The sequence below is a fragment of the Staurois parvus genome, unplaced genomic scaffold (assembly GCF_062004578.1).
Source record: "Staurois parvus isolate SC_StPar_1 unplaced genomic scaffold, SC_StPar_1.0 ptg000029l, whole genome shotgun sequence".
In the NCBI taxonomy this organism is placed as follows: domain Eukaryota; kingdom Metazoa; phylum Chordata; class Amphibia; order Anura; family Ranidae; genus Staurois; species Staurois parvus.
Genome location: NW_028317825.1, coordinates 600,240 through 669,856, shown reverse-complemented (window position 1 = coordinate 669,856; position 69,617 = coordinate 600,240). Strand labels below are relative to the sequence as shown.

The 69,617-nt window shown below is 42.2% G+C and overlaps 1 protein-coding gene across 1 annotated transcript; it reads right to left on the bottom strand.

Annotated features, from left to right (window-relative positions):
- Positions 1–37,444: 37,444 nt before the first annotated feature.
- Positions 37,445–60,583, bottom strand: EIF2S3 (eukaryotic translation initiation factor 2 subunit gamma). Its single transcript, XM_089656964.1, has 12 exons — positions 60,434–60,583; positions 50,586–50,649; positions 48,089–48,216; positions 47,253–47,374; positions 47,044–47,138; positions 44,435–44,593; positions 42,722–42,856; positions 41,419–41,513; positions 40,592–40,736; positions 39,690–39,859; positions 38,549–38,721; positions 37,445–38,017 (listed from the first exon to the last, which is right to left on the bottom strand). Exons 1-12 carry the CDS (start codon positions 60,500–60,502, stop codon positions 37,954–37,956), a joined length of 1,419 nt encoding a protein of 472 aa, XP_089513090.1. The 5' UTR covers positions 60,503–60,583; the 3' UTR covers positions 37,445–37,953.
- Between the last annotated feature and the right edge of the window lie 9,034 nt (positions 60,584–69,617).

The window sequence follows — 69,617 nt, the reverse complement described above, 5'->3', positions numbered from 1 at the left end:
ACTCTAAGAACATCATCCCTACAGTTGAACACGGAGGTTGAGGGGCCAATGGATGGGTCCATGTATTATAAAATCTTGGATGAGAACCTCTTTCCCTCAGCCAGAACACTGACGATGGGTTATGGATGGGTCTTCCAGCATGACAATCACCCAAAATATACAGCCAAGGCGACAAAGGAGTGGCTCAAGAAGAAGCACATTAAGATCATGGAGTGGCCTAGCCAGTCTCCAGACCTTCATCCTATAGAAAATTTAGGAAGGGAGCTGAAACTTCGAGTTGCCAAGTGACAGCCAAGAAACCTTAAGGATTTAGAGAAAATCTGTTAAGAAGAGTGGACCAAAATCCCTCCTGAGATATGTGCAAACCTGGTAACCAACTATAAGAAACGTCTTAACCCTGTGCTGACCAACAAGGCTTTCTCCACCATGTACCAAGTCATGTTTTGCTTTGGGATCAAATACTTATTTTACTCACTGAACTGCAACTCAATTTATAAAATTTGTGTCATGTGTTTTGTCTGGATTTTCGGTTGACGTTCTGTCACTATAATTTCAAATACACCTATGATAAACATTATAGACCCTGAATTTCTTTGTAAGTGGGAAAACATACAAAATCTGCAGGGGGTCAAATAATTATTTTCCAAACTGTATTTATTTGAGAACACATGGGTCCCTTCAAATTTGCTATATTTTCAGAGGCATTCAGTAACACTTTAGAATTAACATGATGAATGGATACAAGACAAAATTCTGGTTAACTTCACTTTCTGGCTTTTTCAGTATTCTTTTCTTTTTTTTTTCCTTTCCATTTCTTCCTTCATTTGACCTTATGTAATTTCTCAGGTCATTCACTTATAGTTGATTTCAGAGATGTGTTTATTAGAGTACACCATCTGGCGGGCGGATGATCAGGAAACATGCATGGCATAACTGCTGATATCTTCCCATACTGCTCTGGTATACAGGAGCAGAAATATCAAACCTGATTTTTGTGTAACAGATGCTGTTGTACATGAAAAAAGATGTAGTTTACTTACAGAACAAAATTTTAGAACACTTAAAACTACTGAAATAACAACTTGGTAATGATCTAATCCAGGATTTTACTCGCCAATTAAAAGGTGTAATTAAAACACTACCAACCCACCTACATTCAGAGCTTATCAATGCGATTCCAGATAATCCAGAAATTGGGTTCTTCTAAATGTAGCCCACTTACTGAACAAATCTCAGGCCTAGAAAACGTGTTAAAGCTATTAGTCTCAAATATGGCTAGCTTCATGCAAGATACAACTGATTTCCTGAACAAGATGAACAATATATAACAATTACCACCAAATACACTCTTAAACAATGTGGATTTAAAATCTCTGTACAGTAACAAGTCTCACAAGGATGGGATTGCTGCATGTCAGATTTTTATCATCTATGCCATTTTATTTATGGCTGACCTGGAGGACAAATTCCTTAACAGGATAGAACAAAAGCCATATATACATAAGGCTATATTGATGCTATTTTCATCATAAAGTCAGGTGAGGAAAAAGACTCCTTGATCAATGCTTTTTGCCGTTCAATCAAATAAAAATACTATTCATACATTTCAGCTTCCTAGACAGCACAGTATCCATCAGGGATGGCAAGCTGCACACCAGTACACAAGAAACCCACTTACTGATGCAACCATCTCCACAGTTACAGATTCCACCCAACGCACCAAATGGGTCATTATACACAGCCAGGCCACCAGATACAGATGACAGAAAGAAAACATCTCAGAATATTAGCAGAATCTTTCCATAGGAACGTTTACAAGAACTACACCATCAATACAAATGTAATCACAGCCTTGAAAACCCAAAGAGAAAATGTCTTACAACACAAAGAGAAAAAAACAAATAACTATGTACTTCTAGTAACCACCTAGAATCCAGCACTAGAAGGGATAAGAAAGACAGGGCCGGATCTAGCCTGTCTTATGTGGGGGTGCAGTAAAAAATGTCAGGGAAGCAGAGGATGGGAGGTCAACAGAGAAGTGCACAGGGGGTCAGCAGGGCAGAGAATAGGGTAAGCAGTGAGTAGGGCTGTGTACAGGGGTCCACAGGACAGAGGACAAAGGTCAGCAGAGCTGAGGATAGAGGTCAACAGAGCTAAGAGCAGGTTTCAGCAGGGTGGAGAAAAGGGGTTAACAGGGAGGTGGACAGGAGAGGACAAGGGTGACTGCTGGCAAGGCAAAGGACAGGCGTCACTTCTGGCAGGGCAGAGGACGGGTCACTGCTGGAAGAGCAGAGGTTAGAGCAGTATAGTGAGAGGTTAGGCTAGTATAGTGGTGGGTTAGTGTAGTATAGTGGCAGGCTAGGGCAGTATAGTAACGAGTTAGTACAGTATAGTGGTGGGTTAGGGCAGTATAGTGGTAGGTTAGTGCAGTATAGTGGTGGGGGTTAGGGCAGTTTAGTGGCAGGCTAAGTCAGTATAGGGGCAGGCTAGGGCGGTATAGTGGCAGGTTAGGGCAGTATGGTGTCAGGCTAGGGCAGTACAGTGGCAAGCTAGGGCAGTATAGTGATGGGTTAGGGCAGTATAGTGCTAGGTTAGTGCAGTATAGTGGCAGGCTAGGGCAGTATAGTAACAGGTTAGTGCAGTATAGTGGTGGGTTAGTGCAGTATTATGGTAGGCTAAGGCAGTATAGTGGTGGGTTAGTGCAATAAAGCAGTAGGTTAGTGCAGTATATTGGTGGGTTAGGCAGTATACTGGTAGGTTAGTTAACTACTTGCCAACCGCAGATAGCCGAATGACAGCTACACTGCGGCCGGCCAGTTCTGGGAGGGCGTCATATGACGTCCGGCCAGTTCTGGGAGGGCGTCATATGACATCCTCCCAGAACGCGCTCTCCTGCGCGCCCCAGGGGGCGCGCACCCAGCGATCTCCGTGATCGCTGTGTCCTACGGACACAGTTGATCACATGATGTGGTAAAAGGCCAATCACAGCGGCCTTTTACTATGTGATCAGCTGTGTCCAATGACACGCTGATCACCGGGAAATGCAATTGCTGGTTCTCAGCTGCATTTTCCTCACGCTGTCAGAGCGTGAGGAAAGTACTGCCGAGAACCGACAGTTGTCAGAGCAGGGATCGGCACCGATCATCAGGGCACTGATGATCAGTGCCCAGCAGTGCCACCCACCAGTTCCGCCCACCTGTGCCCAGCAGTGCACCCACCTGTGTCCAGCAGTGCGCCCACTTGTGCCCAGCAGTGCACCCTCCTGTGCCACCCAGCAGTGCCACCTACCTGTGTCCAGAAGTACCACCTACCTGTGCCCAGCAGTGCCACCCACCTGTGCCCACCAGTGCCACCCATCAGTGCAGCCCAGCAGTGCCACAAACCTGTGCCCAGAAGTGCCACCTACCTGTGCCCAGCAGTGCCACCCACCTGTGCCCAGCAGTGCCGCCAGTCAGTGCCCAGCAGTGATGCCAGTCAGTGCCACCTATCAGTGTTGTCTATCAGTGCCTCCTATCCGTGACACCTCATTAGTGCTGCCTATCAGTGCCGCCTATCCGTGCCACCTCATTAGTGCTGCCTATCAGTGCCCATCAGTGCTGCCTATCAATGCCCATCATTGCCACCTATTAGTGCCCATCAGTGCTGCCTCATCAACGCACATCAGTGAAGGAAAAAAATTACCTGTTTGAAAAATTTTATAATAGAAACAAAGAAACTTCTTTTTAAATTTTTTTGCTATTTTTTTTGTTTATAACGCAAAAAGTAAAGTGCCCAGCGGCGATTAAATACCAACAAAAGAAAGCTCTATATGTGAGAAAAAAATGATAAAAATTTCATATGGGTACAATCTTGCATGACCGCGCAATTGTCAATCAAAGTGCGAAAATTGGCCTGGTAAAGAAGGGGGTATAAGTGCCCGTTAGGCAAGTGGTTAAGTATAGTGGTGGGTTAGTGCAGTATATTGGTGGGTAGGCAGTATAGTGGTAGGTTAGTTAAGTATAGTGGTGGGTTAGGCAGTATAGTGGCAGGCTAGGGTTGTGTGTAGTGACAGTGCTCAGTCACTTACCCCATGGCTGGTGATGAAGACTCCTGGGCTGCTTTGTCGGCTCCTCCTCTTTCTCCTTCTTCAGCTGCGTGATCAGCCTGAGTGCAAGAGTCTGTGGGAGGAGGCAGCCACACCCCTGGCCCTGCCCACTAACTTCTGCTGCCTCGGGAGATATTGTAGATCCCTGACGGAGAATCTCACCTGATTAGATGGCAGGGGAGTGTTACAGACAGCTTCCCCCCTCCCTGCTGGGTCCCTGACCCAATCAACAACTTAGCCTGGCAGTATTTTTAGTAGCTAAACCACTTGCCTACTAGGCACTTATACCCCCTTTGTGCCCAGGCCAATTTTCAGCTTCCAATACTGTCGCAATTTGAATGACAATTGTGCGGTCATGCAACACTGTACCCATATGAAATTTGTATCATTTTTTTTCACACAAATAGAGCTTTCTTTTGGTGGTATTTAATCGCCACTGGGGGTTTTATTGTTTGCTCTATAAACAAAAAAGAGCAAAAAAATTGAAAAAAAAATGTTTCTTTGTTTGTACTATAAAATTTTGCAAACAAGTAATTTTTCTCCGTCACTGATGTGCGTTGATGAGGCTGCACTGATAGGCAGCACTGATGAGGTGATATGGATAGGCTGCACTGATGAGGTGGCACCGGTGGGCATTGATGAGGAGGCACTCATAGGTGGCACTGATGGGCGGCTCTGACTGACGGCACTGACTGGCAGCACTGACTGGCAGCACTGACTGAAGGCTCTGCTGGGCACTGATAGGCGGCACTGATGTGGATACTGATGAGTGACACAGCTGGGGCATTGCTGGTCACTGGTGGGCGGCACTGAAGGGCACTGATCATCAGGGCACTGATGATCAGTGCCAATCTCCTCTGTTACAGCTGCCGGTTATTGGCAGTACTTTCGGCACGCTGTGACAGCGTGAGGAAAGTGCTGGCGATAACCGGCAACTGTATTTACATCGTGATCTGCTGTGTGATTGGACACAGCTGATCATGTGGTAAAAAGCCACTGTGATTGGCCTGTAACCTCATCACGTGATCAGCTGTGTCCGTAGGAGGACGTTCTGGACACGTTCTGGGAGGACGTCATGCGGCTATGGCGCGGTTACCAAGTGGTTAACAGCTGCAAGGACAGGGAAAGTGCTCCTGTCTGCATGGTTCAGTGGCCAGGCACAGAGTAAAGGGGGGAAGTGGTTGGCTTTCGGGGGTTACAGCTGAAATCTGCGGGGGCGTAGCCCACCCCAGCACCCCCTGGATCCAGCCATGATGAAAGATAATCAAAAATTTGCAACCCATCATAACAAAGGATGGAACTCTGAAAAAAATATAACAGCGCCAGTGCTGGCTTTCAGGCAGCCACCCAACCTCAGACATAAACTAATCAGTATTAGAGTTCATTCCACTCTACGAATGTCAAAAATACTCAGAAATGGAAAACTTAAACTAAGAATGATAATTCTATTTGGCACAAAGGATAATGAAATATGGACCTCAGTTTTCTAAATCACTATCCAACATTTTTATAACCAGATGTTTGTGTTTGTTTTCTTTCAGAGATTGTCTTACTTAATATTCTGCTAAAACTTTATGTCTTAGGCTGGCCATAGATGAAGCAACCACTCGATTTCCCCATCAACACAGATAGTGTTGAAAGATGAATTCCTCCCGCCAAGCCATATTTTCTCGGCGGGGAAAGCTGTCCACCCGCCAGGAGAACACAGTGAATATTGCTAGCGGCTATAGTAGCCGCTAGCAATAATCTCATGTAAAATCCGGCTGGCTGGTTGTACTCAAGTTGATCAATCGATTAACTTGGGTACATTCAGCATGCCTATACATGGTTCAAATCTAACCATCTACAGCCAGCTTTAGCACTGCTTGGACCTTGAAGAAGTGGGTATACCCTTAAAGTTTGTCCTGAAAACATAGATTTTAGTGTAATTTAAAAAAGTATCAGACAGTACTCATTTGCTTTTGTTGCAAGTGCACTGATATGGCTACAATCACCTAAAGCATAAACTTTGGTTTATGGGTACTCTAATGAGGACCCTGATGTAAGGTTGGTTTTTAATTTAAGGGGGACTCTAATGGGAACGATAATGTAAAGGGGACTTTGATGGGGACTCTGATAGGGAACCTGATGTAAGAGGCAGAGTCTGACTTTAGTGGGAGTCTGACGGGAATTTTTTTTGGCCCGTGAATATTTATAATATATACAGTGTGGCTCTCATACTGAAAAGTTTGGAGAACCCTGACTTACAGTGCATCCAGAAAGTATTCACAGCGTTTAACTTTTGCCACGTTTTGTTATGTTACAGCCTTATTCTAAAATAGGTTAAATTAATTTTTTTTCTCAACATTCTACAAACAATGTCCCATAATGACAAAGAAGTTCATTTTGAAATCTTTGCAATTTATTAAAAATAAAAAATTAAAAAACCCACATGTACATAAGTATTCACAGACTGTGCTCAATACTTTGTTGAAGGACCTTTAGCACCAATTACAGCCTCAAGTCGTTTTGAGTATGATGCTATAAACTTGGCACACCTATGTTTGGGATATTTCTCCCATTCTTCTTTGCAGTACCTCTCAAGCTCCATCAGGTTGGATGGGGAGTGTCGGTGCACAGCCATTTTCAGATCCCTCCAGAGATGTTCAATCGGGTTCAAGTCTGGGCTCTGGCTGGGCCACTCCAGGACCTTCAGAGTTGGCCCATAGCCACTCCTTTGTTATGTGGGCTGTGTGCTTAGGGTCATTGTCCTGTTGAAAGATGAACCATCGCCCCAGTCATAATTGTCATTATGGGGTATTGTTTGTAGAATGTTGAGGAAAAAAATGTTTTTAATCCATATTGGAATAAGGCTGTAACATAACAAAATGTGGCAAAAGTTAAGCGCTGTGAATACTTTCTGGATGCACTGTAGAATAATCATTCACAATAATGTACAGCTCAAACAAACAGAATAATGTGTAATGTGGAGTATAGTCAGTGGCCCTCACATCAGTATTGCCTTAAAACATGGGCATTATCCATAAATCCAAGTTTTCTGAATTGCTCTGCTCTATCTCAATTGGTGTTTCAAGTGTGGTGTTTTTCCTAGTGTACAAAGTCACCAACTGTAGAATAACTTTGTAATACCACATTGCACACTACTCTATTTGAACTGTTCATTAGTTTGAGTGATTATTTGGAAAGGTTGTAGGGTTAAGAAAGGGGAGGTTGTGGTTTCCTATTGGAGTGATTGCTAACATAGACTATCTTTATTGGAGTTTTGATACATTGTACAACTCAGGAGGTCTTCTAGAAGTGTGCTGTGATGTTTTTTCTGTTTTTTATTGATTTTCCGGAGAAGCATGGCATTTCAAAGGAAACCTGGTATCTTAGAATGTGGAAGCTGCCATTGCTGACTTTTTTTATTTAAAGGCAAAAGTTTCAGGGCTGTCATGCTTATTTTTGGGTTTCTTGGAAACCTAGTATGCCTATGTTTGTTTCTGGTCAGCAACTCAATAAGCTAGTCATACATATGGATTTCTCTATAGCAGTGATAACTCATAACAGAAGATCTAGCAAACACTAGTCACATGTTTTCTATCTCCTCTGTCTATCTTCAGTGTTAGTGAATGCTGGAAGGCAGAGGAGAAAGATATTGAATTCTGTGTCCACAGTCCCTTTCTGTAACCTTAAAGCAAAACACCAGGGGTCTTTTTAGAAATCTGATATTTCTCAAGTTTCAAAAAACCTGAAATAACCCCTTCCCACAAACACTTTTAACTTACACATGCACTATACACATTGTGGTAATGCAATTTCATGTGTTGGTGCACTATGTTGCACCAACACACTATGGGCCCATTCAAACCAAGTGAAAAACATGTTTTTTTATGCATTTTCCATCTCCTCAATTCTTTTTTTCCTTTTGGGGTCAGGCTATTTATTTGTTTACTATATTGGAAATACATACGTATGCATGTACAGTATGTATGTTATATTTGTTTGTTTTTATTTCAGATATTTAATTGATATTTGTCATATGTGAGTTTAAAGTGGTTGTAAAGGCTCAAGGTTTTTTACCTTCGTGCATTCTATGCATGAAGGTAAAAAACCTTCTGTGTGCAGCTGTGCCCCCAGCCCTCCCTAATACCTACCTGAGCCCCATCACGATCCATCAATGTGCACAACAGCCTTGGCTGTCCTGGGGCTCTGTCTCCTCATTGGCTGAGACAGTAAGTGGGAGCCATTGGCTCCCGCTGCTATCAATCACAGCCAGTCAGCAAATGAGGAGAGAGAGGAGGCAGGGCCAAGCCGCGGCTCTGTGTGTGAATGGACACACGGAGCAGCGGCTTGAAAACACTCCTGCTTGGGTGCCCCGACAGCAAGCTGCTTGCTATGGGGGAACTCGACAGGAGTCAGGAGCACCAGCAGGGTACCTGAGAAGAGGAGGATCCAGACGGCACTATGCAAAACCACTGCACGGAGCAGGTAAGTATAACATGCTTGTTATTTTACTAAAAAAAAGAACCTTTATTATTGCTTTAATGTTCTGAAGAAGCAGTGTTAACTGCGAAATGCATCAACAAACTTTGACTGTACATTACGGACAGTATATCCTAGATGTGATCTTTTATGGATTATGTTTGTATACCCATGTTTTTAAAATATGTTTAATAAATATTATATGTTGGTTTTTAAACTTAGAGTATCTGGACTTGATATACACTATATGCTCTGGACTCAATATATACTGTATACTATATTGCCAAAAGTATTGGGCCAGCCTTCAAATCATCGGATTCAAGTGTTCCAATCACCTCTATGGCCACAGGTGTATAAAATCAAGCACCTATTCATGCAGACTGCTTCTACAAACATTTGTGAAAGAACGGGTAGCTCTCAGGAGCTCAGTGAATTCAAACGTGGTACTGTGATAGGTTGCCACCTCTGCAAAAAGTCCGTCCATGAAATTTCCTTGCCACTAGATATTCCACGTTTACCTGTTAGTGGTATTATAACTGGGAACAACAGCAACTCATCCACAAAGTGGTAGGCCACGTAAAATGACAGATGCTGAAACGCACAGTGCGCAGAAGTTGCCAACTGTCTGCAGAGTCAACAGCTAAAAACCTCCAAACTTCGTGTGGCCTTCAGATTAGCACAACAATAGTGCATAGAGAGCTTCATGGAATGGGTCTCCATGGCCAAGCAACTGCATCCAAGCCTTACATCACCAAGTGCAATGCAAAGCGTCGGATGCAGTGGTGTAAAGCAGGCCGCTACTGAACTCTAGAACAGTGGAGACGTATTCTCTGGAGTGATGGATCATGCTTCTCTGTCTGGAAATCAGATGGACGTGTCTGGGTTTAGCGGTTGCCAGCAGAACAGTACTTGCATGACTGAATTTTGCCAAATGTAAAGTTTGGTGGAGGGGGGATTATCTTGTGGGGTTGTTTTTCAGGGGTTGGGTTTGGCCCCTTAGTTCCAATGAAGGGAAGGGAACTCTTAATGTGTCAGCATACCAAGACATTTGGGACAATTTCATGCTTCCAACTTTGTGGGAACAGTTTGGCGATGGCCCCTTCCTGTACCAACATGACTGCACATCAGTGCACAGAGCAAGGTCCATAAAAACATGGATGAGTGAGTTTGGGGTGGAGAACTTGACTGGCCTGCACAGAGTCCTGACCTCAACCCAATAGAACATCTTTGGGATGAACTGGAGTGGAGATTGCGTGCCAAGCCTTCTTGTCCGACTACAGTGCCTGACTTCAGAAATGCGCTTCTGGAAGAATAGTCAAACATTCCCATAGACACACTCCTAAACCTTGTAGACAGCCTTCTCAGAAGAGATGAAGCTGTTCTAGCTGCAAAGGATGGGCCAACTCAATATTGAACTCTACGGACTAAGACTGGGATGCCATTAAAGTTCATGTGCGTGTATAGGCAAATGTCCCAATACTTTTGGCAATATAGTGTATATATAAAAGTGTTAGCAAGATCAGGGCTGATCTCTGTTAGCACTAGCAGTTAATTTTATTTCAAGCACACAAGCAGTCCCTGATCACTAGTCAGTAGCTCCTTTTCCCATAGTCACCACTAGGTATATGTAACGCTAGCTCCCAAAATTTCCAACAAAGGCACTAGTAAGGAGGCGTACAGGATTCTGAGCATGACAGATGAAAGAGAGAAGGGGAGGCCTCACTGTCAGAGTCAGAATATGAACCTGTAAAAAGCAGCGACACCAATGGTGAAGAGATATCTGATAAAATCAGGCATACCTGACCCCGTGATGCGGAAGTTCTAGAAACATATAATTATGCTTAGATGTAGTAGGGCACAAGTACATTTTGGTGATCTGGCAAGAACCATCAGCATAGTACATCCTGGTCTTTTAGATACCAGCACTACAGTAGGTGAAGTGGTGAGCACCAGCAGTGTAGTACAACCACAGCAACCAAAAATTCAAGTATATGCCTGTAGATCCCATATTAGCCTTCCAGAGGTGCTTGCAAACCCTAGTTGGCAGCCCCCAGATTCAGGAGTGAGGGTCAGGTGGAAAAAGCCAACCTAACAACACCCCTTGACTTTTTTTAGCTGTTTTTCACTGGAAGCCTCTATAAATTGATTGTGGACCAAAGTAATGCTTACGCCCAAAGGCACATCACTGCCAGCCCAAATTCATACCTTGCCAGGCCATTCGAGTGAAATCCTATCACGGTTTCTGAATTTAAACCTTTTTTGAGCCTAACCCTCAACAAGGGCACTACAAAAAAAATGGCCATGGCAATGGCCAGAAAAAAATGAGACAATAATGCATTTTATGCTTTTCAGTGATGATAACCTCAGCTCCACAAAATTCGACCTCTCATAAATTACCTGTCCCAGAAATTTGCACATGCATACATCCCAACAAAACATCTGCATAGACGAGTACATTTTACTGGCATGCTTGCAAACAAGCAGTATGTACCCAACAAGCATGCTGGATATGGGGTCAAAATGTATAAGCTCAGTGAGAAGGCCACAGACTGTACATACCATTTAAGAATTTATGAGGGAAAAGACAGTCAAGTGGATCCCCCCCAGATGAAGAGACTACATGGGGAGCAGTGGTAAGATAGTGTGGCGGCCTGTTGTCACCCTTGTTCCATATGGGGTATCATGGTTACGTGAACAATTTTTATGCAAGCGTGCCACTTTTTAGACATTTGTTCCTTCATGAAATTGGCTGCTGAGGTATGCTACCTAATCGCAAGGACTTCCCCCAACAACTCATTGACATCACACTTCGAATGGGGGAGAAACCTTGCTTGAGAAATGAAGAACTACTAGCAGTAAAATGGTAGGACAAATGTGATGTATTCATCCTGTCTTCCATTCACCCAGATGTGATGGTCCAAATTCACTAGACCCTTCCTAAAATTTCAGGAAGCGATTCCTCTTAGCCCTTTTGTACCCAGAAGGCACGGTGGCCCAAAGCCTAAATTCAGATGCAATTAACTGGCTGCATGAGAGGCATTTTTCCATACTCCAACTTGCCCCAACACAAAAGTCACCCCAAAAAAGATTTCATGTCTGTGGTAAACAAGGCATGACACCCATTTTTTTTCCCATCCTGTCCTCACCAACCTGGCCTTTGCCCCAAGGACTGCTTCCATCGCTATCACACAGTAGTGGACTATCAGTCTAGGGTACAGCATGGCACAGTATAGGGGTCCACACAATTATGCATAAGAAGGGTCTTTAAAGATGTTATGTAGTCAGGAAACTGTCTAGCACATTTTGAGAGATCCAAAAAAACAAAGGCTATAATGATTATTGTTTTGAAAAGTTAAGTTACAAAAAATGGAAAAAAAGGTGTGTTATAGAGCTAATTGATTTCCTGACTGCCTATCAAATTTTTGAAGGCCCTAAAATGCCAGGATAGTACACCCCCCCCCCAAATTAGACCCTTTTTGGAAAGAAAACACTTCAAGGTATTTGTTAAGAGGCATTGCCAATATTTTACAGAGCTCATCTGTTGCCAAATGTTTTTAGAAATGAAGAAATGGGGTGTCTATTTTCCAAAAATGAGTTATTTAGGGGGTGTTTTTACTGTACTGGCATTTTATGGCCTCCGAAAATGTGATAGGTAGTCAGGAAATCCAATGCGTAATTAACACCCCTTGAATGCCTGAAGGTGGTCTGTGGATTTTGAGCCTCTGTATATGGCTAACCTGCCAAAATGTCTCTTACATGTGGTATCCCTATACTCGGGAGAAGTAGCTGAATGTGTTTTGGGGTGTAATTTCACATATAGTTATGGCATGTGTGAGGAATATTAAAATGACGTTTTCCAAAAATTTGTGACAAAATATCAAATCTTCCATGGGCTCAACATGCCTCTCAGCTAATACATTGGGGTGTCTGCTGTTTCATCACCACGACATCCTCACGGGGCGGTTTGGATGCAGATGTCAGACCAACCCTATGCCAACCCTGATGCAGAGTGCGTGCGGTATATCTAGGGTTGGTCTGACGTCTGCCCCCAGACTGCACCGTGAGGACGCCGTGGTGATGAAACGCGTAGGACGTGGCCAACTGGATGCTGACGTTGTGGCACTCCTTCTGTGTCAATCGGAGGGGATCCGCAGTGAGCAGTGCTAGTGATTTATGCCAATGCCTTTGATGCTGGTGTCAGTCTAGACACCTTGTCTGTAAGTGTGTTACTACATTAAAATATGCTTTGGTTTTAAACATGCTGCACTATTATGCCTTTTCTTTGCCTTTGAACATGGTCCCAATGACTATGGAGAATCGCATATCCATCTAGGAGAGAGTGGTTGTGGAGAGCTTTTCCATTTTTTGTCTGAAATCAATCCATAGTACAGAGTGGCGTTTTTTTTTACATCTTAAGGGATTCAATACTGCAGAATATTGCACCCAATACCTGGAATTGGACTATTCATCGCTCCCAGAGCAATAGCGCTTATGCTGGTCCATGAATTGATCAGCATGTAGCTCTGGTGAGTTACCCAACTTTATTTGGTGGTGGATTGCACACGGTGGTTTTAAATTTATCCTGTGGGATTTTTTCAAAAGTGTCTGGACTTTCACATATTCATTTTTGGACACTTAATGGTTTATTCACAATTAATTTTAGTAAATATAAACTGCTAAATACATTTTCCCATCAGCAGTTAGAGCAGTCATGTGACTTCTATTAGTGTCTGGCCGAGCACTGGTTAATCTTTTAGGAGTTTTCATTCTCCCCTGGCACTGGAAGAAGGGGAGGATCAGAGAAGATAAGATCAAACAGCCTTTTTACACAATGCGGAGCATTAACTCCTCAGGTTCCACAGTACGTATAAGAAGCATGCTTTACTGCATACAGCTGTTCTCAAAAGTCTACATAGCATGGCAGAAATTGTGAAATTTTGGCATTGATATTGAAAATATGACTGATCATGCCAAAAAATGCTCTTTTATTAAAGGATGATGATCATATGAAGCCATTTATTATCAAATAGTTGTTTGGCTCCTTTTTAACAGAAATCACCCAAATGGCCATAATCAAAAGTTTACATACCCTGGAATGTTTGGCCTTGGTACAGACACATGGGTTAAAAGTGACAAGTGACATTCTACCCGCGGGTAGATTATTATGCAGACAAGTCTGTGGATTGATTAGATATGAATTATGAAATTATACACTGAAAGGTTCACAAGATCTATTTTTCTGCTTTCCTATGTGTCCGAGACAAGGCGAGTGACCCATCAAACTGTTCGCCTGCTCATCGCCCATCTGACGATATGCCTGGTTTTTGTGTAAGTCTCTCATATTCCAAGATATTAGACACAGGGGAAAGATGGATTTTAACAAAGGTTATTTGATTCTGTCACCTACGCTGAGTTAGGTTTATTAGGTTGGAATCTCTTTCAACTCTTGGGAAAGCTTGACTTATCTCTTCCGAGGTGTTACAGTTTGCAGGTTCTTTGGACAGGGAGGCCCTGGCTCCCTTGGGGGGCTTTATAGCTCCTATGACCCTCCTGTGACATTCCTAACTCACACACATCTGGCCAAATGTCGCCGGGCCCCTCTAAGGAGGGAGGGGTGAAGAATGAGGGAGAAATATATTTGTCAGGATGGTTAATCCCTTTGCCAAGATGGAGGTTGAAGCCAAAATGGTTGATCCACGTCCCTCTCTGGGTATACGCTGTTACAGTAAATCAAAGACGAATTCTCCTGCGCTCTAGGACTCAGACAGGTGGCGAATAGATGGAACCAGGCCTGGAGAAATCGTCCACCAATGCATAAAGGGCTGTGCGGCTCCAAAACAAGGCTGGGGAAGCCCGATCATTCGCTGTTTGTGAGTATATTTTTTACAATTAATACATGTTGGTTACTGAGGTAATGCGCAAGGTTGGTGCGCTTCTCGTTTTCATTTCATTCTGCAGTATACGCTGTTACAGCACTGACTAGGCTAGATACTGAGCCATGGGGATCAGAAAAGAACTGTCAAACGCTTGCGTAACAAGGTAATGGAACTTTATAAAGATGGAAAAGGACATAGTCAACTGCCATTTTGTTTTCATAAGCTTTTATGGGTTTAAAATCCACTCTCTATAAGTAGTGAGACAGAGATATCACAAGGTCACTAGACTATATCATAGTATGATGGCAACTTTCTCTTTTTATATATTTAACATCACATAGACATACTATCTGAGGTCACTTGACAGTACTTTGTCAATCACATATCGCGGACGATCCACAGCAGTCACATGTGAAGGCAGCATACAACACTTTTGCCTTCAGCCACCTTCTCTCTTTACTTTCCAGGGTCATTAGTTCTCACTCAGAGTGCTCTGGCTTGGCTTAGGCTATCTGTGTCCAATTCATTACTCTCTGCTTGTTGTTCCACAGACAGGCTCACTACCCCTGCACCTCAAGCTCAAGTACACTTCTCTTAGGTTCTCCAGGGGGATACACCCACTTCAGAGAACGCTTGGCTTGGCTGAAAGTCCTTTTGCAACCCACTCTAGCCTCTACCACCATAAGAGACAGGAAGACTACAGCTGGCTCTTCTGAGTGCAGGACTACCTCACTCTGTCCTACAGCCTTGTCTAAGGTCTAAGGCTATACATACTACATCTCCTCAATGTTAGGTCGCTGGGTCCCATGCCCCAACTGCACTAAGGATCCTCCCAACCTGGCTTATATATGGACACTGACTCACCCATGGCATCACTACAGGAGGACTAACTAAACAGGACCTAGAACCTAACTACACTATTCTCTGTCACCACACACTATTCTGGGGCAGTCACCTAGTGGCAGACTAGATAACTGCACCTGCTTATACCACCATTTTTATTCTTTAGTTTTGGATGGCGCTGGAAAAACTATAATTTCTGCCAGCTGTTTATTTCTGTCTGTGACCCTATTTGTGAGATTTACCCTCCTTCTCTGTGTTATTGTCACCAAGACAGGAAGGCAAGAGAATTAAAACATTGGGCAGCATGGTGGCTAAGTGGTTAGCACTTCTGCCAAGCAGTTCTAGGGTTGTCGGTTGAAATCCTGACCACAACGCTACCTGCCTGGAGTTTGCATGTTCTCCCTGTGCCTGTGTAGGTTTCTTCCAAAGACATGTTAGTAGGTTAAATGACTCCTGTCTAAATTGGCCATAGTAGGAATGTAAGTTAGGGATCTTAGATTGTAAGCTTCTTGAGGGCAAGTACTGATATGAATGTACAATATACTGTATATATGTAAAGCGCTCCATAAATTGACAGTGCTATAAAAGTACCTATAATAAATGAAATTGTCAACATTTTAACTCTTTCCTATGCTACTAGTAACCTATTTTGTTTGATTGTACCAGTTGGAGAGATTTACCAGTATTTCCTGTCCTGAGAGTGAGAGTAGATCTTCCTAACTCGGATGGCACAGAAAAACAACTGCAACCAAACCAAAACAAAATGCTTTGGCTGAAGATGGGCTTTAAATATTGCATGTAGGTATCAAGTGCCTCAGTATTTCCCGTTTTATAGTTCCAACTACTATTTAACCCCTTAATGCCGACGTAACACAAATGAGGCCTCACAGCACCGGGTTTTTTCCGTGGGGCCACATATTTGCATACCTGTCTTTGTGCTGGGAGCATGCAGCGTGGCGTGCTCCCAGCACAAAGACTGCGGTGTCACTGAGAGCCCCGGGTCCCGTTCTAACGATCGGGACTCCTGATTCCGGGTCACATGAATGCTGTGATAGCCTCTGATTGGCTATTATTTATTTATTATTGTTTATTACAGGTAATTGTATACAGCGCCATCAATTTACGCAGCGCTTCACATATATATTGTACATTCACATCAGTCCCTATCCCTATCACAGTGATCAGTCATTGTACAGCCCGCCCCCCTTGTTTTGTTCTCTCTCTATGAATGGAGGAGAGAGATACATTGCATCTCTCTAACTCCTGGCATACAGGGGAAAAAAATGTTTGTAAAAAATAAATAAATAATAAAGAAAAAATACCTAGATCAACGTTTGATCTAGTTCATTGCCAGGGTTAGTGTTTGTGTTGGGTCAAAGGTCAGGATTTAAAAAAAAATTGGTATCATTGTCAGTTAGGCCCTGATTCACTATTGGGCGTGGGCGCATATTTATGGGCTTAAGCCCAATTTTCATGGGCGTCTGTCATTTTTTACCCTGCAACCTAATTCACTATTGAGCAGAGCCCATAAGCAGATGCCCAATCTAATTCACAAAAAGACACACGCCCGAAATCAGACTCACAAAACAGACTTGCTAAGAAGCAAGTCTAAAACCATGAAAAATCACTGCAGAGACATGTTCACTTAGAAATTTGCTTTGCCAAATATCAGGACTTCACTTTAAACAATATCTGCTATTTCCGAAAAAATTAAAAATGTGTTAAAAATCGTTTTTTTCAAGGAAATCGACACAGTAAAAATCTAGAAGCCCGTGCAGTGTCTTTGGCAGATACAACTGAGCATGTGCAGAACACATTTTAGACTTCTGCCATGGGCGTTTGCTTTTTAGCCACTGACTAATAGTGAATCTGATTGTGGATTCCTCTGAGAGCCGGCACTCGCTCGCGACTATTGTGTTTAATAAACAGCACTCGGCATATCTTCATGTAATCTAACTAGATTTCCTTAGTTCTAGTGATTCTATTTTTGTTTCTTATCCTTTATAATTATTTCTGTAATGATTTTACTTATTTCAAAGGTCTAGATAATATTTATTTTGACAGCTGAATGTAAAAATAAAGGTCCACAATAAAAAAAAAAAAAAAAAAAACAGCGTGGGTCCCCCCTCTCATCCATACCAAGCCCTTCAGGTCTGGTATGGATATTAAGGGGGAACTCCACGCTGAAATTTAAAAAAAAAAACAGCGTGGGTCCCCCTCAATATCCATACCAGACCCTTATCCGAGCATGCAGCCCGGCAGGTCAGGAAAGGGGGGAGACGAGCTAGCGCCCCCCCCCCTCCTGAACCATACCAGGCCACATGCCCTCAACATGGGGGGGTGCTTTGAGGCAGGGGGGCTCCCCCCCCCAAAGCACCTTGTCCCCATGTTGATGAGGACAAGGGCCTCTTCCCCACAACCCTGGCCGGTGGTTGTGGGGGTCTGCGGGCGGGGGGCTTATCAGAATCTGGAAGCCCCCTTTAACAAGGGGGCCCCCAGATCCCGGCCCCCCCCCCTACGTGAACGAGTCTGCGGTAGATGCTCCCGCAGACTCCTTCACAAAAAAAAAAAGTGTGGTGTAAAAAAAACACAGTACAGGGTCTTTGACAAGTCCTTTATTAAAACAATGTCCCCCGAAGTAGATCCAACGTCAATCACGGCGGCGGCGGCAGGGACCCGAAAAAAGAAAAAAAAAAAAAGGTTCCGCTCCCGTCGGAGGCTCCCAGCCTTGTGAAGAAGAGGCTAGCTGACAGTTCTTATATAGGTATGGGGCGGGGCCAGCCGGGCACATCATCCCCGCCCCTTACCTATTTGAGAAATGTCACCCTGTCTCTCCGCTGAGGCTAACTAGCTGAATGCAGGAGACAGTCTGACATTTCTTATATAGCTATGGGGCGGGGCCAGCCGGGGACATCATCCGAGTGACCCCCCATGTCACATGCTTGCATGGGCATGTGTACCAGGCCACATGCCCATGTTGAGGGCATGTGGCCTGGTATGGTTCAGGAGGGGGGGGGGGCGCTCGCTCGTCCCCCCCCTTTCCTGACCTGCCGGGCTGCATGCTCGGATAGGGGTCTGGTATGGATATTGAGGGGGACCCACGCTGTTTTTTTTTAAATTTCAGCGTGGAGTTCCCCCTTAATACCCATACCAGACCTGAAGGGCTTGGTAAGGATGAGAGGGGGGGACCCACGCTGTTTTTTTTATTATTTATTTAATTCACGGAAATAATTTAAAATTCAGCTGTCAGTGGGAAACCCGATGACAGCTGAAACATTCCTTCTGTCCCTGCAGAGAGCTGCGCTATTATATTTGACATTAAAAAGTATAGAGACTGCAACATTGTATCTATTTGTATCCATTCCGGATATAGATGTTTTTATTCGGATACAAATACATACAATGTTGCAACCTTTATACTTTTTAATGTCAAATATAATAGCGCAGCTCTCTGCAGGGACAGAAGTAATTACTTCGCTATTATATTTGCAGGCCGTAGATGGGGCGAAAATCGAACAATTTTTTTGCCATTGGTGGTAACGTCGGCCCATTGAACAACCGATTTTTTTTTTTTAAAACGGTCAGTTTTCGCCCCATCTAAGGCCTGCATTTTTCTTTTTCTTATTCTTTTTTTTTATTCTTCTTTTTCTTGCAGGTCATGGCTCATATGCAGATTATTTATCTGTTAAAAGATCAGCCAATTTGCCGATCATTGCAGCTAAAATCGGCCGATCTGCAAAATCGGCCAATTTTTATCCAAATTTACCAATTAAAAAAAGTTGCAAAATCCCCAAAAATGGCTGACCAATTAACCCACTAACGGGCTGAAAATCAGCCGATTTTTTTTGCGGACGATTTTAGACCCATGTAAAGCAGGCCATAGATGGGTCTAAAATCGGCCGATTTTTCTGCCGAAAAGAAAATCGAACGATTTTTGGGCCGTTAGTGGGTTAATTGGTCAGCTGTTTTTCGGGATTTTGGCACATTTTTTTTATCAGTAAATTTGGAACAAAAAATTTTCAACTTTACTGGTAAACAAAATATGCTAAAATCCCAAAAAATGGCTGACCAATTATCCCAATAACGGAAGAGGCCCTTGTCCCCATTAACATGGGGACAAGGTGCTTTGGGGGGGAGCCCCCCTTCCCCAAAGCACCCCCCCATGTTGAGGGCAGGTGGCCTGGTATAGTTCAGGAGGGGGGGCGCTCGCTCGTCCCCCCCCCTTTCCTGACCTGCCGGGCTGCATGCTCGGATAAGGGTCTGGTATGGATTTTGGGGGGATCCCCAAGCTGTTTTTTTTTATTTCAGCGTGGAGTTCCCCCTTAATATCCATACCAGATCCGAAGGGCTTGGTATGGATGGGAGGGGGGACCCCACGCTTTTTTTTTTTTTTTTTACATTCAGCTGTCAGTGGGGAACCCCGCTGACAGTTGAAACATTAACACATGGCTGTCGCTCCTACAATCCCGCATGAGTTATGTTATCAACTCATGCAGCATTTTAGTAGCGAAAACCAATGCAGCGCTCATGTTTCAGCTGTCGGCGGAGTTCCCCACTGACAGTTGATGTAAAAGTATTGCAGGGAATTATAAACAATTTGTAAAAAACCCGGCGTGGGGTCCCCCCTCCCATCCATACTAAGCCCTTCGGGTCTCGTATGGATGTTAAGGGGTAACTCCACGCTGAAATTAAATAAAAAACAGCATGGGGTACCCCCCAAAATCCATAACAGATACTTATCTGAGCATGCAGCCCAGCAGGTCAGGAAAGGGGGGGGGGACAAGCGAGCGCCTCCCCCCCTCCTGAACCATACCAGGCCACATGCCCATACCAAATTATTCAAACATTTGTAAACAGACCAATTAACTGAAATGGTTTGGCATTTGTACCCCAAATATGACGTTCCCTGAGGCATTGGTAAACCGAGGTACGCCTGTATTAGTATTGCAATCCTTTGTATTGGGATACATAGAACCATCATACATGTGAATTGGCAACATAGCACAACATTTGTGTCACATTGGAGATATCTGGTAGTTACACTGAACTTGCCCAGGGACCTAAGATTGATTCACAGCACAGAAATACAGGCTGGATTAGCAATGTAGCTCCGTGGATTAGTGGTTAGCACTACTGTCTCATAACTCTAGGGTTGTCGGTTTGAATCCCAACCACGGCAAGGAAGTAGTATGATCTCCGTGTGTGGCTGTCTTCAAATAGATGTTCTGGCAACATCTTTGCTTTCTGTCTAAGTGATCCCTAAAATGTGAATTAGAATGAGGCCTTGTCTGTTGAAACACCTTCAAAGCTGCACCTTATGTGAATGTCATACAATGGGGTAAGATAAGAGCCCGGAGCACTAATAGATTTGATAATGATGGTTTACACTCAACCCACTTTTGTGAAGGATTTGGCAAGCAAAGAGCTGACAGAGAGAGAGAAGAGCGAGCCAGTGAGATGAAGAAGAGTGAGCGAGAAAAACATACTGAAGAGTGATAAAGAGAGACATACAGAAGAGTGAGCGAGAGAGAAGAGCGAGCCAGTGAGACAAAGAAGAGTGAGCGAGAGAGAAAAGACTTGGTTGGTGAATCCACACATCAAACTTGTCACAAATACTGGTATGGATTTTTCCACCAAATGCAAAGCAGACCGCACGCCTTCAAAGATTTATTTCCTTTGTTAATTCTCCTGCTTCGTTCACACTATATGCAAATGAAAATTACTGTTTAAGTTGCCAATTTTACTGTGTTTTCTAGAGAATTACTAACTAGTTGTGTTTTCAATTGTGTGTAGCATTGCGATTTCTATTTGAGTCTAGATGTTAAATTGCTAATAAATGGCCAAAATCTTCAAATACCTTTGAACTCTCACTGCAACAAATGGCGTACGTTAATACACTCACATTCACATTCATTATATCCAATATCAGGTACCATGTCAATTCACAAATCGCACCTGAAATTGCACACCCTGGATGCGACTTGTCATGCGATTGGCATGGCCAGCAACTTGCCCTTTGCATGGCAAATTGCACACAATGTTACTGGGGGCTAACACCACTGTCACATCTAATCCGATGCGGCAATTGCCCAACTTACAGTGAAGTTGCACGAGTTCACAATCCAATTGGATGTGAACAGAGCCTACAGTGGCCAATAGGGTGCGACTTGGTCTACGATTTGCAAGTCGCCTGTAATGCCAATTGCATGGCAATCGCAAACAATGTTACTGGGGGCTACCCGGTCACATTAAAGCAGATTTCTAAGTGGTGTTATTGACACCACAGTCACATCATGTGACTTGCATAGAAGTTGCATGATTTCAAAGTTAGGGTACATGGTGATTTCAAGTGCAATTTGCAAGACAATCGACACCGATCTCTCAGCAAATTGCATGAAAAGTAGTGTATTCATTACTCTATTATTACTTGCGGCTCCAACCAAGTTTGAACCACAACAATATGAACGCTCCAATAGCGTGCACATTGAGTGGGACTTGGCATGTGATTTGCACAACATGCAAGTTGTAAATCGTCTGCAAAGTCGCACCCTATTGTCTGCTATTAGAGTCACAACATGGGTGCGTTTCAAACACTGATTTCTATAGTAGTACATGTACTACTTTAGTGGCAATTTGCATAGAGATCTGTGTCAGATGTCTTGAAAATTGCATTAAAATGGTCAACTTTACTGTAAGTCGCAGGATTTGTAAATCAGCTTTGCCCAGAGTGTAATGTTTGGTGATGTTTGATTTCTGGAGTGTTTTGCCAATTGATGGGAAATTCACCATACTAGTCAAATCGATTTGTCATTTTCAGTATTGCATACAAGATGTGGTCATGTGACTGTCTTAACTCATGCGAGAATCTGGAGGGAATTGTGACCATAGTAGCAATAAAGGTTCCAATTGGGGTTCCCTTTTACATCCCTGCTCAATGTTCTGTTGTATGCTGCACACGTACATTTCACTGTATATTTCTTTCTGATTTGTGGGGCCTGTATACCAAGGGTTAATGCAGGTAGGAAGCGGATTCATCAGGTGAAAACACTTTCACTGACCAAACTAAGGTCAGTGGTGGGTGTGGCTTCATTGGGTGTGGGGCCTTGTTTGGCACGCTCCAAATACAACCTAGCTTATATAAAGATGTGCAGTAGGGAGTGATTTGGCCTGTTACTAGGCCGGGTGGTTTGTGACTAAGTCCTTGCTTGTAGTGGTTTGGGGGAAGAAGAGATTTTGTGCTGAATTGCCCCAGACACCACCCAGGCTGTGTTTGGAAGTGGGCTGGAAATGTTTGCATATTTTTGGCCTTGTAAAGTGTTTGTGTGTTATTGCACAATGATTGTGTTTTTTCTCTTTGCATTGAAAGCCTCACACATGTCAATCGTTTTGTTTAAAATCTGCTCTTGTTTTAATTTTGTTTGCTTATTTAGACTCCAATGCATTTTTCTGACAAACCTGCTGACAAATGTATGTGTAGGGGATTTGTAGAGGTGGGAGGGGATTTGTAGAGGTGGGAGGGTTTTTTTTCACATGCTTTGTTTTCTTGATATTTTGATCTGAAGACTTTTTTTTTTGAATGGATCTTTATACTACGTGATTGTGTAAGTAAATCCTATGTGCATGAAAATGTTACTTGATTCATCTTCCCCTTTGTTTCCTGCTATAACCTGAGCACACACAGTTCACTAGAAGTATCTTTAGATTGTAAGCTCTTATGAGCAGGAGTGTTTTATTTTTGCCACATCAATCCTATTTTTGTGACTCACCAAGATATTGACTGTACCTACTTGTTCCTGCTGACCAAATAAATGACGATATATTTGATCAATAAATATTTGACCGATGTTTTTGTGTTTATTTTATGTTCAATATATGAACAACCTTAATAGTTACTTTGTATACTTATATAATCTGCTCAAATGTAGCTTGTAAGAGCGTGAATATGCAAGTGTGTGCAAACTGGCTTTTTCAAAACCAAAAAAAAAAACCCACTTGCACCACAATATTATGTACTAATGAATGTCACATTCACTGTGCAGCCAGCTACAGGTTTTCTACAATTCGATTTACAGTAATAAAATAGTCCACACTTTGTTGATTTTTGGCCTTTGGCAACAAATATTAGCCAAGGTTAAAAAAAACAAATCAATAAGAAACACACATTTGCGAAAGCTATCATAGCCGCACATAAAAATGCGCGATTGCAAACAAATAAGCACCAAACAGGTGTCTGCATGGCGCATGAACGGCTATCCTGGAAGTCCGTCATCACGTGCGCGCGCACCCGGAAGTGGTTGTGGGGAGTGTAAGTGGATGACAAGTGGTTGGAGGTTTTGTGTTGGTTGAAAATTTTGATAACCTTATTGGCATTTGGACATGGCGAGAGCACAGTTATCAACTGAGGAGATGATCCTTATATGTACAGTAAGTGTGGCCATTGCAAACATGTTTATAACATGTGAGGGACAGGTAATTGCAATTTTGTGGGTGGGGCCTAGCAGAATCTCACTTGGTGCACATGCTACTTATCTGCACATTAGCTCCTGGGTATTGATGGGTCAATGATATTAACCACTTGCCTACTGGGTACTCCTACCCCCTTCCTGTCCTGGCCAATTTTCATCTTTCTGCACTGTTACCCTTTGAATGACAATTGTGCGGTCATGCCACATTGTACCCATCTTAAATTTATATCAGTTTTTTCAGACAAATAGAGCTTTCTTTGGGTGGTATTGACTTGCTGCTGTGTGTTTTACTTTTTGCTCGATAAACCACAAAATAGCTCATAATGAATAAAAGTCTGTTTATATTATAACATTTGGTAAACTGGTAATTTAGCAACACTGATGTGCGTTGATGAGGCAGCACTGGTGGGTGGCACTGCTGGCCACAGGTGGGCGTAACTGTTGGGTGGCACTGGTGGGCACTGATCATCGGGGCCGACCCCTGCTTTGATAACTGCTGGTTCTCGGCAGTACTTTCCACACATTCTGATAGCGTGATGAAAGTGCAGCCAAGACCCGGCAAATGCATTTCCCGGTGATCAGCGTGTCATTGGACATGGCTGATCACATGGTAAAAAGCCGCTGTGATTGGCCTTTACCACATCACATGATCAGCTGTGTCCTTAGGACACAGCAATCACGGAGAGCGCGTTCTGCCAGGATGTCATATGACACCCTCCCAGAGCTGCCTGGATGCAGTGTAGCGTTATTCGGCTATCTGCGGTCGCCCAATAGGTAACCAGCTAGGCCTTCATGGCTAATCTTTGAATATCTGGACATGTATACTGCGTATAATGCATTACATTCTACAATGTGTTGGTGTACATGGTATTACAGTGTGCAATGCGTTGCTGGATTCTGCATGACAGTGGACAGCGTATCACAGTGTGCAATGCGTAGCTCCATCCTGCATGACAGTGTACAGTGCATTACAGTCTACAATGTGTGGGTGTACACGGTATCACAGTGTGCAATGCGTTGCTCCATCCTGCATGATAGTGTACAGTGCATTACAGTCTACAATGTGTGGGTGTACACGGTATTACAGTGTATTACAGTGTGCAATGCGTTGTACACTGCAGTGTGCACTAAAGCATTTTACACTCATGCACTGTACACACTAACGCATTTTACACTCATGCACTGTACACACTAACGTATTTGACATTTTTAGTGTGCAATGCGTTAGTGTGCAATGCCTTGGACAGTACAATACATGTGCATACCCTGAAAAAGGGTCCTGCACATTTTTGGCCCGGATGCGGTGCAATTTGAGGTGTGCAAAATGTTTGTCTCTAATTGCAACGCACACAAATTGCATGTGATTTGCCCAGGAGTGCGGTGTTAGACCACAATGCATGTATGTGAAGCCAGAATAAAAGGATGTGGATTTTGTCTACTTTTACTTGCGCATGTTAACATTATGTAAGTGCATTTTTTTTCTGTTTAACATGCTATAGAAATGCAACATGCATTTGGATGGAGTGTTTTTATATGTGCATTTTGGAAGTATTCTAAACACACATTGACCCTAGGGCCACACCATATCTTATGCAGGCCATAGATGGGTCGAAAATTGGCCGATTTTTCGTCCGAAAATAAAATCGGCCGATTTTCGGATCGTTAGTGGGCTATTTGTTCGGCCGTTTTTCGGTATTTTGGCAGATTTTTTTTTCGGTAAAGTTGGAAAAAAAAACGGCCGAATTTGCCGATCGGCCGATTTTCGCGGCAATGATGGGCAAATTGGCCGATTTTTTACTGATAAAAAATCTGCACATGAGCAGTGACCTGCAAGAGGAAGACAAAAAGAAGAAAAAGAAGAAGAGGATGAAGAAGAGGATGATGATGAAGAAGAAGAAGAGGATGATGATGAAGAAGAAGAAGAGGATGAAGAAGAAGAAGAGGATGATGATGAAGAAGAAGAAGAGGATGATGATGATGATGAAGAAGAGGATGATGATGATGAAGAAGAAGAGGATGATGATGATGAAGAAGAAGAAGAAGAAGAAGAGGATGATGATGATGAAGAAGAAGAAGATGAAGAAGAGGATGATGATGAAGAGGATGATGATGATGATGATGAAGAAGAAGAGGATGGTGATGATGAAGAAGAAGAGGATGATGATGATGAAGAAGAAGAAGAAGAGGATGATGAAGAAGAAGAAGAAGAGGATGATGATGATGATGAAGAGGATGATGATGAAGAAGAAGAGGATGATGATGAAGAAGAAGAAGAAGAAGATGATGATGAAGAGGAGGATGATGATGAAGAAGAATAAGAGGATGATGATGAAGAAGAAGAAGAAGAGGATGATGATGATCAAGATGATGAAGAAGAAGAGGATGAAGAAGAAGAGGATGAAGATGATGAAGAAGAGGATGAAGAAGAAGAGGATGATGATGAAAAAGAAGAAGAGGATGATGATGAAAAAGAAGAAGAGGATGATGATGAAGAAGAAGAAGAAGGATGAAAAATGAGAGGAATTCCAGTATGGCAAAAAGTGTCCCTGCAGAGAGCTCCGCTATTTCTTTGACAGTTCCTTGACATTTACAGCGGTTGCAACATTGTATCTATTTGTTTCCGAATAAAAACATCTGTATCCTAAATGGATACAAATAGATACATTGTTGCAACCGCTGTAAATGTCAAGGAACTGTCAAAGAAATAGCGGAGCTCTCTGCAGAGACACTTTTTGCTGGCTGTAGACGGGATGAAAATCGGCCGATTTTTTTTTTACCATTGCTGGCAACGTCGGCCGCTTGAACAACCAATTTTTCATTTTTTAAAAGAAAAATCGGCCGTTTTTCTCCCCGTCTATGGTCTGCATAAGCATTAGTGTGCCTGGGGGAGGGGGGGGACCTTTGGCCTTTCCAAACACAGTAGATGCTCCAAGAATGTTTCCTTGAACTCTTGAAATGGTTAAAAAGGAAAGACACTCTAGATAGCCTGCACTGAGAATTGACTGTCATGATGACGTGTCAATGATTATTTGCTCTCATTTTTCAGGAGTGGTACTGCTTGCGGTTGAAGCTGGTAGAAATCCACCTTCACGTCCTCCACTCACCTTCACTCGTGGCCAGTGGATATTTTGTGGCCCCAGGCAAGAACTGGCATCGAGGACCTGCATAATGACCCTGGCATGCCAGAGGTGGTTTGGAAGCAGCACAGCAATTTGACCATCCCTTTCCTCTATGTTGGTTTTAGGGGTGCAGAATTGCTTCTCGTTCGTGAACGGACTGTCGCCGGATATCAGAGTCCCCATATTTTCAAGATATGTTTTAGCCATGTTGGCTTATTTTTATGTTATTTTCCAAGTGTGTCGCACCTAACCGCACAGTAGTGTGGTGCCATGCTTATTTGTGGCTGTGAATGGGGCTGTTTTTAATAGACGTGTGTAGGTGCAACAACGTTTTCATCATGGTACCTGCGCACATAGGGCATTGCATTTCTTTGCTGTGCTGGAAAATGTGCGTTCTTGCATGCGTTTCTGCACCACCAATGGTGTGAACAAGTCCTAAGGGCTGGTTCACACTATAGAAACAGTCTAGATGTGTTCCTGATGGGTTTTTTTCATGCCCTTTTGGCATGCATGTTTAGTGTGTTCCAGTACATTTTGAATGCGTTTTGGACATGTTTACATTGCATTTTTATATCCCTTCCACTTATTTTTTTCTATTTTCTTTGTATTCAATGTAGTTAGGGACATGTGCGTTTTAGTACATTCAAGGACGTTTCAATGTGTTCCAGTACAGTTCTGTGCAGAAACAATGCAGCGTGGTCAACTTTGTTTACAGCACCTGCAATGCACTGAAAATGCAAGTGCTGATGTGAACTATGACATTGACAACCATATAACCTTCTTTCTGTGCGTTTGTGATGCCGAAAAAGCAACTGAAACACATGTAGTGTGAACTGGCCCTAAAGTTTATTAGAGGTCAGGGAACGGGACTGACCAGGAATTGTGAATTCAATCAGACTAGTGGTGAGATACAATCAGCAATTGTATAATAATGTGAGATCTGAGCTGTAGCTGATAGAAAATGAGACACATTCACTTGATCAGTAAATAGATAGTTAAAGAGTGGGGCGGTGATCCATAGATTTGCATATGGGACAGGTGATGGCGGGGTGGGGGAGGGGGTCAAGTTGTATAAGGAGACAGATTTAAAAGAGAAAAATGTTACAATGAAATATACACGGCATGAAAATGGCACATTTCCTAATTGGCAGAAGAGTACATTCATCCACTTTCTAGTCATTAGGCAAAATCATAATTGTTTGATCAATATTCCTGGCACTGACACAACCCAGAAAATTGATCTCCATTTTTTAGGATGTAGCCATGACCGGGATTAGAACCCATGAGCCAAGTGCTGTAAGTTCTGAGCTCTAACCACTAAACCACTGTGGGAGACACAGTTTGAGTTATAATGTAGAATAGTTCCATTGTTTGAAAATGATAGAGCGAGCGCTGGTCAAATTATATAGACTACTAAAATGGTATTACACAAGATAAATATAACCACGAACAGTAGTGCATGAACTCGTGAAAGGTCATCCACCCCTGTGACAGTGTACTACACTATTGAGCACCTTTCTGGCTCCTGTGGCTGAGCTAATTCCTCCCCAGGACCATTTGGGCACCCACCCTGATGGATGGATGGATGGATGGAGCTGGATGACTAACCCATAACTGCCAGCATACCGCTGCACCCCCAGATGTGTGGAGTGTATAACCCATACACATTAATACTTTTGTTCTGGTGAGTGTAGACCAGTCCCAAGGGTGGTTTACCTTTCACGAGTTCATGCACTACTGTCCGTCACGGAGAGACCACACGTGCCATTCATAGGCACTCTCTGAGTTGGTACTCTCACACGAAGGACATTCCATTATTCAGGAATGATTCTATGAACATATTTTAGCACCATTTACAATATTACATCATTGTTGCAATTCTTTGCACTTTTTGGTTTTTACATGCGTTCATTATTGATCACATGCATTTATAGAGCTGCACTTGTCTTTACCATAGAATAGTTACGTGATTAAAGAGAATGAAGATATATAATTATATTGGGAAATTAGAAGTATATAAATTATTTGAGATATAAGTGTGTAAATGTTTAACATTTGAGTACAGAATGTATGACATTCATTAGTAAATGCATTAGTTTCCTGATCATTTTGGAGACACAGCAAGAAAATAAATAGAAGAAAATAGAAAATTCTAATACAGGTGTACATGTGTATTTATAACATTCTAAGAATTCTTTTGCCATCATGAAAACGCCAATGTAAATAAAGCCCGCGCTTGTGCGCCATCTAGCGAACATATCCGGTATTGCACCTAAAAATGTGCCAGTGATAGCAAAGTAGTCAATAGACGCTCGTCAATGAGCTTGCTAGACGCTGGTCAGACGACTGATTGATTGACCGGAGTCTGCCTGAATGGTCAGTCTCTGCTATTACACTCACATCTTAGTGAATCAGGGCCTTAGTGTCAATGTCAGTGTGTTTTAGGTTAAAAAAAAAAAGACAAAAATAAAATACGCACTGTTGTTTCTGAGCTGTACTACGGGTACAAACAACAAATAACATACACATATATGGTATCGCTGCAATCATCAAGAGCGGGAGAATTTATTTTGGGTTGTTCTTTGGTGGTAGGTTATGGTAGTAACAAGAAACACACAGCTAAATAAAAAAATGTTTTTTTTTTTACTATTTTGGGCCAGTTTTCCTTTGCTAATAAAAAAAAATCAGGAGATATCCATTACCATTTACCACCAAATGAAAGCCCAATTTGTCCTGAAAAAACAAGGTATAATTCACCTGGATGTACAAAGTAGTTGTGATGATATGTACGGTTTTACTAACACATGTCAACGTTGCAAAATTGTGCTTAGGCATTTAGATTTGTTTTACCCTTAGGTGTGAAGGGGTTAAAGTGTTAGTCTGAACAAATAAAAAAATGTTAGTTATAGCCATGGAAAAGTAAAGGTGGATTCTGGGCAAATGTAAAAGACCCAAATAATGCAGCTCTGTAATCATTAATACACCATTACAGGGTTTTTTTCTTTTAATACAATGTGAGTACCTGATATTCATCTCTTGCAGGCCTGGAGTGTGAAAGGAAGCACCAGCACAAGGAGCTTATATGACTTATTACTTCTTTGGTAAAGTAAGCTAAAAGAAAAGGGCAAATCTCGTCAAACCGAAAGCTTTTAATTATATCATTTTTAAAGTGGTAGTGTTGTGGCAATAACAAGACTCCAGGAGGAACAAAGTAACTGAATATGTGAATTCAACTTGTTACTATTTGCATTTTCCACCTGCAAAGAAACTGATATTTGAAACAATACTATGTTAAAGTGTATTTAAACCCTAACAATGAAAGTATAAGTATGACCTCCCATCAAAACAATACGCAATTGGGAGTACATCTGCAATTACAGTGTTCTCTAGTATCCCTGCAAAGCTCTACAAATAGCTGTTATTTCTGCCAGTGAAGTCCATCTAATTCAGCTTCCTGTGATGGTGTAGCAACCGTACTGCGCTGCTAAATGCAGAGTAGAGCTGTCACTCTCATGTAGGCTGTGCCTGATTGCACTTCAGGGGAATGAGATATTTTGCAGGGGAGTGTGGCTATCAGCATTGTCACTGCTGATTTACAATCCTGCAGCTTGTCAATCAGCATCTGACCATACCCAACCCTGCACACAGCTTTCTGGATTGATAGCACTGTCTCTGTAGCTGAATCCCTCCCAATGAAGGCTGCAATGCTGGGGGTGGGGCATGTGAAACATAATTAAGACTGGCCATACATTATACAATTTTCTTAAGATTTTTGGTTTAGATTTACCAAAAACCAGATAATAGGAGGTCAAACCTAACAACACTTTCAGTTGTATCCAATTAGGCAGGCTCTTGCACTACATAGTTGAAGGTAAATATAAAGGAAATTGGGCAGAAATTTGGAAGAAAATTGTATAGTGTATGGCCAGCCCAAAGGAGGATTGACCTCTTGTAAAATTCATGCTTTTTTTTTTTACTTTTGAGTAAAAAGTATTATAATTGGCCTATGGGTCACCTCCCATCATGTTACTGAGCAGAGGGGAAGGTGTTCTGTTGTACTAACAAACTTACTGTCCTAGTGACAATACTTTTCCTCCACAGAAATAGTAGTTTCTGAATGCTTGCAGCCTTGGATAGGAAGTGTGTCAAGGACAGGATCATCAGGTGAAAACTGCATAGGAAAAAAAAAAACAATGTAGCCAACACCTGTATGGGTTGGAAAGCTGTATATTTCCTATTTGGTCTTGGGTTTAGATACAGTTTAATGTCTTCAATTATCTATATCACTGTATATCCTTTTGTATAGCACACCACTTCAGCTTAAAGCTGATTTTCTGTCACTTCAAATACACTATGGTGTCCTTTTATGACACAGAGAATAGCTGCGATTCAACAGATCTCATCTATTCTCTGGTCATTCACAGTTTATGACACTCAGGAGATCATGTCAGTCCTTCGCTGGAGATCTGTGTTCTCCCTCTAGATTCTCCAGCCCAGAGCTGGAGAATCAGAGGGACCGAAAACTAAGCAGATATAATTTACCTCTGTTTAGTAAACTGATCTTTTACTGTAATCTCGCGAGATTATAGTAAAATCAGCCGTTTTCCAGAGTTTGTAGACCGTTCTCCAGCGTTTGGAGACCATTCTCCCTTCGTTTGGAGAACTGCTTCATAAACTGCATTCACAGGAGAACTGTGTTCTCTGAGAATGCTGGAGAACTAAGCAGCGATCTATTACCGCTGGTCCATAAACGGACACCTAAATTGCCAAAAGTATTGGGACACCCCTCCAAATCATTGGAATCAGGTGTTCAAACCACCTCCATGGCCACAGGTATATAAAATCAAGCACCTAGGCATGCAGACTGCTTCTACAAACATTTGTGAAAGAATGGGTCGCTCTCAGGAGCTCAGTGAATTCAAGCGTGGTACCTGTGCAATAATTCCATCCGTGAAATTTCCTTGCTATTAAATACATATTCCACTGTGAACTGTTAGTGGTATTATAACAAAGTGGAAGCAACTGGAAACAACAGCAACTCAGCCACGAAGTGGTAGGCCACATAAAATGACAGAGCGGGGTCAGCACAAGCTGAAGAGCACAGTGCGCAGAAGTCTGCAGAGTCAGTAGCTAAAGACCTCCAAACTTCAGATTAGCACAACAGAGCATAGAGAACTTCATGGAATGGGTTTTTGGCCGAGCAGCTGCATCCAAGCCTTACATCACCAAGTGCAATGCAAAGCGTCAGATGCAGTGATATAAAGCACGCTGCCACTGGACTCTAGAGCAGTGGATAGGTGTTCTCTGGAGTGGCCAATCACGCTTCGCTGTCTGGCAATCAGACAGACGTGTCTGGGTTTGGTGGCTACCAGGCGACAGTACTTGCCTGACTGCATTGTGCCAAGTGTAAAATTTGGTGGAGAGGGTGATTATAGTGTGGAGTTGTTTTTCAGGGGTTGGGCTTGGCCCCTTATTTCCACTGAAGGGAACTCTTAAGGCATTAGCATACGAAGACATTTTGGACAATTTCATGCTTTCAGCTTTGTGGGAACAGTTTGGGGACTGTCCTTTCCAGTTCCAACATACCAGTGCACAAAGCAAGGTCCATAAAGACATGGATGAGCGAGTTTGGGGTGGAAGAACTTGACTGGCCTGCACAGAGTCCTGACCTCAACCCAACAGAAACAACTTTGGGATTAATTAGAGGAGATTGCGAGCCAGGGCTTCTCATCCAACATCAGTGCCTGACCTCACAAATGCGCTTCTGCAAAAATGGTCAAATATTCCCATAGAGACACACTCCTAAACCTTGTGGATAGAATTCCCAGAAGAAATGAACCTAGTATAGCTGCAAAGGGTGGGCCAACTCAATATTGAACCCTACGGACTAAGCACTGGCTCTAAGCCCTGTATGTACTGCACGTAGCTTCAGCAGCTACATACAGTACACAGAGCTGGGATCCAGCTGTGAGACAGAGTCTTCCCATCTCATACCCAGACTAATGCAAAGTCGATTTGAGCAGCGCTCAGCCATTCATAGGCAGCTTTGTATTCTGTGAATGAGTACAAAGCTTCCGCTGATTGGCTGAGACAGAGGCAGGATGATGACATCACACTATCCACCTGAGGCCACCCAGACCGACTCTGCATTGATCCAGGTGTGGGAACAGTCTCACAGCTAGAATATAGTGCTTAGAGGCAGTGCAGCACTTAGTGAAGGAAATAGTTCATTTGGACCAGGTTGGACCAAACAAACTAAAGTCATAGGAAACCTGGGGACCAAATTTAAGGTAACTAAAATCTCACGGATATTATATATTCATCAAATTTGATACATTTCTTCTTCAGGCTTCATCTGGTATACAGACAATAGAACAGTATGACCTCAGAAAATGGGATGTAGCATGCTGCAGACATATGGTTACGACAAATTGAAAGTATATCACTTTAGTCAAAAGTGCTTTTGTTGTTTTAGATTGGTTACAACCTCAAAAACCTTTTTTTGTTTGGAAATAAGGGTAACGTCCCAGTTAGGCTTTATTCGTACAGCCATACTACTTCATACGGCAATGCAAGGGCCGTGTTTACCCGTATAGGTGTTCTATTTGTCACTCAGGACCCAGCCGCTGCTCCAAATTTGACGGCCGTGCAGGTGCTCCAAATGCACAGTCTGCCATCAGGGCCATGCACCCACACCTGCACAGCAGTCAATTCGGGAGTACTGGCTATATCCATGCAGCAGTTGCATCCCCATTGACATTATTTGGACAACCTGCATGGAAAACCTGTGCATCCCCATGCAGGTAAACACAGCTCTTGCATGGGCGTATATTGTAGTACACCCATGGTGAACGAGACCTTAGACAGTTGTCACTGACACAAATGTTCTTATTGAAAAGTTTTCAAACTCTGTTTCTGTACATTTTTGGATTTCCTTTTACTTTCGGATCTAGTCACAACTGTTGCCAGATCTTGAATTTGAGAAATGGATTCCACCTGCAAGGAGACTGTGCCTTTATATGTGCTCTAAAACAGGCCACATGTTTTAGCTTCCCTATTTTCTACTCCAAAATGAGGAATTGCTGCATATGCTGTAGCTGGCATTAAGATGTAGTCACATGACAGTGTGAGACTTGCATTGAAAACACAGAACAGGAATCACACAAGTGACAAGTTGAGTGGGCCTCCAGTTCATGCTGAACTGTGGTGGTAGAGGAAGTGAAAATCACTGCTCTTTTACCAGGGTGCCTCCATTACAGCCCATAGGAACGAAGACCATGATTGGGCCCAAGAGTATATCATATCAAGAATGCTGGCAATGATGTAAAGAAAAATGAACACCAAAAAGGAGATGAAAAAATTGCCTTGACTTTACTTTAAAGTAAACAAGTGTAATGATGTTGTGTTATTGTCCAATAAACAAGTTGGAGGCATAGATGTGACATAGGAAGCAGACTTGTTAATCCCAATGTGTGTGGTACATGCTAAGCATTTCAGTGGGACACAGATTTACAAACCTTTTGGTGGGTAAAGCAATAAATCTGTTAACGGTGTTTAGCCATGTGTCTGGGGTTCTACCTAAATGACTATTAAACTGGCACCAAGCTGTTTAACCACTTGCCTACTCAGCACTTATACCCCCTTCCTTACCAGGCCAATTTTCAGCTTTCAGCACTGTCGCACTTTGAATGACAATTGCACGGTCATACAACACTGCACCCACAGGAAATTTTTTTCACAGAAATAGATTTCTTTTGGTGGTGTTTTATTTTTTGCACGATAAACAAAAAAATGCAAAACATTTGCAAAAAAGTTTTTCTTTGTTTTGGACACAGCTGATCACGTGGTAAAAGACCGCTATGATCGGCCGTTTACTGTATCCCATGAGCAGCTCAGTAGGACACAGAGATCACCGGGTGCATGCCTCTGGGGGTGTGTTCTGGAATTACATCCATGGACGTCGTCCCAGCACTAGACAACCACACTGTAGCCGTCTTTTGGCTATAGCACAGTAGGGAAGAGGTTTAAAAAAATAAAATAAAGTATAATTTCTTAACTTAAAAAATAACCTTTTATTGCTCCCAGTCTGCTCTAAAGTCTTTCTTTTTTTTCTTCTTGCTGCTTCCTGTTAGAGGGTGGCTACATTCATTCTCCATTATCTGCTGTATGCAGGAATTTTGTAGCTACTGGGGGAGATTTACTAAAACTGGTTTTATTGTCAAAGCTTAATTGAACAAGCTGAAGTTAAAAGCTGATTGGTTACTGAGCACAGCTGTACCTGATTCTGCGTGTATCAGTTTTAAAAATCTCACCCGCTGTCTCTTGCTCACTCCTGAGATGCACAATGTGATGTGTAGTGTGCATAGGGAAATGCAAACTAATATGCACTGGGAAAGCTCACTGAGGACATTACAAGGAGGCAGAAAAACACAGTAAGAAATAATTTAATTAAAAATAGATTCTGAGGCCATTAACAAGATATATTACCTTTTTTTTTAATAACAAACATGTTATACCTACCTGCTCTTTGCAATGGTTTTGCAAAGAGCAGCCCCGATCCTTCTCTTCTGGCGTCCCCGCCAAAACCCCTCCCCGAAAAGCGTGCGTGTGTGTGTGCGTGCGTGCGTGCGTACACATATATACACGTGATTTTGCACACCCCTGCCACCTTGTAGCTGTATATCTGCTATAGGACGGTCAGGATGTGGTTAAATTTCACTGCAGTCTAGCCTATATGGGTTAAAATCACCAGTCTGAAAGTTTAGATTCTGGAGGTAAAGTATTACAATATAAATTATAATCCAGGGAATGCTGTATGTCACATTGTTTTGCATGGGTTAGACCAGCCTCTCAACCAGGATGCCTTTTTCAGGGGCCTTGGCAAAATGTCTAAAAATTGCCCAAAAGTTGTACACAAGCCAGTGGGTGGAACAAGCCTGCCTTTAAGTTACCCAAAGCCACAGGTTTTCATTGTGTTTTTCACAACCTTCTAGCTGCTGGCATCCTGACAACCAATGACATCAGCAGTTCATAAGAATGATGTCAGCTGCATCCTAGTTTGACCCTCCCCATCAGTGCTGAGGTCACATTAGGTCTGTGATGGAGAAAAACTGGAATACTACTCAGTGCCAGTGTACAAAAGTGTATTTGCTTTGGAAGAATAAATCACCTCTAATGTTGGGTGTCCTATATGTGTGGATTTTGCTGTGTTATATAAAACTATTAGAATCATTTTTCACAATTTAGAATGGGGTGCATCAAGACTGTCCATAATTTTAAAGGGTGCCTTGATCGAAAAAAGGTTGAGAAACACTGGGTTAGACACTAACAATTTAAGCTGGAAGGTGTTAGATTAAGGGAGAAGCTCATTTTGGAGATGTCATCAACCTAACCCCATTCCTACAGAGGGGAGCCACTGGAAATTAGGCAGCTGAATATTTCACCATTTGGTTAAAATGCTTTCTGTGTGTGTTAATGCATTCTCCTTCCGAAAGATGGTTTCTGCTCTCCAAACACCTGCTGCACTACCACAGGCATTTGAATACAGCTGTAAAGTTACCAACTTTTTTTTGTTACAATGCTGCAATTCACTTCTGCTGTGTGGTATATTTGTGGCACTACGATTAGGTTTCATGACTTGCAACTCTTGACTGACCAGTCTCTTATTTGGGTGCATTTGTAGCTCATTCTCCTGGTTGTAGAACCAGACAACTGAGCACTTTGCATATTAGCCTGATAGGTGTGTCTTATACCATAAGATGGTAAAGTGTTACTAAACCCACAACAGTAAAATCAGTCTGTATATACAATAAAGCATGCTTGTTATACTCACTGTGGAACCTAAGGGGTTAATCCTCTGCATTGTGCAAAAAAGCCGTTTGATTCTGTTTTCTCTGTTCCTCCTCTTGTTCAAATGTCCACATCTTATCTACTGATAAGACAGACTAAACCCGTATGTCATATACACATGCTCAGTTTAGTGTGCATTGCTAGAGGTTTTTGGGTTTTTTTTTCGGAAGAGAGCATGAGATCAGCACTGTCCAGAGGGTCAGGAGTTTTGCATCCTCCTAGAGCAGAAATAAAACTCCTCCTACAAGCTTTAATCAGTGCTCTGCTGAAGTCACAAGACTGCTATATACTGCTAATGGGAAAAGGTATTTAGCAATTTATATTTACTAAAATAATTGCATTTCCATGTTCTGTGGGAGACCAGCTATAGTGAATGCAGGGTCCTGAGTTTAGTAACACTTTAATTTACTAACATCAGGTTTCCTATGCAAGTTGATGACACTGGGCCTATTTAGCCATGTCCAGAATAAACATTCTCTACTGCCCCACAGCAGCCAGAGTCTAACTTTTTAAAAAATGGTTTGAATCCAATTTATTATTGTAGGTCAAAGCAGATCGTCGATAATATAAAACTTTGATGAATTAAAGCAGTTGTAATGTTCACCGATGACTTACACATCTCGTAGTAGACTGGCACAATTCTACATACAAACTCCATTCATCAGAAGGCACTAACATGATCGTTTCTCATACCCAATTCCAAAGCTGAAAAGAAACCACCCAAGTGTCCCCTGTATCACCCACTTCATCAGAATACAAATTTTATTCATACTTCCAAGCCGTTCACAGGGCCATCACAAAGATATACTGGCAAATCTGAGCAAACAGAGTAGTATTTATAACCTCACCGCACTGTGACTGTTCAGAGCTAAGCTTTTACTTTAATTAATTGGAGTAGTAAAGCATTTGGTCTTTTGAAATTTATTCAGCTGACATTCCTTCACTGATGAAACAAGTCCTGAGGTCTGGGCCAAATCAGGAAGAGTAAAGAACATAGCATTGTACTTTGTAACAAAGCATACAATTTGACGTGACACAAGGCAGAAGGTCTCTGGATAGCGTCATAAAGTTTGTCTTGTGCTGAAAATCTGCTCAATTATAAATTAGAACCTGGGACTATAAAATAATAAGCTTCTGTGGTATGGAGACTTATATAATCCATATAGGTAGCACTTCCTCAGTAAGTATTTGGCAGATGTTATTTTTTTTTTTCTAAAAACATTTTAGCAGCGATGTGGGATCTTGAATTCTATTTAGTCATCATCTACAGTTGGCTTTATTGTTACGCCTCTTCTTATTTGACCCCAGCCAATCAAACTGCAAAGAGAAGAAACAAATAGAATTGAGACAAAAAAAAATTAACCAGATTTGTAAGATTCTCATCTTAGTAGTATGGTGTTGTAATATGTTTACCAACCACATCACAAAAACCATCAACTCATCCTCTCATCCTTTTGTATCACTTGCCCCTCCCTTCTAGATTGTAAGAGTTTATGAGCAGGGCCCTCCTAATCCCTGTAGGAAGTTGTATTGTAACTGTGCTGTCTACCTTTATTTTGTAAGAAGCAGCAAAAACAGTTGGTGCAATATAAAATAATAACGTGCTATGCCTGCCTTCCATGAGAAACACCATTTCACAAACATAAAAAATATACAACATCTATAAACATCCCATACACAGAAAAAGTCAATTTCATGCACGGTAACAAATATTTTAGCAGCCGAAGTGGTACCCTAGTAACCAAAACATAACAGTAACCAATGGAAAAACTGTAACTAGTAAGTTAAAACCTGTTTAAACATTATGGACACTTCTATATTAAAGAATGAGCAGCAGAATAACTTTACCGCCAATGTTTTTCAACTCTTCGGCTGAGAGCTATTTTCTCTCCTACTTCTGTGCACACAGGGTTTGTGAGCACAATCTTTCCTAAATCGGCTTTTACAGCACTAACACGGCCTCCAGTGGATAGGGAACCAATATTGACCATCAGAACCTCATTCTTAGATAGTTTTTGCACCTAAAACACAGAAAAAAAACAACATTTTAATGAAACATAAAACTGTATTTGTGCTATAATGCAGTAAGTAACTAGAATATAGAAATTTTTTTAAGTACTTAAATGGTAAACACTAACGTGTTTACCACAACAATTTCTACTGCCTTTACCCATTTTCTGTTCGCCCTATAGCAGATTAACTGCTATAGGGCCTACGTTCTGTAAAAAATCACGTGTATAAAAAAGCGATTTTACACTTCTGCCTCGGGGGGTGCGTGCCTGCTTCCAGAGCTCCACTTCTGCTGTGCTTGGACACAGCAGAAGCTGATAAACAGGTGCCAGCCAATGGATGAGCACTGGCACCCATTGATTGCCAAGGAGACTGACAGAACTTAGTTCTGCCTATGTAAACAAAACAGAGCTGTATTCTGTCAGCGGGGATCTGCTAGATTTTATTCATGGAATAAAATCTCGCAGATTGCCTAGTAAAAACAGTGCACACAGTACACAAATACACTGGCTAGGCACAAAATTAGCCCTTTGATCGCCCCAGATGTTTAACCCACTAACAGCCAGTGTCCTTAATATAGTGACAGTGTATATTTTTAGCACTGATCACTGTATTAGCGTCACTGGTTCCCACAAAGTGTCAGTTAGTGTCAGACTGTCCACCGCAATATTGCTGTCCTGCTGCAAGTCGCTGATCGCAGCCATTACCTATTCTTTGTTTTGCTTTTTTAAACGTCTGTGGATTTTTTTGTTTATAGTGCAAATAATAAAAACACAGAGATGATCAAATACCACCAAAAGAAAGCCCTATTTGCGGGGAAAAAAATGACATAAATTTCATTTATGTACAGTGTTGCATGACCGCACAAATGTCAGTTAAATTAACGCAGTGCTGTATCGCAAAAAATGGCCTAGTCATGAAGGGGGGTGAATCTTCCGGAGGTCAAGTTGTTAACAGAACAAAATACTTAAATCTTCACCTTTGCTGCCTTTTTGTCCCCTTCTGTGCGAACTCCGAGGAGACGTCGCAAAAGGAAGTAAGAAATTTCCAGCTCTGTAAAGATTTCAGGCAGCGCACCAACTGCACCAAGAACCTGCCCGACCATACGATCAGCACGACACAATGTTGGGTCAATCTTAGTGCCAACACCTTAAAGAAAAATAATACGATTTGTAAGATTTGTGGATTGCAATGTTGCACTGAAAGATAAATCATACATTAAAAACTGTAATGGATTTCCTTACAAGACTAAAAAATAAATAAAAAAAGGTAAAAAAAAAATGTGTGTGTGTATATATATATATATACACACACACACACACACACACACACACACACACACACACATATATGTGAGCTTCTTCTGAGACGCCATGTGTTTCAGTGTTTTTTCACAAGAAGTCTTTCTTCGTGGGCTACAGAATGAGCACCTCTTACCACTGTAGCGGTTCTTAATAAATTAGCTACATTAAGCCCAAATTGTAAAGCCCACTACAGGTAAAGTATGTCCAGACATAACTTTTTTCAGTGCGAAGAGATTAGAACTCGTCAGCAGCAAATAGCCATTCTGGGGCTTAGAGAAATTTACAGGAGAATCTAACCAGAAACAGACAAAAATTTAAAAAAGGAAAAAAAAAATGTGTTCTTAATAGAGCTTTATACTGCTGTCTGTGTCTCTGTTGCAGATTTTCCCTCACTTCCTGCCTGCTATCACTGTCGTCATCCGGACAGTGCATGAGGGGAGAGGGGGATATCTCAAACAGCACTGGAGCGCTGAGAGCGTGCAGATGTTCCTTTCCAAAAAAAGAAAAAAAAATGTTTTGACTGGACAGAACTCTTCAAGTCTCATGGAAGTTTGTGAATGGGATTAAAACAACTTACCAATAAGGCCCCCTGGAGCAGCATACTGCAAGTCATTGTGCTCAGCAAATAGAGACACAATTTTTGAAAAGATTGGCTTGCACATAAGTTTTCCTTCACTATCCTTGGACACAATTCCAGGCCGAACCTCTATTTCCTGTCCCACCTAGAATACAAAGGAAAATAAATAAATCTTGATTTCTAGATAAAAAGAACCATTAGTTGCTGGATGATCGTCAGCCAGCAACGATCATCCAGCAATTAATGGTCAGTTTTGTGGAATACTAGTGACCTACTATTGTACACTTGGAGATTCATGCCTATTGTATCTGGAAACATGTGAGTGCAATACCAGTGTGTCTGCTTTTACTAAAACAGAATTACACTACTTTGGATGCCTCTCTCCATTCCTTACATGTATATATCGATTGGCTCTACATTTGAATCACTGGGGAACAAGCTCCAGCATGACTTCCTATGCCCCACCAAAAGCATGAAAGACTCTTATTTCACCATAAGAGTCCATTAAAGTTGGCGAGTGAGGGGGCACAAAGGTGGGGAGCACAGAGCACTTATCACCTCTCTGGATGTGAAAAGGCATTTTTGTTCATTTGATTTCACATTTGGGACTTTATTTCACTATTTGTTATGTGTTCATTATTTAAGCATGTTCAACATGTCATATAACACAATGAGGCAGCACTCCTGCTATTTTGTGTATTATGTTGTTAAGGTTGTACCTTTATAGGAGCAGCAGCCCATTTTTTGTTTAATATTGAGTGTGCACTATTGGTTGGTGTGTCCTACGCGCAGGTGATCATTATCCATCATTCAGTAATGTTGCTTACCTTTAATACGCCTTTCAGAATACTGCCTCCTGCTACTCCTCCTTTTAGATCATCAACTTCACATCCTGGCTTGTTGACATCAAAAGATCTGATAACTGGACAGCAGCAAATTATCTTAGTCAAAACATGAAACCGAATTATCCTACTGCAAAAACATTGTTTATAATGATTAAAGAGTAAATTTTGTACAAATATGCCTTTTCATTTTATCAATTCCACATTTGATAAATATGGTTTTATTTAACTTACTCCAAGTTAAAAAAAACAAAATCTTTCTGTACAGAACTCACTATGCCAACGCGTCCAGAGCAACCCTGTCACTTTAAAATACATGCTTCTCAAATAACACTAGAAGATGGTGTAGCATTTGGTTGCTCTGGACTTGTTGGCACAGTGAAACCTGTATGGGCCTATATCTTGCCTACTCCCCTCCCAGGGGGTGGTTTGGTGAGACAGACACTCCAACGCTCAGTTGGTGACTTGGCCCAAGAAAAATATATCACCCTTTATAATCCTTCAATAAGTTGGGCACAGTCACCCATGCAACTTGTTGGAATCTGCCTGGGCCCCACCATATATTCAGCCTACAAGATTTCAGTGATTGTGAAGTCTTTTTAGAGATATAAAAAATACAGTAGTGTGTGAGATGTTATGTGAAGGACTGTAAATCTATGTATATTGTCTAATATTAGTTTTAAATATATATATTTTTTGCATTATAGTCACTGTGTGAACCTAATCAGCAAGAATAGAACTTCATGGTGTTCCAAAATATAGGCTTTTTTTGTTTAGTGTAAGGCTGCTTTCACCTTGCTAAAAGCTCTTCACACCACTGCTCTGCAGGTGTGGCGCGATTTGAAAAGGCCTGCATGCTGCATTTTTGGTGAGCTTTTTAAAACCACACCAAAAATGCAAAACCCCACTGAAATAAATGGAGAATGCATCACATGTCCATGTTCTATGGGTGCCTGCTGGGAGTCAGGCACCCAGAAAATGCACTAGAAACACATCAAATGCATATGCGTTTTTTTGGTACAATTTTTCAGCAGAGCAGAGTGAAAGCAGCCGAACGTGTGAATGGCTGCTGCAAATTGTGTTCTCAGCATAATAGTCCTAATCATCAAAGTCATTCCTCCTCCCCAACCTCTGAGGGTTGAAAGGTATAACCTAAACTAAATAAAAAACAAAACAAAAACACAACTTTACATAAAACACAAACCCAGTTTAATTTAAAAATAATCAACCCCCTCTGTAAAATATTGTGATTTTTCATTGACCCATCATCTACACATGCAAACCTTACCAATAAGTCTGGGCTCTGAGGTGAAGTCTCGTAGAGGCACTGGGATTTTCTTTACAATGTATTCACAGACTACTTCAATGTTATATTTCAGCTGAGCCGATATGGGAATGATAGGAGCCCCCTCTGCAACTGTACCTGTAAAAGCATCAAACACTAAAAGTCAGCAGAGTATAGAGTTCACCACAATGTAATCAATACCTTTGTACATCACGAAAACACTTTTTGTGTGAACAGTATGAAAAAAATTGATAGATAGATAAGGCAGGGAGACAAAAAACTGTTCACGAAGTTTGCGGACAGTCCCCAATTACACCTCTCCCCAACTGTTGTGAATGAGGGTGCTCAGCTCCAGCACACCCGAGACCGGAGATGAACATTGTCACCCAAACGTCAAATCGAAATTTGGAGCCTGCCGAGCAGCATGGTCTAGAGGTGTGAAAGAGATGGCGTGCCGTTTCACCATGCTAGCTCAGCAACAGGGACGGATCTAGGGGGGTGCTGACTTGCACACACACAGCAGTGAGGAGAGCTTGCTGTGTATGTACAGGTACCAAGTTACTTACAGAACACAGGAATTAGCTGCCACACAGTACGAGGTGCTAGAGAGCTTTGCACTGCACCACACAGAAAAAAGTACTGCATGCACACAGCTCTGAACCAGACATACCAGAGACAAGTTATTTTGACTTGTCAGATGGTAGAACTATGCTGGAATAGCCGCCTAACGCAGTCCCACCACATCTGGTGTGAATATACTGTAAAGGAAAGCATTAAAACCATGGCTCAACCACCTAGTTTTACCACCCTCAAACACAGATGTGAAGGACTCCTCATTGAGAAAAAAAAAGCACAGCTGCTATGAACAGAGTAACCACTGTGCAAATACCACTGGAAGTGACCTGTGTATATCCCTCTGTGGGCACTCTCTCCCCTCCACACCCTCTCCCCCCCCCTCCTCCTCTTTTCCCCCTCCCTGACTCCCCTTGCCCCATCTCTCTCCCCTTCCTGCCATGCCTCCCCACACCTTACTCTATGCACATCTTTACTGCTGACTCCTGCATTCTATATACTATACATTACATAGCCCTGACCAAAGTTCTTTAAGGTAGGCTCAGTGAAGCAAAATTATATCTTTTTGTGTGCATCTGCAAATGTAAATGAAAGTTTTAACTTAAAAAAAGGTTGAGAAAAATGTAGAGGAGAGGATAAAATGATACGGTGTTGAAATTATACCCCCTTACTTTTTTTTACTGCACCCCCAGATAAGTCAGGCTAGATCTGGCCCTGCTCAGCAACCAAAGCACAGATTAAGCAACAGAAGCTGTGATACCTATTTAATAAGAACTAGTCAGGGGTAACAAAGGTTTAATGAAATGGTAAAGAAAACATCTTTGCACTGGGGTTTCTTCATAAAGAACTTCTGTGTAAAAATGTTACACTGTAGTTAATTGCGCTGTCAGCAACAACTAACTACAATGTATCAGTGTTCGATTACATTTTAACAAACACTGACCAGACAGCTGTTTCTGCTGAGCAGAACTGAAAAAGCAGCAGCTCTGATATACAAACCAGGAGGTCAGATGACCTGTGTGCATAGCAGGCAGGGACCCTGGATACCTGGTATGTCCTAGGTCCCTAACTGGTTGAAGATGTCTACTTTTACACAGCAAAGCCCCTCTCCCAATCCCTGGAGAAAAGATCTAGCAACTTTACCTTGTACAAATGCAAGAATCTGCTCATATTGTTCCTTGGCTTGACTCTCTTTTACCAGGTCAATCTTATTTTGTAAAATAAGAATGTGCTTTAGTTTCATTATTTCAATAGCTGCCAAATGCTCGGATGTCTGGGGTTGTGGGCAGGATTCATTGCCAGCTGGAAATTCAAGTTGAAAATAACAGTTAACATCTGTAATGCATGCACAGCTACACAGAATGGAAAGTAAAGTTTATAGGAAAGGACACCTGCACAAAGAAATATATGGAATATCACTGATGATGCCCTTTTAAAAATGCTAGTTGCCCAGATGTTTCTACCTTTAATGACTGATAATGAGAACGTGGACAGTAAAGTCACACCTGCTCTACATGCTTATTCTGGATCATCTATTTAAAACATTGATCCCAGAAACTTGTAATACTGCTGGTAAAACTAGCATTTTCAGAATAGGTCAGCATTGACAGCCTAGGTATAGGTTATTTTAAACAGTTTTAATTTGTACGTGTGTATGTTATACCTCCTATTTTCAGGAACTGTGTGGCTAATCACCAAATGCAACCAATGGCATTTACAAGTAACTGTAATTTAAAGCAGAACGGCACCCAAAAAAAGGACATTTCTGGCTTACATCATTCCCACCCCTACAGTGCCACGTTTGGCAGTTTTTTTGGGGGTGGGTATCCATTCCCACTTCCGGATCAGATTGCTGGGAAGTTCGTCCCCCTTCATTCTTCCCTCTGCAGCCTTCTGGGACACATACGGGTCCCAGAGGACTATGGAACCATTCACAAAGTGCAGAGCGACTTGTGTACATGCATTAGGAAACCGACAGGCTTCACTGCCAGCACTGCCTGCACCCGAAGTCGGTTGAAGAATCAGCCTGGGAGAGGATATCGCTGGATCCTTGGTAAGTGTCCTTATATTAAAAATCAGCAGCTACTTATTTATATTTTCAATGTTTTTGGGGGAAACTGGAGCCCCTCTTTAATGAATGAAGGGTGACTGTGTGCAATTAAAGAGTTAAGCAATCTCCTTAAAATTTGCCTTTGGAAGGAACCAAAGTTTTTGGAAAATATACACAAAAACTGGTATAAAAACATCAAATCAAGCAAGAAATAAAGATATCAAGGGCCAGTGCATGAAAAAAAAATGTCAAACTTTGAATATCTCTTGAAGCACCATCAATTGTTTACCAAAACATATGGACAAGGCATGGAGAACTCTAATCATAAGCAACCAGGAGGCCATTTGTAACTTTGAAGGAGATGCAGAGAATTGCCGCTAAATCACTAAAAATAATCTAAAGTTCTTTAAAATTTGTTTTATTTAAAGCCAACAAATGTTAAAAAGAATCTCATCTGCATTCACTACATTTCTGACAAAGGCTACAAACCATTCTGCCATCTCAATCTCTCTCTTTGTAGCCATCCGTTTAGATGCACAAAGAGCAAAAATGGAAAGTTGATTTACTAAAGGCAAATACACTGTGCACTGCAAATGCAGTTGCTCTAGATTTGAGGGGAAGCTCTGCTGATTTCTATCATCCAATCATGTGCAAGCAAAAATGCTGACTTTTTATTTTTCCTTGCATGCGATTGGGTATTCTTTGCAAAGTGAAGCTTTATCTCATTTACGAAGCTATGGAGAACTGCACTTGCAGTGCACAGTAGATTTGCATTTAGTAAATCAAGCCCTCTGTCCCCATGTTAGTCTCACAGTAAAGAAAATAGGAATTGCTCCCAAAGACCCTCTCCACTTGCACCTCATAGGAAAGCTGCACCTGTCTTCTGGCCAAAGCAGCTCTGAGGCTGCAGCATTACATAAGAGAACACATTCTCGGAACCCTTTAGACGTGCTGGCCACTGGTAGGTGCAGACTTTAGATGTACAATTTACTGATCAGGTATTCCTGTTCCAGCAGCAGGTCTGATTAGGTGAAGTAAAGCCACTGATCATCACTTTGCACAGCTACTTTCTGCATCATTCAAGCAGGAAAAAGCATCATGTCTAAAGGGTGCAAGGGTTGTGTTCTTTCACTTGGGCTCAGACCGCAACAGCATTACAGTAATTGGAGGCACTGCAAGGAGATATGAGAAATGTGGTTTTGCAATAAGCATGAAGCCAAACGTATCTCCAATCCTGCCAGCTGTTACGAAAAGCCAAAAAACAGCTACATGGATGGACAGAGGATATGCACACATTGTTTTTGAGTCAGTGATTAATGTTCTTTATTGTCAATGTATCTTTAGGTCTCTTTTAATAACTAGCTGCTATCCTCTCAAGCAGAGTATCCGTATCACTGTGGAAAAGGGTTTTCTGGTCCCTGATAACCCTAAACTGAAGTATTTGGAAATCCAGCTGTGAACAGAGCAATAGGGATGCACAAGCACAAGTTATGCCTGTTATCCAGTGAACCTGTGCTTTTGCAAACCACAGGTTAAAATTAAGAGCAACTACTGCTCTTTCAGACATTGCCTAGCTAGATAACATAGCTATGTTTTAATTAGTAGCACAAGTTAAACAAGTATTTACCAGCTGTACATACAGAGCAGTGGTCATTATTCTTCGAACACAAAATTACACAGCTCTAACAGAATGCACACTCACCTATTAACAACAATGCAGCATCCATAACAGCTGCACCGTTCAGCATAGTTGCCATCAAAATGTCGTGGCCTGGGCAATCTACAAAGGATACATGTCTGCCAAACAAAGTTATAAAATGTTAATTTGAAAAAAGTAAAGAATCTGCTTCAAAACACTTTTCTTTTGAAGCATATTTAGTACTACCCACAACTTTCTCAACCATCTATTACCTGACTAATTTAAAATTTCCCTTTGTGTTAGGTAGGTCTGTTGGAAATTCATCAGGGGTGCTGCTGCCACAGGAGCGATAACACTCAGGCCTAGGACAGCTTAGGTCATCAAGTTTGTAAATCTGCAAAGACAAAATTCATTAGATGCAAAACACTAGGGAAATACAACATTGACTTTCATCATCAAAAAGTCTCAATTAAACAAAGCAATGATGTCCACTTAGCAGCAATTTTCCTTATGTTACAATAATCAAATTGCCAACATGCTGAAACTGCAGTCTAATGGGAGGTCATAAGATCCAGCTGAATGTCTTGAAAATGGTCAAATTAATCCAATCTGGGTTTTTAGGTCTGAACTTCCTAAGGACACTAAAAGCAGTTAATTAGAACCCCATATACTATCAAGTGTGGTTTTTGTATGTCCTGCACTTTTTATATTATGTTGAATAATAATCTGTATTAAGAGCCACTACAACAGAGGTTCAAATAGATCAAATAATGCTTATAACCAGCGCATATAAACACACCTGAAGGGAACCTCACAGGAAGACTGTAGGGGAGCTAAAACTACTGCTGTTTTTGAAAGTCCAGACTACCAAGCAATCATCTTCATCCTTGACAGCCAGTGGAAGTCAGGACGCTGATTCTGAGTCAGCTCCTTGCCAAGTAGCATAGGAAAGAAAAGGATGACAGTCTTGGAGCTTGCACGTTTAAAAAACTATTCAGCAATACTGCTGCTAATCTGACAAGTTATAAAAACTTGGCCATGGCACTCCAGGCTTTTCACCTTACTGGGAAGACTGTCTTACCACAACAAATTTTCAAAATGAAGTTACCTTAGCATTGGCATAACCAAGTTTGATGGTGATATTCCTTTCCAGCTCATTCTTAAACCGGACAGTATGTACACCAGAGATGGCTTTAACTACTGTTGATTTACCATGGGCTACATGACCAATGGTGCCTGCAACAGAAAGAAAATATTTACTAGAATCGTCAGTACATCCTAAAAAGGCAAAAAAAAGCCAGCATAGCATTTAATGCAACAATATCATACATTCTTCCCTGGTATTTGCTTCCCTACCTTATTTTTCTTAACCTATCCCCATCCTTGCTCATAGCCTTTCTCTATTTTAATTCTTATTCAGCCAATGCTTGCTTCTCACAATACTAGTCATTCTTCCTTATTGTTCCCTGGAGACATGGAAATAACTGAAAGAAATCTTCATGGTAAGTAAATCCCAACTAAGACAACTGTTTCCAGAATGGGTGGCCCCACTGAGAGATTCCCCCTTCAACTGTGTTTCAAAATTAGTAGTAAACCACTAAAAACTCAAAAAAAAAAAAAAAAAAAAAAAAAAAAAAAAAAGGTCCTCTGGAGGATAATAGCTTAATGTACTAGTATGCATTGCATGCTATTATTATTATACAGGACTTATATAGCACCAACAGTTTGTGCAGTGCTTTAAAATATAAAAAGGGAGACAGTACAATTACAATACAATAAAAAAAAAAAAAACACAGAAGAGGGCCCTGCTAATAAGAGCTTACAATTTAATAGGGTGGCACTTTATGAAAGACTTACCTTAACACGAAGCCCTCCAGCGGCACAATGTCACTGCTGTAGGCGATTCCATCTTAACCCGGTCTTCCTTATAGGTTTGTAGGCTATGGCTGCTTGAATGCTTGAGCTGCGACGATGTTACTCCCATGCATGCGTGCGGGAGTCAAGGCCACGGCATGGTTCTCTCAATGGACGGCACGCTGTCCATTGAGAGTGCAGTGCGCATGCACTGGTGATGTCACCAGCTGCTATTATCCTCAGAAAGGCAAGTGGTTAATGACTACTGTAGAGAATGTTGCCACTTCCTGTTTTGGTTACAACTTAAAGTTTTGGTTGAAGTTGTACCTTGAGAATAACAGTACCTAATATTATTGTCCTTTCTGTTGCAAAACCCATTCACTTTGGGTAAGCATAGACAAACGATTCAGACTTCTGTTTCTTTTATTTCTAATTGATAACTGCTTAAAGTAGTAGCAAATAAACTGTAATAGTTTGTTTACACTTGTAGCAGCCCTTGCATTCAACAGGAGGCTGGCGGGGTGACATGCCGTCTCCTCACTTCCTGTTTTACCCTGTAAACCCAAATCCCTGTACCACAACCACATGCATAGCACACAGTTGAGGTGCGGCCCCATTCACTTGAACAGATCAACATTTACCAGCAGCAGTCTACTGAATGGGGTATATTTTTGGCCACGGCTGTGGCAATGTGCACAACCCTCTCCAGCCAGTTTTGGGTTGTCATTTCCCCCCCAGCTACAAGTGTAAACTAGACCTAAACAAAACTAATATCTGTAAATGTTTTCATTGCTTAAAAACATAATGGAAGGTATGGAAAATATTTTGAATGAATAGCTGATGGATACAAATAAAAGCACCAGCAGGCTTACAGAGATGTTTAACTGCTTACATAGGATTCAAGTGAGAAGAAGCAGTAGATGTTTGCAGCTGAAACAGATGTATGTGAACAATAGAAGTCACTAAACCTGTACGAAGTAATGACAGGCTGAGAGGAGCCATCACTGTTTGCATGTATCTGAACACCAGGTGGTTAGGAATAGACAGATCTTCAAGCCTGGATGTATCTCTCTGCATATAGGGTCATTCCATCAGTCTCTAACCGCATGTAACTGTTAAGTTTGTGGATACATACAAGTTGAGCAACCACCACTGTTTGCATACACCAGTCATTCCAACAACAAAAATATCCTGATTCTTGACGCTGGAATCTGGTGTATGCAAGTAAATGCCTGTGTGGAAAAGGCCTTAAATACTAAACTCTGGTTTAAACAAAGCAAATTCTATTCAAGTATGGATTCTTAACAACAGAAGTACCTTCTATTGCTTTCAACCTACTCCAAACTTCCAAATTCCTAGTTTGTTTGCTGCTGTGATCTGACTACCTGTTACAGTGGGAGAGAGTGGATGTAGTCACCTTGTAAGTAAGAATGTAGCCACCCTCTTGCTTGTTCCAAACATGGACCAGGGACTATGGGATGTTTTGTGTGCAAAGGACAGTGCACATGACCGCAGGAGCAGGCAGAAACCCACAGTAAGAAACAATTTCATTAAAAATAGATTACAGAGCCATTACGTAGTGGATGTGTAAAGATTATATTTGGAGAATAAGGATATAGGTTGGTGTCACTTTAAGAAGATGAACTAGATGAGGTGACTAACACCAGGGAAAGTGCGGAACAGTGGCTATAATGGAGAAACGGTGGCATAAATTAAGATGAACATATCTGGTACAAAAACGTATATATTACCTATGTTGATTGTTGCTTGTCTGCTGATGATTTCTGGTGAGAGGGGCGTCAACTTGGTAACATCCTGTGAAAAAAGTAGGTGGCATTACCATATTGTACAATATACATATTATATACATACAACAAAACAAGCAGACAGGTTGTAATATTTTGCCTGATCACAATGGCATATACCAGCAGTGGAGGTGTCTGCAATAGCTCCATCAGCCCTCTCAATGGGCCTAAACACAATATCTGACCTAGCCCAAAAACTTATTTAACGCAGACCTAAACTGAATCTGAGCACCACAAACTGAAAAAGCTATTTCATTCATTTTTATTACTCAAAGTGAATTCTTTCAACCATCCATGGCTTCATTCTTTAATTTAAGGAGAAATCACTTTGAACAACACCCCCTAGCATTTCTAGCCATGACCATCTTCAGTAATGGCAGATAATTCAATTAGCATTTATTTCCTGGAATCTATACGCCCCTATCTCAGGTATGCAGGCAGGAGGTTGTGCTAAGATGAGAAATCTCCTCTTCTCCATATGAAAGAAAACAAAATTCCCATGAAAACTTCTGGGATGTATGTATGGCCTAGTCCAGAAACCAACTGAATGCACAAAAAAAAAAAAAAAGACAAATATAATATACCTTATTTATTTACTAAAGCTGTCCATAGACAGTGCAATTTTCTTTCCTGAAACAACCAAGCTTGTGTTAGAGATCTAGAGGAGCAAGTTGCAACACTGGGAACCGACAACCTTGAAAGGGGTCTTCTGCTCCCTGAGCAGGTAGCTAATGGGATTGATGTGGGGGGGGGCTAATCAGGATTATCAGGTAGGAAGATAGGTTACTGTAACGAGAGGGAGTGGTAGGGGCTCACAGAAAGGGAAGGCCGGCCCTGGGTTTGTGCACCCAAACAGATTTGCCAAGTTGGGTGAGGATGTGGGGGTGGCAAGCTCAGGGGTGGCAGCCCTGGATGTCACTGCTATCCCTAACAGCCAGGAGGGCAGACCATCTGGGAGGGATGGTGAGGGTAGTGCAGGAAGGCCTAGACAGTTGGTGGTAATAGGGGATTCTATAATCAAGACTAATAGAATAATTTATCGCCAGGATCGCCTCAACCGAATGGTTTGCCGTCTCCCTGGTGCCAGGGTTCGGCATGTGGTGGACCGGGTTGATAAATTACTGGGAGGGGCTGGGCATGGCCCAGCTGTCTTGGTCCATGTTGGAACCAATGGCAGAATACATGGAAGGTGGAGGCTCCTTAAGAATCAATTTAAAGAACTAGGCTGCAAGTTGAAGGGAATGACCTCCAAGGTGATATTCTCTGAAATATTACCTGTGCCATGCGAAACACAGGAAAGACAGGGAGATTAGAGAACTGAATGCATGGTTATAGACCTGGTGTAAGAGGGAAGGATTTGGGTTTCTAGAGCACTGGGCTGACTTTTCATTGGGGTGCAACCTATATGCTAGAGATGTTTTGCACCTAAAAGGAAGGGGGTCTGCTGTGCTGGGGGAGAGGTTTACAGGGAGGGCTGGAGGAGTATTTAAACTAGGATCAAGGGGGGAGGGAAAATTAGATTATAATGGGGTAGACAGATCAGACGGGTCAGTCCTTATTGTTGGGTGGAATGGGGAAAGATGGGGGAGGGCTATGGCCGATAAGAAAGTTCTCACGTTACAAACAACCACTGGAATTGGTACCATTTGTATGAAAATAAAAAATATGCAAAATACATGTGAACAAGGTGTCAATGAATGTTTGTACACCAATGCCAGAAGTCTGCCAAGAAAAATAGGTGAGTTGGAAGCTTTGCTGCATGAAGAGAACTATGATTTAATTGGTATTCGAGAATTTTAGCTTCATTCTTCACATGACTGGGCCATTAATATTCCTGGCTATGTTCTCTTTCAGAAAGACAGGTTAAAAAGGAAAGGTGGTGGTGCACATGGGGGTGCATACTACAAAGATAATCATTGGAGCTTGTTATAGGCCTCCCAGTATTAATGAGGAGGTGGAAACTCAGCTCCTTGCACAGATCAAAAAGGGCTGCAAGGGCCGGGACAGTGATAATAAGACCAGATGAAGATGGAAGCACTGGGGAGTTGTGACACAGCGCTGGAGGGCTCAGTTTGTAGGCAAGTCTGTCATAATATACTAGTATGAGGTGCCTAATAGTACATTATGATGCATACCTGCAGGGGGCCTGTTATCTTACATTGTATAAGAGACTTTACTACTGCTTTAAGTAATAAGCGTGCACAGAATATTTTTGGAGAATAAGGATAGTTAGTGTCACTTTAAGAATGCATTTTTCTAAAGAAGTTTGCAGTTTAGGATACAATTCAGCAATGACATGTAGGTGATCAGCAATCTCACTTGAATTCCCCCCCCCCATTAAACCATATTTTACGAGTATGCGTTGGAGGATAGTTGACACAACTATCAGCTACCAATTGAGGACATTGAGTATGCTACATACACCCCCAAGAAAAACTTCACTGATGTACACAGGGTGTGTGTAGTACGTCGTCCTGGCTGCTGATGCTACCCCTCACACCCAAATGTGACTCCTGACTCTTAGAATGAAAAGTTATAATGGAAATACAGCAGCTATAGAAGCTGCTGCTGTCAAAAAAAAAAAAAAAACAGACTGTGTGACAATGTTCATCAACATTGTTCAGAGCCGAGAAAGAATCATTCCTATTATATCCACTATGTTGCATTTTTTGCCAGATGCAAGGGATCTGCACATATGCCAGTTAAAGCAATCTGACGAGCTTTTTTTTATTCAAGTCGATTTAACCCCTCAATAACCATTAGTTTACCTCTAATCAGCCGTAATTAAAGCAGAACTAACCCCTTCAGCCAAGCAAGCTGCCATCTTAGCCTGTTTGATTTGCAACTGCCAGAGAGCTGCACATGTGATCAGCTATGGCACCACCCATTTGAAGATTTGACAGGTTGGTTGACAACACCAGCAAATGTGTCAGTTACCATTCCTGGCATACCAGAAATGTAACTGTTTAACTGATGGCTTCTTCCTTTTCCTGCTGATTTTTGTCTATTTCTAACCATTACCACTAAGGCCCCATTCAACCAAGTGCAGAGCAGTCAGTTTTACTCTACACTTTCTGCAAGGGCACAAAGAAAACAATTGTTCTCTATGTGCCTTGTTCACACCATAATACTAGTGTCACATGCAGATTTTTTTCTGCGCAGGGATTTGTAACATGTATAAAGACTTGCAGAAAGGCGTATGAAAACAGATATCTCTGCAAGCAAAATATGTGCATTTTTTCCATCAGTTTTTCAGCACGTATGGTGTGAACAAAGCCTTAAACAGTCTTTGCTTAAATTTTGTTTCATTTCTTTTTTCATTCATTCTTTTAAAGGATATATCACAAAATTGAAAAAAAAAATCATTTGTAAATATTTTTACAATGCATAGTACCAGAATCCTCATTTTTATGGTAATTTAAAACAGGACAAATTATAAAATAAAAACGTTTTATCTAAGGTAACACCGCTTTTTTCTTTTTAAATGAACACTGATCATATGAGAAAAATAATTTTTTTAGTTTTGTTAAAGAAGTTCACTTTTAGGAACATGTAACATATTCCAGCTCCTGCACCTTCTGTCCCCGACCCACCCCCTGTACAGTTCCACTTTACGAATATGGAAATATCTCAATGCCCATAGTCTGACCACTGGTTCATGTTAAAGCAAATGATGTCATCAGATGAGGGTTTTACAAACCTTACATTACATTCTGCATGTCCAGAGTGTGTATACATTGTGACATTTCTACCCTGTGGGCTTCACTATGTTATCTGCAGCATCACAGAAGGAAGGAGTAGATTATACATTTCAGCCCAAAAGACGACCTTATGTGGGAACTTTTGGATATTGTAAAGAAATTGTTGCCCAATGTTTACTTTTAGCTTTCATCTATACAACTGTGTTTAAAACTGCTGTTATTAGCCCTCATGCACACTGGATGTTTTTACAGTTGCTGTTTTTGGCATTTGACATTTTTTTCTACAGCCAGTAAACACCCCAGCATGTTATCCTGTGTCCATGCACTGTAATCAGCGTTTTTTGGCAGAAAAAACCCCCCCAGGACTAGAGGGTTTCTAGAGAGGTTTTTTTAGCTGTAAAAATGCTCTAATGCTGAAAAAGGCGGCAAAATGCAGTAAAATGCAGCAATCTGGCATTTAAAAAAAAAAAAAGCTAAAAAAGACGCAAAAAAAAAAAACACGGCAAAATGCTAATGCAAAAACCCACTGAAAAATTCACGTTTTTACTATGACTTTACACAGCTAATGTTACCAGAGTTATTAAAATGCCCAGTGTGCACGCAGCCTTAGAGTGAACAGTGATAGCCCAGGACTGTAACTAAACATCTCTACAACACATGCATTATCTCCCCAGTATGTAACCCTTTAGGTACAGAAAATGATCTGTTGATCCTGGCAGAAATGCACACAGCTCCTAACTTCCTATTGTGGGCCAACAATTCATAAGTGCCTTTTCTGGACTGAAATGGTATCTGGAAGGAATGGTATTTGCCTTGCTCATCTGTCCTTTGGTAAAATACAGAACAGCTCTTCCTCTCCTAATTCTTGAAAATTGGGGAGGTGGGAGGCATGTAATCCAAGTGAAGAACTGGGAGGGCCAATTCGACTTCTTGGGATACCACAGGAAAAGTCATCAGGACAATTCTTGTATTCTGACAGTATCTATACATATTTTCTTTGGGAAAAATAAAACTAAGTCTAACAGACCAAATACAGCAAATAATAGAAATTCATTGTTAGTTTGCATAATGTTTAATAAACTCTTCAAGGAGAAGGTAATGTAGAGAACTGTCATACTGCTTAAAAAGTGGCTTGGTGTGGGAAATTGCTTTACCCTTGATTTTAAGCTCAATTCACTGAGCTAGAATGATTATTTTGTTATAATGGTAACTCATCTCAATAGTTAGAGGTACTATGAGCTAAAATCGAGTCTTATGGCTGATAATCGAGACATATTTGAAAACCAACAAATGCACCACAGCTGAAAGTCTTTATGTAAATAAATGCAGACAGGATACAATTTAGAACCTGTGTATAGTTATAGGAAATACACTGCAAGCATACACAGCTATTTATGTTTTGTATTCTAAATTTGTGAAAGATTCTCTATAAGAACTAGTAAAAGTACACCAAGGAAAAAGTAAGATGGTGCCAATGTTGTCATGAACTGCAAGTCTTTTAAATTAATCTGTTTACAAATATGCTGCTGTAGTTACCTGACACAATTTAGGGCCCATTAACACTGAGCTTTGCTGGCCAGCATTTCCCAATACATAGATAAAGCAGTGTGCCTGAGTCCTGTGAGTTTAGCTCACACCATTGCACTGCATCTTGATTTGTAGTGTTCCTATGAAACGTGCTGATCTAGCAGCTGAGAGGTAGTAATAGAGTCTGGGGTTTAATTACTTGCCGCCAAATCACGTACATGACTAACTTCAAGTGGTTATACCATATAGTTATGACAGTTGCAGCCAAAACCCTGGTATCATTTTCTTCAGCCGGTGATGCTCTATAAATTAAAAGGAAGCCTAGCTGCCAATTAGCTGCTGGATTGCTTTTATAGGTGGTGGAAGGGGGTTCCCCCCTCTCCAGGCCTCTAATGTACCAGTGGGGAGCCCGGGATCTGATCTGGCAGTTGCGCCGGCTCACAATAAAGGTGTTTGGAGGCTGAACGTCTCTGATCACCTCTATGGTCTAGAGCAGTGGCCTCCAAACTGTGGCCCTTTGTTTGCTTTTATCTGGCCCTTGGGGCACCATTCCTACTACTGATACAAGGCACTATTCCTACCTCTGACCCCAACAATGGGGCATAATTCCTGTCACTGATACCAACAATGGGGCACTATTCCTCCCACTGCCCCCAACAATGGGGCATAATTCCTGTCACTGATACCAACACTGGGGCATTATTCCTCCCACTGACACCAATGACGAGGCACTATTCCTCCCACTGACACCAATGACGAGGCACTATTCCTCCCACTGACACCAATGACAAGGCACTATTCCTCCCACTGACACCAATGACAAGGCACTATTCCTTCCACTGACACCAATGACAAGGCACTATTCCTCCCACTGACAGCAATAGCAGGCAGGGGTGTGAATGTTTGAAAAAACTACTTGTCCAGGGACTAAATCAGTACCCCCAATCTACTTGTCTTGTAACAAAAAAAAAACAAATTTTAACCAAAACCGTAATTAAATCTGCTTTAAGCAATGTCTGGGGCTTTTAAAAACAAAAGGAGCTCTATGGTGATTTAAACATTAAATAGTTTTACCATTGTGCTGTAAATCTCCTTCTCCCCTCCCTGCCTGTCTCCAGCACCACTCCTGGGGACTAGCAGGGAGGAGAGAGAAACCTTGCAGTGTAATGAGCACCGATTGGCTGCTCCTCAGGAAAGGGGCATGTTGGGCTTATCCTTTATCCATTTCACTGCCAGAGCTGTTTTTGCACGAGTAAATAGATATCCAACATGTCAAGCCTTAAATTTGCATGCGCTTGTGAAACGGCAACAAACTTTAGTAGCCTATATTTTCTATAGGTGGTGCTTTTAAAGCCCTAAAAGGTCATCAGTTTAGCGTTACGGAGGAGGTCTGGTGCTAAAATTATCACTCATTCTGGCGTGCGCGGCGATATGCAACATGAGTATCGCAGTTGAAGTTATCATGTGTAGGCGCGCCAGCATGTTTTCTACATTCGTGTGTGCGTACATATGTGGGGGGCCTTGAAATTTTTTTTTTTTTCGGGGGGGGGGGGGGGGTGTTATATGCTTGGGTGTAACTTAATTTTAAAAAAAAAAAAATCATTTTTTTACTTAACTTTTTTAGAACATAGGGGACAAAAAGTCCCTGCATGTCTCCCCTGTGCTCGACTGAATGTAATGCAGGGCGCATCGCATTACATTCTTTCCCGGCCTCAATAACTGGGAATCACTTCCAGGTCAGGGGAGGGGAGGTGAGCGGATGTCTCCGCTTTCCTTCCTCCCCTATACCACATCCCGCCAGCACCCAGTGAACTAGTTCCAGGCCTACAGATGGGCAAGCTGAGCCTGGGACATATAGTGAGCAGATGCTTCCACCTGACAGATGAGCCCTGCTGCTTGCCCGCAGCAGGGCTAATGGCAAAAAATCCCTACTACATTTCCCGGGCGTCGGGCGATATGAATTGTACATCCCTGGGAGGGTGCTAGTCTTACCATGGACATCAATGATAGGGCACGATTCCTTCCCAATACTAACAATGGGGCAATGTTCCTCCTACTAATACCAATGATGGGACATTGCTTACGCCCATTGATGCCAGGGCATTGTCTACCCACTCTGGGCGCCCCCTTCAGTTCTGAAGGACAGTAAACTGGCCCTTTGTTTAGAAAGTTTGGAGACCCCTGGTCTAGAGGACCGAAAGTGACAAGCATTTCCATCACTTCTGGTTAGGGCAGATTTAAACACTGCCAATTTTTTTCTGAAAAGCATGAGATCACGGTTTGTTTTTTTATCCCATACTTGCAAGGGCAGAGGAGAGATCTGGGGTATACAGACCCCAGATGTCTCCATAAAGAGGACCTGTCATACTTTATTTCTATGACAAGGGATGTTTACAAAAAATTAAAAAAAAAGGGACAGTGTAAAAATAAAATTGTTTTAATAAAATGAAAAAACAACATTTCTTTAAAGCGCCCTTAACACATGCACACGCAGAAGTAAACAGAGTTTGCGCCACACGTGAGGTATCACCAAACTTTATCGCAAGAGCAATAATTCTGGCACTTGACCTCTTTCGTAAGTCTAAAGGGGTAACCTGTAAAATATTTGAAAGCATTAAGATTTTTTAAGTATCCTAGTTTATTGCCATTCCACGAGCGTGTGCAATTTTAAAACCTATTTACGCGCTGTAACATCTTTTATATCATAGTAAAAACCTGGGTTATATATTGTGTTTTTATGCATTAAAATTCATTAAAGTGTATTCTTTTCAAATTGAGTTTGAAAAACCACCGTGCAAATACAGTGTGACTAAAACAAAACAGAACAATATTGTATTCTCTAGGGCCTCTGCTAAAATATATACATGATGTTTGGGGATTCTAAGTAACTTTCTAACAAAAATATACCGATTTTTACATGTGAGCAAAAAGTGCCAGAATAGGCCTGGAGTTCACGTGGTTCTTGCCTGAGGTGCCATGTAGAAAGGTATGAGCTGAAAGAAGTCCTGTCACATGTCTGAGGTATACAGCAAAACAAATATAAATAAAAGATCACAGTGATGCGAGAGTGTGACTCTCTGCTTGTTTCATGCTATCAACTGTGTATGTAGCCCCAGTCCAGTCCTACAGGCGGTCCCTGCCGCGCGCATCGCCCCAGTCCTACAGGCGGTCCCTGCCGCGCGCATCGCCCCAGTCCTACAGGCGGTCCCTGCCGCGCGCATCGCCCCAGTCCTACAGGCGGTCCCTGCCGCGCGCATCGCCCCAGTCCAGTCCTACAGGCGGTCCCAGCCGCGCGCATCGCCACAGTCCTACAGGCGGTCCCAGCCGCGCGCATCGACCCAGTCCAGTCCTACAGGCGGTCCCAGCCGCGCGCATCACCCCAGTCCTACAGGCGGTCCCAGCCGCGCGCATCACCCCAGTCCTACAGGCGGTCCCAGCTGCGCGCATCACCCCAGTCCTACAGGCGGTCCCAGCTGCGCGCATCACCCCAGTCCTACAGGCGGTCCCAGCTGCGCGCATCACCCCAGTCCTACAGGCGGTCCCAGCTGCGCGCATCACCCCAGTCCTACAGGCGGTCCCAGCTGCGCGCATCACCCCAGTCCAGACCTACAGGCGGTCCCAGCTGCGCGCATCACCCCAGTCCAGACCTACAGGCGGTCCCAGCTGCGCGCATCACCCCAGTCCAGACCTACAGGCGGTCCCAGCTGCGCGCATCACCCCAGTCCAGACCTACAGGCGGTCCCAGCTGCGCGCATCACCCCAGTCCAGACCTACAGGCGGTCCCAGCTGCGCACATCACCCCAGTCCAGACCTACAGGCGGTCCCAGCTGCACACATCACCCCAGTCCGGTCCTACAGGCGGTCCCAGCTGCACACATCACGCCAGTCCGGTCCTACAGGCGGTCCCAGCTGCACACATCACGCCAGTCCGGTCCTACAGGCGGTCCCAGCTGCACACATCACCCCAGTCCGGTCCTACAGGCGATCCCAGCTGTACACATCACCCCAGTCCGGTCCTACAGGCGGTCCCAGCTGTGCACATCACCCCAGTCCAGTCCTACAGGCGGTCCCAGCTGTACACATCATCCCAGTCCAGTCCTACAGGCGGTCCCAGCTGTGCACATCACCCCAGTCCTACAGGCGGTCCCAGCTGTGCACATCACCCCAGTCCTACAGGCGGTCCCAGCTGTGCACATCACCCCAGTCCTACAGGCGGTCCCAGCTGTGCACATCACCCCAGTCCTACAGGCGGTCCCAGCTGTGCACATCACCCCAGTCCTACAGGCGGTCCCAGCTGTGCACATCACCCCAGTCCTACAGGCGGTCCCAGCTGTACATATGACACCCTGCATGGTAATGAGCTGTGAGGCCATTGTAGCCGGGGAGGCGGTCTCCACCCAGACAGCGAGCGGCACACGAGGTAGGAGATAAGCCTCGGCCAGCATGAACTCCAGCCGTGAGTGATATGACCCCCTCCTTCACACACATTCCCAGCCACCATACGGCTCCATGTCCCGGCCCCAGTCCACAGAGCGGACGGAAGGCACCCGCGGAGAACATACTCACCAAAGTCGCCAAATCCTGCCTGGATAAATGAGGCTGCCCCAGAGTCACTCCCGGCTCGTCGCCCGCCATCTTGGTGAAGAGGAAGTCGCTAGCAGTTCCAGGATGCTCACTAAACCCATTTCCGGGACATGCTGCGTTCCATGCCTCGTCCTACTCCAAAGACACGCCCAGAACGGCGCAACGCTGCCGATGATTGGTTCTTAGACTGTTCGCGTCTTGCAGGAGGCATGGCTAAACATGGGGCACCCTTTCACCCCCAGACTGGATCTAGTGGGATGCATAGCAGTGCTAGACTCGAGATTGTTCATTCATTCCGAGCGGAGTGTGGTGTACCGGAAGTGTTCTTGTCTGGGGTCATTGGGGCCCCCTCCTCACTGCCTGCACCCAGCACAGGAGCTGATGCAATACTGGCACAGGAATAAATATATCACATTGTATGACAGTGTGAACACAGGGCGGGCAGGCTATGCATGGCTGTGACTACTATTTATTATTGGGGATGTGTTGGCTGGTCATATGACACAGTATGGCTACATTCAATGCCAGTGTTTATCTGTGGGATGGAAGAGTGAGCAGAAAACAGTGACCTATGAAATGTTAGTGACGATATTTCACAGCTGCGACATCCTTGGTATAAAACAAATGTGTTGGTAATAAGAGTCCCCAGGCCAGATGAGGAGAAGGCTGGCTGCAGCTCTGGAAGCTTGTACCCCTTCATGACCAGGACATTTGTTTCCTATTCAGTACTGTGCTACTGTAACTGGCAATTGCACGGTCATGCAACGCTGGACCCAAATTACATTTCTATAATTTTTTTACACAAATAGAGCTTTCTTTTGGTGGTATTTGAACACCACTGCGGTTTTGTTATAAAACATATCCAATAAAAAACTATCACATTTCTTCATAAATTTATACCTACAAAGGCTACATGCCTTTGGTAAAAAAAATAAATAAAATTCCAATAAGTGTATATTAATTGGTTTGTGTGAAAGTGATAGCGTCTATAAACAATGGGATATATACAGGTGTACCTCGGTTTACGAATTTAATGCGTTCTCCGGGACGTTTTGTATTGCGAAAGATTCATAAACTGAAACGCGGTTTCCCATAGAAATGCATTGAAAACCAATTAATCCGTTCTGGAGGTCAGAAAAAAAGTAAAAAAAAAAGTCGCTGTCATTATAATGCAGGCCATAGACGGGTTGCAAATCGGCCGATTTTGCGACTGAAAACAAAATCGGCCGATTTTCACACCATTAGTAGGTTAATTGGTCGGCCATTTTTCGGGGGTTTTGGCACTTTTTTTTATCGGTAAAATTGGAAAAAAATCAGGCAATTTTTCAGATCGGCCGATTTTCCCGGCAATGATGGGCAAATCGGCCGATCGTTTTACCGATAAAAAATCTGCGCATGAGCCGTGACTTGCAAGAAGAATTCCAGTCCGCTATTATATTTGACATGAAAAAGTATTGCGGTTGCAACAATGTATCTATTTGTATCCAAATAAAAACATCTGTATCCGAAATGGATACATTGTTGCAACCGCAATACTTTTTCATGTCAAATATAGTAGCGGAGCTCTCTGCAAGGGAAAGAAGTAAATAAAAGCCGGCTGTAGATGGGACGAAAATCGGACGATTTTTTTTACCGTTGGTGGTAACGTCGGCCTATTGAACGACCACTTTTTCATTTTTTTTTTAAAAAACAGCCGGTTTTCGACCTGTCTATGGCCTGCATAAGTCTTTGCCGGTATTTAAACGTAATTACCAACTTTTTTTTTCTTCACTATAGCTGGCCCTACACGAGTCGAATTCCGAAAGAACTTTTGAAAATCGTCTCTAAGAATTTTCGTTTGAAATTCACACCATTAGTGGGTCACAGAAACGGCCGATTTTCGTGTGACCATCGAATTTGAGTGATCGGCATGTTGGAAATTTTTTTGAAAAACTTATGAATTTCAAATCAATGATGGGAGAATCGTGGCAAGAAATAAAAAGCTGTGACATGGAAAGAAAAGAAAATTCTTGGCCATGAAAATTCTTTTCTGTAGCAACATGAGGAGAAATTGAAGGCTTGGCTGGTTGAATTTTGAAATCAATGGTGGCACCATTGGATTACAAAATACACAAAATTTCCGATTTTGTAAAGAAAATTAGTTTGACATTCAACCCATTTATGGCCTGCATTTAGCTCAGAGAATCAGCTGTCACTTTCCCCCCAGCTAAAATAAACAAAGTTTCCTTTTAGTTTTTTTCCAGAGATAAAAGAAACAAAGTTTCCTTTAACTCCGGGAAAGTGACAGCTCATTCTGTGAGTTATAATGAAGAAAAAAAAAAGCTGGCAATTGCATTTAAAAATCGTCACTGACACACACTTTGTATTGTGAAAAAAATTTGAAATATATTCGTAAACCGAGGCAATATTTTCAATGGATTTTCATTCGTAAACCAAAAATTACGTTAACCGAGGCGTTCGTAAACCGAGGTACACCTGTATTTGAAAATTGATCATTCCTGATGTACTGACAGCCTCATTGCTTGAGGCCCCAAAACATCAGGACAGTACAATTACCACCCAACTTACCCCTTTGAAACATTCTGAAGTATTTAGTAAGAGGCATGGAGAGTTTTCTTTGAACTTGTAATTTTTTGTCACAATTGTTTGGAAAACAACATTAACCACTTGCCCTCCTAAGGATTTACCCCCTTCCTGACCAGACCATTTTTTGCGTTAAAGCGCTGATTTACTTTAACTGACAATTGTGTGGTCATTCAATGCTGCACCCAAATGAAATTTTGCGTCCTTTTTTTTTCACGAATAAAGCTCTCTTTCGGTGGTATTTGATCACCTGTGCGGTTTTTATTTTTTGGGCTATAAAAAAAAGCCGACAATTTAGAAAAAATTTAAAAAATCAAATTTTGTCATAAATTTAGGCCAAAATGTATTCTGCTACATGTCTTTGCTGAAAAAAATCCCAATATATGTAAATTAATTGGTTTATGTGAAAGTTATAGCATTTACAAAATAGTGGGACTGCGGCGGACATTCTGACACTGAGGGGAACTGACTTGGTGTCACTGACATCCCCACTGACACTAATACAGTGATCAGTGCTAATAAAAAGCACTGACACTGCACTAATGGCACTGGGCAGGAAGGGGTTACCAGATGGGGCAATCAAAGGGTTAACTGTGTGCTGCTTTGTATGGATGTACAGCCATGCAAAGCAGTCTGCAGGAGCTGACGGGAGAGAACTGTATTGTTTACAAACAGTTCTATCCCCCCCCCTTCCCCCACTGAATGGTGACAGTATGTTAAAAGGTTATTCAATTTCTAAATTTTTTTTCTTCTTTTTACTATTTTTTTAACATCCTGTCAACAGAGAGGGAGGGGTTGATCATGTTTTTTTTACACTTTTATTGGTTATACAGTTATGATCACTGTATGAGCAATCGTTTAGCTGTCATGAATGGGTTTCCCTTTCAGAAACAGCTTGCTTATGGTGGTGATCTGTGATTAGCTATAGCTAATCATATGGTACAGGTAGCCAGGTACAATGTGATTGCTGTGTGCTAATCACAGATCACAATAGTAAGCAAGCTGTTCATGCATGGAAAGCCAGGTTGTTTACATTGTTATCAGGTGATCGCTATGACCAACCATAACAATCACTTGACACTCAGCAGTGTTTCTAACCTTTAGCAGCATTTTTTTATTGACAAAACATGGAAAATTGACTGACGGAGCACATTTTTTTTACTGCCAACCTGACAAATTACATTAAAAACTAAGCCAATCAATATTTAAACAGTATAAACACAATGGAAACACTGACAAAACCCATAACAAGTAATTTGACTGGTTTCCACTTACAAATGTCAACACAGCATGACAAATTATCAGCCCCTGATATTTACAGACAGTTGTAGAATTCACCGATTTTTACAAACTATAAATTTACTGACGGTTGGCAACCGTGATATCCAGTTACTGGTAACAGTAATCTGCTGTGTCTGGTTTGCACAACAGCCACAGGAGGTGCTGCACTGCATGCTCCTAATCCAGAACAGGCAGAGTCATGCACATATACAGTCTAGGCCCAGACGCCGGGAGGCCGCACATTTAAGTTCAGCTGGCGCCAAGAGGTGAAAGCTCACTAAAACATACAGTTAGGCTTTAAAACCAGGTTTTCCTGTGCCCTGTGCCCCCCTTGGTTCTGTGTTGATGATCATACAGGATGTGAGAGGAAATCTCCCAAACAGCAATAAAAACCTGCCTGAGATCCTTAGGTTAGAGCCATTTAGTAGCTCAGTATTGATTAACCACTTGCCCTCCAGAGGATTTAACCCCCCTCCTGACCAAGCCATTTTTTTGCGCTACGGCGCTTCGTTATTTTAACTGACAATTGCGCGGTCATGCAACGCTACACCCAAATGAAATTTACGTCCTTTTTTCCCCACAAATTGAGCTTTCTTTCAGTGGTATTGGATCGCCTGTGCATTTTTTATTTTTTGCGCTATGAAAAAAAAGACAATTTTGAAAAACAATATTTTCGACTTTTTGCTATTGAACATGTCCAGTGAAAAAAAAATTAAAAATCAAATTTCGTCATAAATTTAGGCCAAAATGTATTCTGCTACATGTCTTTGCTGAAAAAAAAAAACCCAATACATGTAAATTAATTGGTTTACGTGAAAGTTATAGCGTATACAAATGGCAGTATATTTACTGGGATTTTTATTTTTTTTTTAATTTTACTAGTAATGGCGGCAATCAGTGAATTATAGCAGGACTGTGGCGGGCATTCTGACACTGAGGGGAATTTACTTGGTGTCACTGACATCCCAAGTGACACCAATACAGTGATCAGTGCTAGTAAAAAGCACTGACCCTGTACTAATGGCACTGGGCAGAAAGGGGTTAACATGTGGGGCGATCAAAGGGTTAACTGTGTGCTGTTTTACTCTGTGCTGTGTCTGTGTGCTTCACTGTAAGCAAACTGCTTTGGATGGCTGTGCTGTGCACAGTCATCCAAAGCAGTGTGCACAAGCTCACAGGGAGAACTGTATTGTTTACATACAGTTCTTCTCCCCGTCGTAGATGCTCGTGTTTCCCCGGGCGCCGGCAAGTAATCACTGGCCAGGACCTGGTGATTGACAGCAGCGGCCAGCAATGGCGGCGCAGGTAGGGTGTGCGCGCACCCCCTACCCGGAAATGCAAAATCACATATATACGTGATTTAGTGCCCCCGTGCCACCCTGTAGCAGTATATTTGCAATAGGGTGGTCGGGAAGTGGTTAAAGCTGAACTCTGGGATAAGCAAATATTGTATAAAAACACAGTCATATGTATTATGTGTATTTTTACTTGAATCTCTGTGTGCTTTGTGTATTACAGATCTATGCAGTAATCCAGTGTGCAATTTTGTCTCTGTGTGGGAACTGTAATAAAGACCAGTCACTGCTGCTCTCTCTCCCTATGCAGGGTGACTAGTCTTGTCTCCACCCCCTCCTGTAGCTTTCTGCAGTCAGCTAATAGTGGGTGTGGCCTACTGGGTCCCTCCCACAGCTCTGCTCTCGTTACAGATTATGTACAGCACAGTGATGATGTGACCATTTTTAGAAAGTGAAATCTGGGTTTGCAAAGGCATTTGTTGCACACAAATTAATATCCTTTGTAGCTAATGAGGAATATATGCAAAGGGGAGTATTTTTGTCTGGAGTAAAGCTTTAACCCCTTATTTACTGCAGTACGTTTTTCAATGACAGATCAGTGGCCCTTTATTTACCCAGTGTCATTAATGATCCTTATGCTATATTGTAGGGTTCTACCATACCTGCTCATACTGGGTATTTCTGTGTATATGCCTGGTCAACAGCCTGTTTCCACTTTTACGGGCTGTATGTGGAATAGCTGACACAGTGAACATTCATGGATTTCTAGTGGACACATTATGTTGGACATCATCCAAGATTTTTTTTCTTCAGATTGGCCATACCATGTCTCACATTTTTGACGATTCACGATTGACCCGATTGCTCAGGTTTGACTTTAGAGGCTATAGCCCTTCATAGATGATATCTTCTTTCAGGTCCTGACTGGTTTACTACATTGTTTATGCATATTGGTTGGTCTTTTGACTGTAGTCCATCATTATCCACAGGACTATTACATTACCCTGTATTTTATGTGTTGGTAGATGGGATATTAAATCTAGTGGGGTCAGGGGGGCTATAGGGGTGAGTGTCATACCTCAGCTTCCTTCTTTCCTTTCTGGAAGGGGGGTGGTTGGGCAGGTGGGTCTGGGAGGGTCAGTGTAGGAGGAGGACTGGGGTACTTTGGGAGGCATTTTGTTTGTTTTTTGGGAGGATTGTTGAGAGATGGTAGTGGTGTTGGGGGAGATGTTTTTTGGGGGGAGTTGAAGGTGCTATGAACATACAGGGGACACTCTTTGGTACCATCCATAGAGTGTCCATTGTTGGAGGTCCCCCCCATGTCAGGGGGGGGGGGTTACGGTCGGGAGTGATTACCAAGTCCCTGATGCAATGTGTTTTTACTTTGTATGTCTTTCATGAATAAATATGTTTTTGAGGTTAGCCTTTTAGGTGAGTAGCCTATTTTCTTTTTCTTTGTTTTTTTCACGATTTGTTGGGCAGGCTGGCAGCGGATCGGAGCAGCAGGGTAGCACCAGGAAGTCACTGGCTCTATAGTAAAATGAACTCTTATGAACAAAACACAGGTTCACTTAGAGATTTGTAGATTAAAACACCAGAGCGGACCAAAAATAGGCAAGTACAGTTAGGTCCATATATATTTGGACACGGGCACAATTTTCATACTTTTGGCTCTGTATGCCACCAGAATAAATTAAAACAAAACAATCATAATGAATTTGAAGTGCAGACTTTCAGCTTTAATTCAAGGGCTTGAACATAAATATCAAGTACACATTTTAGGAACTGCAACCATTTTTATACACGGTCCCTCCATTTTCAGGAGCTCAAATGTAATTGGACAAATGAATATAATCATAAATAAAATCTTCCTTTTTAATATTTTGTTGAGAATCCTTTACTGGAAATGACTGCCTGAAGTCTGGAACCCATGGACATTACCAAAGACTGGGTTTCCTCCTTTCTGATGCTTTTCCAGGCTCTAACTGCAGCTGTCTTCAGTCTTTCTGCCTTTAATTTTGGCTTCAGCAAGTGAAATGCATGCTCAATTGGGTTGAGATCAGGTGATTGACTCGGCCATTGCAGAATACACCACTTCTTTTCTTTCAAAAGCTCCTGGATTGCTTTTGCAGTGTGTTTTGGATCATTGTCCATCTGTACTATGAAGCACTGTCCAATCAACTTTGCTGCATTTGACTGAATCTGGGCTGACAGTATATCTCTAAACGCTGCAGAATTCATCTGGAGAAGTGCAGCGCTAAACATTAAATATCCTCATAAAGTGTTATGGTGAAAAAATGTGACCACCTGATTACAATAAACCATGTTACAAAGTATTAATGTATTACACAAATGACCATTCAGATGTCAAACAGTATGAAAAAATGTCCGTGGTACTACAAATCACAGCAATACTAATGTGACTGATAAAATAGTGCTCATCATCCAGTGAAGGTATCCGTGGTACTACAAGGTACAGCAATGCCAATATAAGATGTTCAAAACGGTGCTCATAATCCAGTGTGGGAATCCACCACCTCTTATGGATATGCACTCACCAGAATGCTGTACACAAATGAAATTTATGTCCCTTTTTTTCACACAAAATAGAGCTTTCTTTCGGTGGTATTTGATCACCTGTGCGCTTTTTATTTTTCGCGTGCATTACTCACAGCACCATCACATCTTTTATGTCATCCTTCCCACAGACAGACAGCTTGCTCTGCGGCAGAAAAGGCAGGTTGCTTTTGCAGTGTGTTTTGGATCATCGTCCATCTGTACTGTGAAGCACCGTCCAATCAGCTTTGCTGCATTTGGCTGAATCTGGGCTGACAGTATATCTCTAAACACTGCAGAATTCATCCGACTGCTTCTGTCTTCTGTAACATCATCAATAAACACCAATGACCCAGTGGCACTGGAAGCCATGCATGCCCATGCCATCACACTGTCTCCACCATGTTTTACAGATGATGTTGTGTGCCTTGGATCATGAGCTGTTCCAAGCCTTCTCCACACTTTTCTTCTCGTCATTCTGGTACAGATTAATCTTAGTTTCATCCGTCCAAAGAATGCTTTTCCAGAACTGGTCTGGCTTTTTTGGATGTTTTTTGTCAAAGTCTAATCTGGCTTTTCTATTCTTCAGGCTTATGAATGGTTTGCACCTTGTGGTGAACCCTCTGTATTTGCTCTTGTGAAGTCTTCTCTTGATTGTAGACTGACAATGATATGCCCACCTCCTGGAGAGTGTCCTTCACTTGTCTGGATGCTGTGAATGGGTTTTTCTTTACCATAGAGAAAATCCTACAATCATCCACCACTGTTGTCATGGACATCCATGCCTTTTTATGTTGCTGAGCTCACCAGTGTGTCCTTCTTTCCTTAGAATGTACCAAACTGTTGATTTGGCCACTCCAAATGTTGCTGGTATCTCTCTGATGGACGTTTCATTTTTGAAGCCTTACAATGGCCTGTTTCACTTCTCCTTTGAATGCATGATGTAGGTTCGCAGCAATAGATTCCAAATGCAAGTACCACACTTAGAATCAACTCCAGACCTTTTACCTGCTTAATTGATGAAGAAATAACAAAAGGAGTAGCCCACACCTGGCCATGAAACAGCTTTTGAATCAATTGCACTTTAGTCCCTTGAAAAAAAAAATGGCTACTCTTAAGTGCTGTAATTTCTAAACCCTTCCTCCAGTTTGGATGTACATACCCTCAAATTAAACCTGAGAGTGTGCACTTTCAGTTCATTATATTATTACTATAGCTTGAATATGTTTTGGTAAATACCTGAAAAAAACTAAAATTGTGCCTGTGTCCAAATATATATGAACCTAACTGTATTTAGTTTGAAATTCTACTTTAAGGGCCAGTTCACACAATTTCTGTGTTCCAGATGCGTTCCAGTGCATTTTTCCCCTATTTGTTTTCTTCATGTCAGTTAAAGATATGTTCCAGTGCATTTCTGATACACTCAGTTGAAGACATGTTCCAGTGCATTT

What these genes read in the sequence shown, in the direction of transcription:
- EIF2S3 (XM_089656964.1), bottom strand. Translation starts at nt 60,502, where the DNA reads ATGGCGGGCGACGAGCCGGGAGTGACTCTGGGGCAGCCTCATTTATCC. An exon ending in GGCAGGATTTGGCGACTTTG is followed by an intron (nt 50,650 to 60,433) that starts GTGAGTATGTTC and finishes CTTTTTTCACAG; the next exon opens with GATGTTACCAAGTTGACGCC. An exon ending in AGAGTTGAAAAACATTGGCG is followed by an intron (nt 38,018 to 38,548) that starts GTAAAGTTATTC and finishes TTCTCTTTGCAG; the next exon opens with TTTGATTGGCTGGGGTCAAA.